The 72,089-nt window shown below is 34.6% G+C and overlaps 6 protein-coding genes across 6 annotated transcripts; all 6 read right to left on the bottom strand.

Moving 5' to 3' along the window:
- Positions 1-19,356: 19,356 nt before the first annotated feature.
- LOC101888068 (larval cuticle protein 65Ag1-like) lies at positions 19,357-19,852 on the bottom strand. The gene is made up of 2 exons (XM_005181911.4): positions 19,689-19,852; positions 19,357-19,584 (listed from the first exon to the last, which is right to left on the bottom strand). The coding sequence occupies exons 1-2, from the start codon at positions 19,802-19,804 to the stop codon at positions 19,386-19,388; spliced, it is 315 nt and encodes a 104-aa protein (XP_005181968.1). The 5' UTR covers positions 19,805-19,852; the 3' UTR covers positions 19,357-19,385.
- Positions 19,853-24,218: 4,366 nt separating this feature from the next.
- LOC101888249 (larval cuticle protein 65Ag1-like) lies at positions 24,219-24,708 on the bottom strand. Its single transcript, XM_005181912.4, has 2 exons — positions 24,551-24,708; positions 24,219-24,446 (listed from the first exon to the last, which is right to left on the bottom strand). The coding sequence occupies exons 1-2, from the start codon at positions 24,664-24,666 to the stop codon at positions 24,248-24,250; spliced, it is 315 nt and encodes a 104-aa protein (XP_005181969.1). The 5' UTR covers positions 24,667-24,708; the 3' UTR covers positions 24,219-24,247.
- A 7,179-nt stretch (positions 24,709-31,887) lies between these two features.
- LOC131801782 (larval cuticle protein 65Ag1-like) lies at positions 31,888-32,539 on the bottom strand. The gene is made up of 2 exons (XM_059120724.1): positions 32,374-32,539; positions 31,888-32,296 (listed from the first exon to the last, which is right to left on the bottom strand). Exons 1-2 carry the CDS (start codon positions 32,484-32,486, stop codon positions 32,098-32,100), a joined length of 312 nt encoding a protein of 103 aa, XP_058976707.1. The 5' UTR covers positions 32,487-32,539; the 3' UTR covers positions 31,888-32,097.
- A 4,648-nt stretch (positions 32,540-37,187) lies between these two features.
- LOC131801781 (larval cuticle protein 65Ag1-like) lies at positions 37,188-37,889 on the bottom strand. Its single transcript, XM_059120723.1, has 2 exons — positions 37,715-37,889; positions 37,188-37,606 (listed from the first exon to the last, which is right to left on the bottom strand). The coding sequence occupies exons 1-2, from the start codon at positions 37,831-37,833 to the stop codon at positions 37,417-37,419; spliced, it is 309 nt and encodes a 102-aa protein (XP_058976706.1). The 5' UTR covers positions 37,834-37,889; the 3' UTR covers positions 37,188-37,416.
- Positions 37,890-51,453: 13,564 nt separating this feature from the next.
- LOC101889301 (endocuticle structural protein SgAbd-6) lies at positions 51,454-52,044 on the bottom strand. Its single transcript, XM_005181918.4, has 2 exons — positions 51,823-52,044; positions 51,454-51,758 (listed from the first exon to the last, which is right to left on the bottom strand). Exons 1-2 carry the CDS (start codon positions 51,954-51,956, stop codon positions 51,578-51,580), a joined length of 315 nt encoding a protein of 104 aa, XP_005181975.1. The 5' UTR covers positions 51,957-52,044; the 3' UTR covers positions 51,454-51,577.
- A 12,326-nt stretch (positions 52,045-64,370) lies between these two features.
- LOC131801780 (larval cuticle protein 65Ag1-like) lies at positions 64,371-64,836 on the bottom strand. The gene is made up of 2 exons (XM_059120722.1): positions 64,677-64,836; positions 64,371-64,569 (listed from the first exon to the last, which is right to left on the bottom strand). The coding sequence occupies exons 1-2, from the start codon at positions 64,790-64,792 to the stop codon at positions 64,371-64,373; spliced, it is 315 nt and encodes a 104-aa protein (XP_058976705.1). The 5' UTR covers positions 64,793-64,836.
- Positions 64,837-72,089: the final 7,253 nt, after the last annotated feature.

The following is a 72,089-nucleotide window of genomic DNA, read 5'->3' as shown; positions in this document are numbered from 1 at the left end:
TCGGTTCGGATATAGTTATAGGTCACATATGTATTGTTCATCCGATTTGTTACATTTGTTACCAACAACCGTAATGTGCACTCCGTAACAACGATATTTGGGGAAATATATAAAATACAGCTCAGAAATATTTTTGCCAAATTTATTTGAGATCGGTTCAGATTTGGATATAGCTCCCATATATATATCAAATGGGCAATACAAGTCCGAATTTAAAAGATACAAATGCTTCGGCATATTTAGTCTTTTGAACTTTAAATTAAAATTATAATCATAGCGTGTATAATTGAATTCTCCCATAAAATCTTTTAATTGTTATGTGGAGCTCTACTAAATTAGCAAAGTGGTGTATGGTATCATAAAATCGGCCCGTCCGACTTTTAGACTTTCTTTAGTGGTTTTATACCCTCCACCTTGAAAAACGGTGTATTTTCGCCACATTTTTCCATGGATTTGTCTAGAAATTGTTATTTGTAGTTCCTAATGGATTCTAGTTTCGGTGGCGGAAGATTGTATGTATAGGTCCACGTTTTCGTGTAGCCCCCAAATAACGCTACCTACCGATATTCGGTACTTTGATTATTTTTGCTACATTTATCCATGGATTTGTTTAAATATTGGTATATGTAGTTCCGATGGCGGAACATTGTACGTATGGGTCCATGTTTACCTATAGCCTCCAAATAACTGTACCTCCCGATATTCGGTATTTTTATGATTTTAGCCACATTTTTCCAAGGATTTGTCTAAAATTGGTATTTGTAGTTCTCAATGGTTTCTCGCTCCAGTCCACAACATTGAGAATTTTAGGTCCATGTTTGTGGTGGTATGTATAGTTTAAAGTGGGACACGGAATTACCGGAATTGTTTCAAAAATGGTATTTGAAGTTCCTTATAGATACTACAGCATAAAACAGATCATGGGCCATGTAGGTCCACGTCCTCGTTTAACCTCCATATAACGGTACCTTCCGATATATGGTATTTTGATGAGTTTAGCGACATTATCAACCTGAATTGTTTCACATTTGGTATTTTAAGTTCGTAATAGATACAACAGCATAAAAAAGAAAATTGTCTGTGCAGGTCCACGTCTTCGTATAGCCCCCATATAACGGTACCCCGATATTCCGTATTTTGATGATTTTAGCGACATTATTTACCGGAATTATTTCAAATTTTGTATTTGAATATATACTACAGCCTATGACAGAAAATTGTCTGTGCAGGTCCACGTTTTATAACCCCCATGGTACCTCCCAATATTCGGTATTTTGATGATTTTAGCTACATTATAAACAGATTTTTTTTAAGTTTCGCATTTGAATATTGCAATAGCTTGTGACAAAAGTTGCCTATGCAGGTCCACGTCGTCTTATAGACCCTAATATACGGCTACATTCGGTACTTTGAAGATTTTAACAGAATTTTTAACGGATTTTATTTTCTTGAAAATTGTCAAATTCGTTCCAAATGGTGGACGGTATTCAAAGTTCGGCCCGGCCGAACTTACAGCTTTTTATACTCTCAGCCATATGGGTATTTTGCAACATTTAGTCTCCTGGAAACCCTCTTGGAACTTTATGTCAATATTTTTTTAAATCAAAAAATGTTCCCTCAAAACCACTGTCCATTCAGCAAAACAATATTTAAAACTGCACCACTACCACAATTCACCTCACAAAAGTCGTACAATTGACTTGATCAGCTATTTATTTATGTTTTGTTTTTATTGTTATTATTGCTTTTGCTGTTGTTGTTGTTTTTGTTGTTGTTATTGTTTTTATCGATAATCTTGTATTTTATTTAGTTAATGTGCCGCTAAACAACGAATAAAGCAGTTAACATATCTATTTGTTGTTGGTGTTGGTCTATTGACAAATTGAATTGGCTTTCAATTGAGAGATGAAGAAAAAAATACAAACAAAAGAAAATAAAATTAAAATAAGAGGCAATAATGGGTGCCTGGAGGCACAGTGTTGCGTTGTTGGCATTGCAATTTTTTTATTTTTTATTATTTTTTTTTCTAAATTAATATTAATTACAAAATTTTATGTAAATTGGAAATAATTTAAATTTGAATTGAAGTGGAAATTGTCATTATTTTTATGATTGTTGTGACTAATTCAAATGAATAGTTTAATTAAACATATTTTGTTGTTATGAAAACAAAGATGACATGACATGGGAGTATTAAGATGAATATTATGATGATGTAGAGGACAGTGGCATAAATATGTTAGTCACGGGGAAAATCCAACATATTATGAAAGTAGAGAAAAAAGAAGACTCGAGTATCGGCATTTTGAAAGTTTACATCGAAAACTTACTAAAATACGTGAAGATGTCCAAGACAAAGAAATTTTTTTTATTCACCAAATAAAGTTTTTTTTTTCTACTGTATATAAAAACAAGTAAGCAAAGGCTATAGTCGTGTGGGGCCGATCATGTGATACTCTACATCACTACAATATTTTAGAAGTCCCATTATGTTCAAGTCCATTTTGGAAGATTTCGCTTTTGAAATTATATCATAGAGCACTGCCCATATATTACCCTTAGCATTTTGGCCAGGGACATTTGCACAATATTTACGCACTCCATCGTGCTGTTCTCCAAAAATATATTTAAAAAGTCCAGGTTTTTTTATAGGTCCTCCAAAAATATTTTTTAAAAATCCACGATTATTCATAGATCTTCCGAAAATATTTTTAAAAAATCCATGATTATTTATAGGTCCTCGAAAAAACGTTTTTAAAAATCCACGATTATTCATAAGTCCTCCAAAAATATATATTTTTAAAGTCCACTATTATGAATATTTTCTCAAAAATATTTTGTTAAAAAATCCACGATTATTCATAAGTCCTCCAAAAATATATATTTTTAAAGTCCACTATTATGAATAGTTTCTCAAAAATATTTTGTTAAAAAATCCCCTAATATTGACAGACTTAAAATAAGTTCTAAAGACCTTCACGAATATAGTTAGATTTTCAAAATATATTTTTAAAAATTCAGAAATATTTTTAAAAAATCACCGACTATTCATAGGTTCTCCAATAATATTTTTAAAACATCTACGATTATTCATAAGTCCTTCAAAAATATCTTTAAAAACTCCCCGATTATAAAAGGTTCTTCAAAAATATTTTTAAAAAATCCACGAATATCCATAGGTCCTCCAAAAACATTTTTAAAAAATCCACGATTCTCAAAAATATTTAAAAAAAAACCACGACTATTTATAGGTCCTCCAAAAACATTTTTAAAAAATCCACGATTCTCAAAAATATTTAAAAAAAACCACGACTATTTATAGGTCCTCCAAAAACATTTTTAAAAAATCCACGACTATTTATAGGTCCTCCAAAACATTTTTAAAAAATCCACGATTCTCGAAAATATTTAAAAAAATCCACGATTCTCAAAAGTATTTAAAAAAATCCACGACTTTTTATAGGTCCTCCCAAATATTTTTTAAAAAAATCCACGATTCTCAAAAATATTTAAGAAAAATCCACGACTATTTATAGGTCCTCCCAAATATTTTTTAAAAATCCACGATTATTTATAGGTCCTCCAAAATGTTTTTTGAAAAATCCTCGATTAATAATAGGTCTTTCAGAAATATTTTTAGAGATCCACGATTATGCATAGGTTTTAAAAATTATTTTTAAAAAATCCACGATTATTCATAGGTCCTCCAAAAATATTTAAAAAAATCCATATTTAAAAAAATCCCCTAATATTGACAGACTTAAAATAAGTTCTAAAGACCTTCACGAATATAGTTAGATTTTCAAAATATATTTTTAAAAATTCAGAAATATTTTTAAAAAATCACCGACTATTCATAGGTTCTCCAAAAATATTTTTAAAACATCTACGATTATTCATAAGTCCTTCAAAAATATCTTTAAAAACTCCCCGATTATAAAAGGTTCTTCAAAAATATTTTTAAAAAATCCACGAATATCCATAGGTCCTCCAAAAACATTTTTAAAAAATCCACGATTCTCAAAAATATTTAAAAAAAAACCACGACTATTTATAGGTCCTCCAAAAACATTTTTAAAAAATCCACGATTCTCAAAAATATTTAAAAAAAAACCACGACTATTTATAGGTCCTCCAAAAACATTTTTAAAAAATCCACGACTATTTATAGGTCCTCCAAAAACATTTTTAAAAAATCCACGATTCTCGAAAATATTTAAAAAATCCACGATTCTCAAAAGTATTTAAAAAAATCCACGACTTTTTATAGGTCCTCCCAAATATTTTTTAAAAAAATCCACGATTCTCAAAAATATTTAAGAAAAATTCACGACTATTTATAGGTCCTCCCAAATATTTTTTAAAAAATCCACGATTATTTATAGGTCCTCCAAAATGTTTTTTGAAAAATCCTCGATTAATAATAGGTCTTTCAGAAATATTTTTAGAGATCCACGATTATGCATAGGTTTTAAAAATTATTTTTAAAAAATCCACGATTATTCATAGGTCCTCCAAAAATATTTAAAAAAATCCACGATGATTCATAGGTCCTTCAAAAATATTTTCAAAAATCCACGATTATTAATAGGTCTTTCAAAAATATTTTTATTATATTTTTATATTTATATTATATTTATTTTTATATTATTTTTAAAAAATCCACGACTATTTATAGGTCCTCCAAAATATTTTTTAAAAAATCCACGACTATTTATAGGTCCTCCAAAATATTTTTTAAAAAAATCCACGACTATTTATAGGTCCTCCAAAATATTTTTTAAAAAATCCACGACTATTTATAGGTCCTCCAAAATATTTTTTAAAAAAATCCACGACTATTTATAGGTCCTCCAAAATATTTTTTAAAAAATCCACGACTATTTATAGGTCTTCCAAAATATTTTTTAAAAAATCCACGACTATTTATAGGTCCTCCAAAATATTTTTTAAAAAAATCCACGACTATTTATAGGTCCTCCAAAATATTTTTTAAAAATCCACGACTATTTATAGGTCTTCCAAAATATTTTTTAAAAAATCCACGACTATTTATAGGTCCTCCAAAATATTTTTTAAAAAATCCACGACTATTTATAGGTCCTCAAAAATATTTTTTAAAAAATCCACGATTATGTATAGGTTCTCAGAAATATTTTTTTTAAAAAAATCCACGAATATTGACAGACTTAACAAAAATTCAAAATTCTTCCACGAATATTGAAATAAATTGAAAAATATTTTCTAAAAAACACAAATGTCGAAAACCCTTTAAAAAGTGTTTAAGAATATAAAAAAAAACAAGTAAGCAAAGGCTATAGTCGTGCGGGGCCGACCATGTGATACCCTACAACAATAAAATATGTTAGAAGCCCCCTTACGTCCAAATCTATTTTGGAAGGTTTCACTTTTGAAAATATGTCATAAAGCACTGCCGAGATATTACCCTCATCATTTTGTCCAGGGACATTTGCCCAATATTTACGCACTCCGCCGTGCTATTGGTTGTTGTGGTCCATTTTACAGCTAAATTTAATGCTAGAATTCATCCTTGCCCTAAATATTGTGGGGTACCAGTATATGGGGGCTATACCAAGACGTGGACCTGCATAGCCAACTTTTAAATTTGGTATTTGAAGTTCGTAATGAATACTACAGCCTACGGCAGAAAATTGTCTATATAGGTTCACTTTTTGGTTTAGCCCCTATATAACGGTACCTCTCGATATTCAGTATTTTGATGATTTTAGCTTAATTATTAACCGATTTTTTTCACATTTGAATATTGTGATGGCTTATGACAAAAGTTGCCTATGCAGGCCCACGTCGTCGTATAGACCCTATTATAATGGCTACATTCGGTATTTTTAAAATTTTAACAGAATTTTTTTTTTTTTTTTGAAGGTGAAGGGTATAAAAAGCTCGGCACGGCCGAACTTATAGCTTTATTACTTGTTTAGCTCTTCTTTCATAATTCTATTGGTTTAAAGTTATATTTTGTGTTGCACTGTGTAGTCATTGAAAAGTCATCGGAAATATTCGCTCTTGAACGGTTTCAAAATACTGTGCAGCTTATTGCTGCGCACACACCCACATTCATGTCTATATTTCAAGCTAAAAAACATAAAAAATGTTTACAAAAAATTCAATTTCTGCTGCCCCTCAATGGGTTAACAACGTTTTATCGCCTCAGCTACATTTCGTTTAATCTTGTTTTACATGTCTCGGTTGTCTGTCGTTTGCATTAATGAATTAATTTGTGTGCCATTGATAGTCACAGTCGTCATCGCTGACACCAGCATCAACGGTCATTAACTATCTTCCTAATGATAATTATGCTATTGATGCTGATGCAGATGACGATTCAAACTCTAAATTGTTATTGTTGTCAAATGCCCGGCTCGACAATTTATTATCTGTTATTATGTTAATTATATTAACATATGGCTAATTTAAACAATCTCTACTGCAGATTTCAATAACAAATGAGATTCTTGCAAAAATCGTAAAATACTTACCTGCCGAACATGTTGTTTTGTAATTTAACATTCATGATGATGCATGCACACACGACTGCTGAAGGTCATCAGTGTTGCAGGGAAAATGAGTTAAACCGTTTCCTGGTTTCATAGAAATTGCATATTCATCATTGTATTGACATTTGATTTACCCAGAGAGAGATTTTGAAAGATTTAATATATTATTAATTATAATTGTAAACAAAGATGGTACAGTGGGATCCATAAGGTAGTTTTGGGGAAATAAATGAATAAAGAATAGATACAATCGAGAAATTGGATGGGTGGCCAGAAATATTATTTCAGACGAGATGTGAGGTTTTTAGGAATAATAAAAAAAAAATAGAAGATTACATCATCATATAAGTAGGAGAAATTGGACAAGAAGAGAGAGGGAAAAACAAGTTAAAAAGAATCAGGTCGATTTTGTCGACATATCTATGCCCTCAGCCAATGTTCGATTATTCAAATATATTTTGACTTCGGTTATGATTATTCAAATTGTTGACCCTCTATGGAGTAGGCTCCGAGGGAATGGTCCAATATTGTCCATTTCGTATCGGTCCTTGATAAATATGATAAATATATTGCGACGTGCCATTTTGGGCTATATTGGTTACTTCCTTCACTTTATATGAGATATGTGATAATTTTTAGAAAATGTTAAAATGTGCGTGATTTCCCAGATTTAGTCGACCGAAATTTTTCATTTTCATACTTCATATAATACACATAAAAATATTGGTATGGGCAAAATTGCACAGAAGTCGAACATTTATATCAAATATTATTAGAAGTCATAAAATCCATATTTATCTCAGGCTTCTGGTTGAAAGGAATATTTAGTTATAGGAAGTTGTAAGGAATCGCTGAGTTGTTTCGCAAGTTATGACAGATAAAAGTATTGAAAGTTGTGATCCTTAGTGACTGAGGTATTAGAGAGGCTTCGCACTTATATGTTATCTAAACAACAGAACTTGTATTAGCAAGGAAATTTGAAGAGGGATGGATGCTTATTTCGCTTTCTTTGACGTTTGGTTTTTTTAAAATCTTAAAACCTATGTGGGGGAGCTACCAGAAGGAATAGTCCGATCTCTACCATCTTTATAACATATCTTGTGTTGATAAAAATATTGAGATGTGCTAAGTCTGAATAGAATCGGATGTTAATTTCGCGTTTTATGTGCTCCATAATTATTCAAAATTTTTACCACTTTGCGGAAGAAGTACCAGAAGGAGTCGACCAATAAATCCTATCTTCACAGCTAAACATGAGTTAGTAAAAATGATGGAATGTATGAAATATGAAGGAAACCGGATGCTTATTTCAAATTTTATAATTCTTTTATACCCTCCATCATACTATGGAGGGTATATTAATTTTGTCATTCCGTTTGTAACTCCTCGAAATACTCATGTCAGACCCAACAAAGTATATATATTCTTGATCAGCGTAAAATTCTAAGACGATTTAACCATGTCCGTCTGTCTGTTGTAATCACGCTATCTTTCGAACAAATTAAGATAGAAGGCTAAAATTAAGATAGTAGGCAGGTTAAGTTCGTAAATGGGCCATGTAGGTCCAAGTTATCATATAGCCCCCATATAACGGTACCTCCCGATATTCGGTATTTTGATGATTTTAGCGACATTATTCACCGGAATTGTTTCAAATTTGGCATTTGAAGTTCGTAATGGATACTACAGCCTAAGACAGAAAATTATCTGTACAGGTCCACGTCTTCGTATAGCCCCCATATAACGGTACCCCCCGATATTCGGTATTTTGATGATTTTAGCGACATTATTTAACGGAATCGTTCCAAATTTGGTATTTGAAGTTCGTAATAGATACTTCCGCATAAAACAATAAATGGGCCATGTAGGTCCAGGTATTCGTTTAGCGACATTATTTACCGGGATTGTTTGAAATTTCGCATGTGAAGTTCGTAATGGAAACTTCAGCCCATGCCAGAAAATTGTCTGTGTAGGTCCACGCCTTCGTATAGCCCCCATATAACGGTACCCACTATTTTCGGTATTTGGATGATTTTAGCTACATTATAAACAGATTTTTCAAGTTTCGCATTTAAATATTGTAATAACTTATGACAAAAGTTGCCTATGCAGGTCTACATCGTCGTACAGGCGTTCGGTATTTTTAAGATTTTAACAGAGATCATGTGTTGATAGAAATATTGAGATGTGCCAAGTCTGAATGGAATCGGATGTTAATTTCGCGTTTTATGGGCTTCATTGAAATTCAAAAATTTACCCTTTGTTGGTGATCTTGAGTTAGTAGAAATAATAGGATATGTGAAATATGAAGGGAACCGGATGCTTATTTCGGATTTTATATTCGTTTAAGTTATTTAAAACTTTGACCTTTTGTGGGGGAGGTACCAGAACGAATGATCCGATCCCTACCTTATTTATAGCAGATCTTGTGTTGTTAGAAATATTGAGATATGCTAGTTCTGAATGGATACTCAAAATGTTGGCCCTTTGTTGGGAAAGGTACCAGAAGGAGTGGACCGATATATACCATATACACACCAGACCTTGGGTTAGTAAAAATATTGTGATATGTGCAATTTTGGAGTGGACCTATATTGTCTACTTTAGCCCCTGACGTGTCAGTGATGAAAATAATGGGATTGACAAAGTTTGCACAAAATTGCATTGTCCGTTCTTGCTCTATACGGCAAATTATTTTCTGAGGAAATTTTGACCTTTCGTGGAGGAGGTATCAGAAAGTCTGGTCCGACATATTCCACCTGCATACCTTGTCTTATATTGATACAAATATTAAGTTGTGTAAAATTTGAAGACAATCGTACTCTTATTTTTCATTTTATAAGAGTTATAATTATTCCATATTTTGACCCTCTTTGGGAGACGTTCTTGATGGAGTGGATATTGTCATTTTTTCCAACATATTTAACATTTTTTGCTGTAGTGGGGGATGTACCAGAAGGATTGGACGGATATTGTCCATCAAAACTGTTATTTCGATGGGGCACATTTTGGTAGTATCAAATGATCTAGCGCGACAGCTGTTAAAATTATTCCAGTGACAGCTCAAGCGTACAAAAGCATTTTGGTGAGAATTTTCCAGAAAAAAATTTATTCGCAATGGAATTCAAGCGTGATAGTGTGGTTTTTTTTATATTTGGCTGGAAAACCACAAGTGGCTATCGTTAGGGCACTCCAGCATTTAAATGTGAATAAGTCTTTTGTGTCTCGTACCATCGCTCGTTACCGTGATACTGGTAGCGTAGCCCGTCGTCAAGGAAGTGGACGGAAGAAAACAGCAACATCAGCAGCAATGGTTCGAAAAGTAAAGAAGCAACTTGCTCGAAACAGTGGCCGAAAAATGGCTTATGATCTGAATATATAGCAATATTCCATTCGGCAAATATTAAAAAATGAGCTCGGGTAAAGCCATTGAAATTCCAAAAATTGCAAGAACTTACACCTCAACAGAAAGAAAATAGACTAAAAAGAGCTAAAGAGTTGCTTCGCTTGGCGGAAAGTGGTGAACTGCCGAATTTGGGTTTCTCCGCCTCCAATGAGAAAACAACATTCGTTGTCCAGCAGTTTGTAAACACACAAAATGATCGTGTTTACTTGGCGTGGCGTGAGCCGCCATAACAGGCAATGATTGCTCTCCGCTCGTATTAATCGACCGTGACATCAGAATAAATGCCGAATATTATTTCGAAAATATTCTGGAGGGTGTAATAAAGCCTTTTGGCCGCACACCTTTGGACATTTCAACAGGACAGAAAAACAGCAACTTCGCACTCAGCACGCTCCACCCAAGAATGGTTACAAAATGAGGTTCCTCGCTTCACTAAAATTCCACTAAACCACTAAAATTCCCGAATACCAATCCGTTGGACTATTGTGTCTGGAATATTTTGGAAAGCAAGGTTGGCACTAAAAATACCAAAGTGTCGATTACCTCAAGCAAGCGCTTCACCGGAAATGGGCCAAAATATCGCAGAGAAATATTCGGGCAGCGTGAGAGGGTTTCATTGGTCATTTGAAGGTCATAATCCGTGCCAAAGGCCACCAATTCGAACAAATCTAAACTTATTCTAAAATTTGATGCTACTTCCGACATTTTTTGTTTCCATTCAATAAAATTTAAAAAAAAATGTAAAAATTATGGCGTTTGACTTTGTTGCAGTTTTTTCTCACCCTGTATACCATCTTAGCACTAGATCTTGTGTTAACAGAAATCTTGGATTGTGTGAAATTTAAAGAGAATCGGATGTTTATTTCGCATTTTATGAGAGATTTAATTATTCAAAATGTTGACCCTTTGAGAAGGGTATATTTGATTCGCACTTTACCTATCCCTGACAAATATATTGGGATTTGAAGAGGTTGTGCAAAATCGGATGATCCTTTCTCTTTTTATGGTTTAAATTATTTTCTATGAACATTTTGAGTTGTAGGGGGGAGGTACCAGAAAGGGTGGACGGACATTGTCCATCTCTGAATTCGATCTTGGTTTGACAACAATATTACAATGTACCAAGTTTGTATAAAATCGGATACTCCCTTCGAGAGTTATCCTACACACCAGCTGGTCAGACAGGGGGACGGACACCCTTAAATCGACTCCTAATGTCCTGAAACGGATTTCCTCCAAATAGATCTAGAGTTCGAGGAGGCGCGTTTTGGCGGCTCCAAATGATATATAGCCTCTGTATCCGTATAGCTGAGGGTATAAAAATTGTCGGTCTGCTCCTTATCCCTTTTGAGATTCTTTATGGAATTTATCGTTCTCGCAGGGCTGAGACTTTTATTGGCTTTTATAGTATATTTTCATAATCTGCAACTCTTCACCCTTAAAACAAATCGTTGAAAATTATTAAAGAAAACAAAAATATAAGGCCCACAGCAAAACAATAACCTGAATGTCTGAAAAAAACCTGGAAACCCCACTAACTATACCGTTATTTTAATTAACGGACATTTCAATATATGTAATCTACAGAAAATTGTCATGATTGATGACCAATGAATCAATGGTGAGTGATTTGCGGGAACTCTCCGCCATTGCACTTCCAGTTGCATTTCTATGCTAACGACACATACACACATACACACATACACACCTACATACATGCCTACATACCTACTTACATTCAAACATATTTTTAGTCGCAACAACTACTCATCCGTATTTCTAAACAAACTTAGTTAAATGGCATTTAATTAAAAATCATTGCCATCAAATCATGTTTTGCAAATATGGCAATGACCATCGCCACCGCATCCAATTATCCAATGGTCATTTATTTCATTTGTTTTGATAGAGATTTTGAAAGATTGATGGAGTTATTGACACCAGTGCTGGGGGGAGGGGGTGTAGAGAAGGTGATGTTCCAGGCAACAACTTTTCATCGAAGCTTTGGGAATATGAAACGCATCGGGGCACAATGTCATGTGGTTGGAGAATAGTTTTTATACCCTCCACCATACATAGAGTGGAGGATATATTGAGTTTGTCATTCCGTTTGTAATTCAGCGGAATAATCATTTAAGACCCCACAAATAATAAATGTTATATATTATCATACAATTCTAAGATGTTTGAAATATATCCTTCCTTGATAATCACTTTCGGAGGGATCGACCTTGATGGCTAAAATTTTGGTAAAAAAAAAATATGGGAGTGAAAAATATTGGTTTTCGTTTATATATATAGCCTTCCATACAACGGTACCTCCCAATATTCGGTATACTAATTATTTTGCCCACATTTCTTCAAATCGTTATACCCTCAATCATACATAGTAAGGAGTGTATATAAAGTTCGCAATTCCGTTTGTGACCCACTGAAAAAATATTTTAAATCTAACAAAATATATATTCTTGATCAGCGTAAAATTCTTCGATGATTTAGGTCTGTCCGTCCATCCGTCGGTTGTAAACATGGAACATGTAAGTCAAGACCAGTTAAGATAGGATCCTAAAATTTTGCATAGATTAGTTTTTTGCCTGCAGGCAGGTCAAATTTTATGATGGTCTATATCAATCTAGAATATCATGTAGCCCCCATATAACGATATCCCCCGATTTTCCGTATTTTGATTATTTAAGCGATATGATTTATCGAAAGTGTTTCAAATGTCGTATTTGCAATTCGTGGTAGGTACTATAGCCTGTGACAGAAAATTGCCTTTGCAGGTCCATATCTTCGTATAGTCCCCATAAAACGGAGCCTCCCGATATTCGGTAGTTTGATAATGTTTAATGGAATTGTCTGAAAATCCACACAAGAAGTTCCTTCCAAGTATGTCGTATTTGCATTTCGTGGTAGGCCTGTGACCTGTGGTCCAGGTCTTCGTATAGCCCCCATATAACGGAACCTCCCGATATCCCGTACTTTGATGATTTTACCAATGGAAGTGTCTGAAAATCCACACAAGGAGTTTCTCTAAGTACTTTACCCCTTGGATGAGAGTTGTCTATATAGGTCCACATATTCCCCAAATAACGATACCTTCTGACATTCGGTATTTTAATGATTTTAGTAACATAATTTACCGGAATTGTTTCAAATTTCTTATTTAAAATTCGTAGTGGGCACTACAACTTATTACGGAAAATTTTCTTTGTAGGTCCACGTCTTCGTATAGCCCCCATATATCAATACCTCCCGATATTCGGCATTTTGATAATGTTAGCGACAATATTTACCGAAAATGTTTCAAATTCCTTATTTGAACTTCGCACTAGGTACTGCAACCTATGACGGAAAAGTTTCAATGTAGGTCCACGTCTTCGTAGAGCCCACATATTACGGTAACTCCGTTTTTTATACCCTCAACCATTTAATGGATGGTATATTATGTTTGTCATTCCGTTTGTAACACCTCGAAATATACATTTTAGACCCCACAAAAGTATAAATATTTTTCATCAGCATAAAATTATATGTCGATTTAGCGATGTCCGTCCGTCTGTCCGTCTATCCATCAGATGGACAGACGTCTGTGGAAATCACTCTAGCTTCCGAACGAAATAAAGTAGGTTGATAACATTTTACTCAAATGAATATTATGTCTGCAGGACTTTTGGTATTGAAAATGTAGGTCCACGTTTTGTTATAGCCCCCATATAGCGATACTTCCCGATAATCGGTATTTTGGCGATTTAAGGGATATTATTCACCGGAATTGTTTCAAATTTGGTATTTGAAGTTCGTATTGGATACTACAACCTAAGAATGAAAATTGTCTGTGTAGGTCCACGTCTTCGTATAGGCCCCATATAACGATACCTCCTGATATTCGGTATTTTAATGATTTTAGCGACATTATTCACCGGAGTAGTTCCAAATTACGTATTTAGAGTTCGTAATGGATACTACAGCCTATGAGAGAAAATTGTCTGTGTAGGTCCACGTCTTCGTATAGGCCCCATACAACGATACCTCCTGATATTCGGTATTTTGGTGATCTAAGCATCATTATTAATCGGAATTGTTTCAAATTTGGTATTTGCAGTTTGCAATGGATACTACAGCCTACAACTGAAGATTGTCTGTGCAGGTCCACGTCTTCGTATAGCCCCCATATAGTGGTACCCCATATTCGGTATTTTAATGATTTTAGCGACATTATTCACCGGAACTGTTTTAGATTTCGTATTTGAAAGTCTTAATGGATACTACAGCCTATGACAAAAAATTGCTTATGCAGGTCCACGTCTTCGTATAGCCCACATATAGAGATATCTCTCGATATTCGATTTTTTGATGATTTTAGTGACATTATTTACCCTAATTGTATCAAATTTGATATTTGAACTTCGTAATGGGTACAATAATCTTTGACGGAAAACTGTCTATGCAATTTCACGTCATCGTATAGACCACATATAACTGCACCTCCACAGGAATTGCTTCATTTGAAGTTCAGAACCGGTACAACAGGTTAAAATTATGGAAAATTACTTATGGAGGAACATGAACAATCTTAAAAAATTAACAAGTAAGCTAAGTCTATAGTCGTGCGGGACCCACCATGTGATACCCTACAACACTACAATATGTTAGAAGCCCCCGTTTTTGGTCCATTTCAACCCCTTAATATTATGCGATCATCTCCAAAAGAAATAGGGTTCTATTCTGATCTTAACCCCACCTCCATTTTCAATTTCGTGAGGATCGAGCCATAATTGCGACCTGTAGAGTGATTACAAATTAACATGGACAGACGGACGGACGGACATACATAGCTAGATCGACTCAGCTCGGCGAGATAGAAAGATCTGTATATACTTCCTATGTGGGAAACCAATATTTCGAGGTGTTACATAATTGTTGGCCCAATCAAAATTATAATACCCCCAACGCATAGGGTATAAAAATAAATCCCTCCAATACAACGGTTTCATTTGAGCAGTATTTTTCGAGAGATTTCTTTTTTGAAAAATTTCAAGATCCTTCCAAATGGTGGAGGTCATTAAAAGTTTGGTCCGGTCGAAATTAGCTGTTTTTTACATGTTTTATATAGCGGCCTTAAGGGCTTCTACTTTTTTCCACATTCTTCAGTGGCCTCCATATAACACCATCATCGGATATTCGGTATTTGGATGATTTTAGCCACATTTTCTATTTGATTTGTTCAAAATTCGGTATTTGTAGTTCTTAAGAGTTTCACCTCTTATGACGAATCATTGTTCATATTGATCCACTTTTTCCTATAGCCCCATGTATCAGAACCTCCCGATTTTGACAGGAAAATTGTTTCAAAATATTTTTTCCAGTAGCCTCCATATAACGAAATCTTCTGATATTCGTTATTTGAACGATGTTAGCCACATTTTCTAGTGGATTTGTTTAAAATTTGGTATTTGTAGTTCTTAAGGGTTTCACCTCTTATGACGAATCATTGTCCATATAGATCCACTTTTTCCTATATACCCATGTATCAGAACCTCCCGCTATTCAGCATTTTAATGGTTTTGCACATATTTTGATAGAAAAATGGTTTAAAAATATTTTTATTTAGAGGCTCTAAGGACTTCTACTTCTGTTGGTATGTCCACGTTTTCCAGTAGTCTCCATGTAACGACAACTTTCAATATTCGGTATTTGGACAATTATAATCACATTTTCTATTTGATTTGTTAAAAATTCGGTATTTGTAGTTCTTAAGGGTTTTACCTTTTATGGCGGATCATTGTCTATATAGATCAACTTTTTCCTACATCCCCATGTAATGGAACCTCCCGATATTCAGCATTTTTAAGATTTTGCCTATATTTTGACAGGAAAATGGTTTAAAAATATTTTAATTTAGAGGTCTTAAGAGCTTTTACTTATGTTGGTATGTCAACATTTTCCAGTAGCTTCCATGTAACGACATCTTCGGATATTCGGTTTTTGGACGATTGTAGCCACATTTTCTATTTGATTTGTTTAAAAGTCGGTATTTGTAGTTCTTAAGGGTTTTACCTCTTATGACGTATCATTGTCCAAATAGATCCACATTTTCCTAAATTCCCATGTAACGGAACCTCCCGCTATTCAGCATTTTAAAGATTTTGCCCATATTTTGACAGAAAAATGGTTTAAAAATATTTTTATTTAGAGGCCTTAAGGGCTTCTACTTCTATTGGTATTTCCCCGTTTTCCCGGAGCCTACATATAACGACATCTTGGCATATTCGGTATTTGGACGATTCTAACCACATTTTCTATTTGATTAGTTTAAAAGTCGGTATTTGTAGTTCTTAAGGGTTTTACCTCTTATGATGGGTCATTGTCTATATAGATACACTTTTCCTATAGGCCCATGTATTGGAACCTCCCGCTACTCAGCATTTTTAAGATTTTGCCCATATTTTGACAGGAAAATGGTTAAAATTATTTTTATTTAGAGGCCTTAAGGGCTTCTACTTCTGTTGGTGTGTCCACATTTTCAAGTAGCCTCCATATAACGCCATCTTCGGATATTCGGTATTTGGAGGATTCTAGCCACATTTTCTTTTGGATTTGTTCAAAATTCAGTATTTGTAGTTCGTAATTGGTACTACCTCTAGCGGCATAACATATAAGTCTATATGATACACTTTTTCCTGTAGCCACATATAACGAAACCTCTCAATATTCGATATTTTGATTTTTCCACCAAATTGTTTGGTAATTGAAACTCCCGCAAAAATAACAATGCCTGTGGCGGAAATTTGTCCAAATAGGTTTACATATTGGTATAGGACCTATATATCCACTTTATTGTATTTTAACGAATTTAAATGCATACCGAAATACGTTGAAAATCACAAACGTTTCTCTAAAGTACAAAGCATGGCACCGACGATACATCTGTATAATTCATACACATATGTGGGTGTGTGTGTGTGCACGTACCATATCTATCTATCTTACCATATTGTATCATAACAAACACAGTTCAGTTGAAGTTAAAAATCTAAAGCACGCTCTCAGACATCCAGGTGAATTTAAGGTCGTTTACGATATTAGATACGGTTTGTTTCGATGCAGCCTAAAAGTATGCTTTGGTGAAATCATTTAAGCCAGACTTGAAATGAGACGGGGAAATAACTGAGCAATAATTATATGACTTCAATGCATTAGACACATTCTTTTTTTTAGGCTGGGAACCGATTGATTGCTACGCGTAATTTCGTTATAGAGACTGACATATTTTGGACAAATTAAAAAAAAAAAAACAAAGTAAAATAGTATCAGTCGGTTTTGCCGACAGATGTATACCCCCAGCCTTGAATTATGATTATTCAAACTGCTGACCCTTTATGGGGGAGGTTCCGAAGCATTTGGCCAATATTGACCATTTCGTATCTGACCTGAGACTGATATAAATATAACAACGTGCTAGATTTGGATTATATCGACTACTTCCTATACTTTTTATGAGATATGTGCAAATTTTTGGAATATGTGGAAATGTGCGTGAGGTAACTGATATAGCGCCAAAGTATTCCATTTTAATATATCATCCAATACAGATCAAAATATTGGTATGGGCAAAAATTGAAGGAAATCGAAGATTAATTTCCTATTTTATGAGAAATCATAAATTCCGAAAAATTACATATCAATATCAGATTTCTGGTAAAGAGAAATTTTTGGATATATCAAGTTGTAAAGAATCGCCGAATTGTTTTGCAAGTTATGACATATAAAAGCACCTGAAATTGTGACTCTTTATGGGCGAGATACCACAACGGGTTAGCAGATATATATCATCTTCACCACAGATATTCCGTTAGCAAATATAATTGAATATGTGAAATTTGGAGAGAGTTGTATGCCGCATTTTTTCGAGCGTTTTGTTTTTAAAAAATCTAAAAATGTATGTGGGTAGGTATCAGAAGAAATGGTCCATCTCTATGATAGATCTTGTGTTGATGGAAATATTGAGATGTGAAATCGTAGATTCATTTCGCGTTTCTGAACTTCGTGGATACTCAAAATTTTGACCCAGAAGGAGTGGACCGTTATATTCCATCTTCACAGCAGGTTTTGTGTTAGTAGAAATAATAGGGTGTGTTATGTCGGATTTTATGATAGTTTTGATTATTCAAAACGTTGACCCTTTGTGGGGGAGGTACCAGAAGGAACGGTCCGATCTCTACCATTTTTATACCCTCCACAATACATAGCATGGAGGGTATATTAAGTTCGTCATTCCGTTTATAACTCATCGAAATAATAATTTTAGACCGAACAATCAGCCTAAAATTCTAAGATGATTTAGCCCTCTCTACAGTTAAAACGAATAAGGATAGGAGGCAGGCAGGTCAAGTTCGAAGATGGGCTATATAGGTCCGCCTGGAAGAGAATTAATATTAATAATAATATTAATAATATTCACAACAGACCTTGGGTTAATTTGAAGACAATCGGACTCTTACATCACAGTTTATAAGAGTAATAATTGTTAAAAATTTTCAACCTTTGTGGGGGAGGTACTTGATGCAGTGGATCGATATTGTCCATTTTCGCACTTGACCTAGAACTAAGGCAAGTATAAAAATTTGCAAAGTTTGAGCAAAATCGGATTAACCTTTCTCTTTCTGTGCAGAAAATATATTTTTTGAAATTTTCGACCTTTTGTGGGGGAGGTACCAGAAGGAGTAGATTGATATTGCCCATCTCCGAACTTGATCTAAGTTTAACAAAAATATTACGATGTACCAAGTTTGGACCAAATCAGATACTACCTTTGAGAGTTATCGTGCGCACCAGCCAGACAGATAGGTGGACGGACGGACGGACATCGCTAGATCGACTCCAAATGTCCTGCAACGGATTTGGTTCAAAGAGACCCAGTATCTAAAACCGTTATTTCGATGAGCACGTTTTGCCGCATCAATTGATATATACCCTCTCTAGCCATATGGCTGAGGGTATAAAAAATGACTAAATAGACCACTTTGTTGACTTCCTTGGGGTAAAATTTTCCTTTCGAGTTATTTTTCGAATTTTTATTTTCAATATTGGCGAAGGCACCATTTACCTAAAATGCACGGATTTCGAGAAATCTGAATTCGAAAATTTCCAAAAATATTGAAGACGGGAAAAAATTTCTCTTCTATTTTGGTAACTTTTTGATGTAAGTTTCAAAACGCCGATACGCGTAAATTCTATTATTACTTCTACTTTCATAATCTACTAGATTTTTCCTGTAATTATGGAATGGTTGAATTTTGTAGCACAGCGTTATTATTGACTTCTATATCTGTAGTCTATCCATAGTCCTTATTTTTAGAAATAACCAAAAAAATTACTCGGGTAAAATTTTTTTGTAAAAAAAGATTTTTTTATTAACTTAACTAGACAACAACTACATCTTAGGCTTCAGGGGCAACGGGCAAATGAGCACCTTGGGGTTGGAAACCGTTTTCATCGGCAACATAGGTGACGGTGTAGGTTTGGCCATCATCAGCAACGAAGGAGTAAGAGCCCTTGACGGAGATAGCTTCATCTTCAGAGCCGACATTCTTCAATTGACCTTGAGCTTCAGCTTCGACACCATCGCTGGTGGCATAACTGTAATAGAGAGGAAATGGAAAAAAAGAAATGTTGAATTAATCCATTCATTTTTCCGTGGTCGGCGAGGCATTACAATGTCAATAGGTTTTCGAGATACTTACGCGTATTGGAAGGATTCGGGACCAACTTCAGATTCGCTCTTAAGGACAACAGCATCTTCGGCGGGAGCGGCCAAAGCCAAGGCGAAGAGAGCGGCGAAAACAATGATGAATTTCATTTTGATTTTGGTTTTTTTGTTTTCCTTCGTTTGTCGTAGCTGACGTTTGAATGATACCAATTGTGGACTGGGTTCTGCAATTTATAGGAAATTTTTGTATCGTAAAACTATTTGCATAGCTATGTTAATTTCTATGCGAAAAAATTTAAATCAGTTTATTGGTGATTTGGTGATATATGTTACGTAACATGGTTCAAACCCTTTGACAATATTTTAACGATTCCAACCAGAATCACAGCGGCTACAAGAACAAAAACACCAAGAAATTGCTGGTATATTCAAATTAGCCGGTAAGCCATTGTTATGTTAAGCCTAGAATTAGCAGCATAAGAAGTTTCAAAACCAGATTTGAAGTTTTAACTAATGTAGGTATATCGGTGGGTGTGTGTGGCGATTAATAAAAAAATGAACTAAATTATGGTCGGCATCATTGATAGGCCTACGTCAATACATAAAAACAATGGGACGACTACACATGGAGCATAAATGTATGTAAATCTTTAAATCAGCATTTTTGAATTAAATATTTTTGAATAAAATAAAATATTAGCAGTTCGAAAAACCATAGACCGGTACTATGGAGTTATTTGAAATTCAAAGGTTAAGGGGTGAAAATGGAATTATTTTAGGAGTTTGGCAAATATCTACATTGAGTGTGGAATTGTGTGGATTTTTCTGAATTGAGACCTCGTTCCAGACCAAACGCCTATCATCGTTTATGCTAACAAGAATTTGTGCCCATTCAAAATCGAACGTAAATCCATTTTGAAAAAAAATCAAGTTGGGCGATTTGAAAGTTTTCAACGCAAAGTAACCTAAATAGAAGGGTTAGATTCCACACTTTTTTTTAAGTTTCGTATTAAGATTCTTTCGAATCCTTGCAGTTTCGGGATATTGTGTCCTTGGCAATATTACTCATAATAATACGAGAATTATTTTAATCGAAAATTTTAACCCCCAAACGAGTCAACAATGTGGTCTTTTTGGTCCATTTTTAAAATATGGGTAAAAACTCCCTTTAAACGGGATCGTAGCAAGTCAAAATATTCCACAAAATTATTTTTCATAAAATTCTACTATAGGTCTCGGAATACTTTAAAACTCTATATCGTATCTGAACGCCAAAAATGCAGAAAATATCAAAAACCAAAATTTAGGGTTAGAGACATACTTTATGTGAAATTCTGCAAAATTCTCCCATAAAGCATCATTTAAGAAGGAAGGCTTCAAAGAGAAAAATATTCTCCATTAAATTTTATTTTAAGTCGCCAAGGAAAAGAGATCTCTATTTAAACTGTATATTCAAAAAATATTTGCCTTAATATTCCTATGAAAAAACCCAATTTTTTTATATTATCGATCAAGTTTTCCTCGGATTTATTTTGATGTTGACACCTGAGAGTACCATACAATTTTGTTCTAAGCGAATTATGTCAGAAAAAGAAATATTCTACACAAAAATCACTATAAAAATCGGAATAAACTTTATATTTAGGTACAAAAGTTTTTATGAATTACTAAATGTGACAAAGAAATTGAAAATATTTACTAACTTTTTTTAACAATTTTTTCCGAAGCCTGAAAGTAGCATAAAATTTAAATTTAGGTGAAAGGTGTCAAAGGAAAATATATTCTACACAAAATTTCATCATAAATCTCGGAATAAATTATAAACCCAGGTTTTGTAGTTTTTAAGAAAATTACATTCCAATTTTATACAATCCTAGCTGAACCCGGTGCGCTTCGCTACCCCTTTTGATTTTTATACACTCCACCTTGGAAAGGAGGGTATATTAACTTTGTCATTCCGTTTGTAACATCCTTAAATATTCGTCGTAGACCCCATAAAGTATATATATTCATAATCAGCATAAAATTCTAAGTCGATTTAACGATGTCCGTCTGTCTGTCTGTCTGTCTGTTGAAATCACGATACAGCCCACATTATTTGACGTAGAGCGCCAACATTTAGCAGAGCAATTGGTATTGTGTCTAGGATGGTTGGTATTGAAAATAAGATATATCGGTCCACGTTCTGGTATAGTCCCCATATAACGGTACCTCCCGATATTCGGTATTTTGATGATTTATGCCACATTATTTAACGGATTTGTCTGAAAATTAGTATTTGTAGGTCATAACGGGTCCCTGTATTTGTGGCAAAACATAGCATGTATAGGTCCACGTTTTGGTATAGCCTTCATATAATGGTACCTCCCGATATTCGATATTTTGATTATTTTTGCCACAGTTTTTAACGGATTTGTCTAAAAATTGGTATTTGTTGGTCATAATGAGTTCCAGCTCCGGTGGCGAAACATTGCATGTATGGGTCCATGATTTGGTATAGCCCCCATATAACGGTACCTCCCGATATTCGGTATTTTGATGGTTTTTGCAACATTTTTTCACTGATTTGTGTAAAAATTGGTATTTGTGAGTCATAATGGGTCCTAGTTCGTGTGGCGAAACATTGTATGTATAGGTCCACGTTTTGGTATAGTCTCCATATAACGGTAGCTCCCAATATTCGGTATTTTGATGATTTTTGACTGATTTTTTCACGAATTTCACTGAAAATTTGGTAGTTGTAGATCATAATGGATCCCAGTTCGTGTGGCGAGTCATTGTAATTATAGGTCCACGTTTTGGTATAGCCCCCATATAACGGTACCTCCCGATATTCGGTAATTTGATGATTTTTGCCCCTTTTTTTCACGTATTTGTCTGAAAATTGGTATTTGTAGGTCATAATGGGTTCTAGCTCCGTTGGCGGAACCTTGCATGTGTAGGTCCACGATTTGGTAGAGCCCACATATAACGGTACATCCCGATATTCGGCATTTTAATGGTTTTTGCCACATTTCTTCTAATGTTTCCTTTACCCTAAGGTGGAGGGTATTAAAAGTTTGGCCCGGCCGAACTTAATGTTTTTTTACTTGTTTTATAAACGCATGAACATGTCAGGCACAGCTGACCATGAGAAAAGCAAGAACATGTCAAATTTTGTCCGCATATACGAAGGGTTTGTCCTTCGGATTTCTAAATTTCATAGAATATGCCCAGCGTGCAGGAAGCTGCAATCTTTAGAAGTTGAGTGGTATTTCTGTTGCAATTAGAGAATTCGAGGTTGAAACATACTTCTCCGTAATAAGCGTATCCTCAATTAAATGCTTCTTAATAAAATCATATCCCAACCTGAATCGATTTCACACACACCTTCCATATTTCATTGAAATTGATATGTAAAATACGTGAAATATGCCGAAAATATATATGGGAGCTATATCCAAATCTTAACCGATTTCCAACTAATTTGTAAAATTTATTATTGTAACAAATTCCGCCACAAATTCTTATATTTATCGTGTTTGGTGCATAACAAACATGAAATCGGTCGAAATATTTATATGGGAGCTAAATTGCAAGCAAACAAACATACAAACATTTTCCTCTTTTATAGATATAGAAAAAGATATACTTTATGGTGTCAAGGGCGAATATTTAGGAATGACAAAGTTAATATAGCCTACGTTTCTATGTGGAGGGTAAAAGAAGAGAATATCATAGGTTTTTTTTTTGGAAAATTGATGCAAATATTTTTTTGATATACATTTTAAATATAGATTTATTTTCCTTGGTGACATTAACAATTTAATGAAGAATATTTTTGTTTTTGACGTCATCTTTCGAGATTGATGCTTTGTGGGAGATTTTTGCAAAAACTCCCAAAAAGTATGTAGCTTTAGCCCTATGTAGCTTTAGCCCTGTTTAGATACAAAGTAAAATTTCATGACAAATAATTTTATAAAATATTTTGGCCTACTTCTTTCTTGACTTGCGTGTGGGTTAAAATTTTCTATCGAAATATTTCTCGTATCTTTTTTCTGCAATATTTGGCGAAAACACTATGTACCACAAAAATAAACGGATTCCAAGGAATCTTAATCGGAATTTTTCAAAAGTCTGAAGGAGGGGGAACCTTCCTCCTCTATTTTGCTTTCTTTTCGATGTAAACTTTTTGAAACGCCGATACACGTGTTTTCTTTTTCTTAGCTCTTTCTTAGCTATTAAAAAATAATAATTTTGTCGCACAGTGTACAATTCAATTCCTGTCGTTTAGGCAAGATTTCAAATTTTGACGAAATCTAGAACCTATAGTAAAATTTTGTGACAAATGATATTGAAGAATACTTCGAATTGCTACAAAAAAGGACCAAAGAGACCCCTTCTTTGCAATTTCCTCCGAAATATACACGACACTATATTCCTTAAATGCACAGATTCCGAGGAATCTTAATACGAAAAGACAGAGTGGGAGCTTTTCCTCTCTATTTTGGTAACTTTTTGAAGTAAACTTACAAATAACCAAAAAATAACTCGGGTAAAATTTTTTTGTAAAAAAAGATTTTTTTATTAACTTAACTAGACAACAACTACATCTTAGGCTTCAGGGGCAACGGGCAAATGAGCACCTTGGGGTTGGAAACCGTTTTCATCGGCAACATAGGTGACGGTGTAGGTTTGGCCATCATCAGCAACGAAGGAGTAAGAGCCCTTGACGGAGATAGCTTCATCTTCAGAGCCGACATTCTTCAATTGACCTTGAGCTTCAGCTTCGACACCATCGCTGGTGGCATAACTGTAATAGAGAGGGGAAATGGAAAAAAAAAATGTTGAATTAATCCATCCTTTTTTCGTGGTCGGCGAGGCATCACAATGAGTTCGAGAGTTCCGGATACTTACGCGTATTGGAAGGATTCGGGACCAACTTCAGATTCGCTCTTAAGGACAACAGCATCTTCGGCGGGAGCGGCCAAAGCCAAGGCGAAGAGGGCGGCGAAAACAATGATGAATTTCATTTTGATTTTGGTTTTTTTGATTTCCTTCGTTTGTCGTAGCTGACGTTTGAATGATACCAATTGTGGACTGGGTTCTGCAATTTATACGAAAATGTGTATCATCAAACTCTTGGCATCTTAATCTCAATACCTATGAGATTAAATTGAAATTAGTATATTTTTGTATGTTTTCTATTATGTAATGTAGTTCAAACTCTTTGGCAATATTTAGCGATTCCAACAAAAATCGAAACTTGGCGGTATATTCAAATTAGCCGGTAAGCCATCGCCATGTTAAGCCTAGAATTGGCAGCATAAGAAGTTTCATAACCAGAATGTAAATTTAACTTATGTTGGTATATCGGTGTGTGTAGACATCGCTATGGGACGGCCAAACAATAGGCCTACGTCAAAACATAACAACGATGGAACGACTACACATGGAACATAAATGTAGGGGGAAATTCATACATCATCGTTTCTGAATTAACCAGTCTTGAATAAAATAAAAATAAATATTAGTAGCTTAAAAAACCAGACCCGTGGAGACCTGTGTGCTGTGGAATTATTTGAAATTCAAAACGTTCAAGGGTAATAGTGTAGAGCTTATCAGAATATCTATATTGGCCATTTAGTCTGTGGCTTATTCTGAAATGCAATCTCGTTCCAGAATAAACGCGCATATCCTCGTTATTCTTTTAAAACCTTACTTCCATAGATTCTGTGTCCGGAATCCGGAATCGAAATATCAAATCGGAAACATATATGGGAGATATAGCTACATTTTAGAACCGCGGAAGCTAATACCTTGAAATTTGGAAAAATTTACGCAAAAATATTTTTGTGAATATCGAGGATTTTTTTACATTTTCTGTGGATCAAGTACAGGTTCGATAGAGAAACTGTAGCACCTACCTTGTTTTTGAGGAAATAAAGATTTAAAAACTGTGTCGTCCCGGAAGCTGTGACCCTTTCATCCCAAAAGTGGAGGGTAATGTTAGTATAGCCACGGATCTTGATGGACCCTATTGGAATAGGTATGGAAATCACTTCAGTAGAAAGCCTGATAAAGGTCTTTGGTCCATAGAAGACCTGTAAAAGGGTCTGTTTAGGGTCTTCAATCAATAGAAGACCCCCCCAAACGTCTTCTGTCTCCTGTCTACAAGAAATCTTTTAATTGTCTCCTGTATGTAGAAAATCTGCAGAAGTTTTTTTCTACAAATGTTTAGAGAATTGCGATTGGGCGCCACATTTTTTTCTTTCAAATTCTATATGTTTTTCCTATATTTACTATATTTTTATCAATACAAGATGTGGTAGAATGGATTGGACGAACCTTTTCTTCAGGTACCTTCCCCACAAAGAATTAAATTTTTGAATAACCAAAACGTCATAAAATTTGGATTGAGCGTCCAATTCACTTAAAATTTCAGACATCTCAGTGCTTTTACTAAAACAGGACTAGGTAGACCACTACCTCTGACACTTCCCCTACAGAGGGTCAAATTTTGCAATAATTATAACTCTTATGAAAAGTGAAATAAGGGTCCGATTGTTCTTAAATTTCATACATTTCAATATTTTTTTCAAACACAAGATCTGGTATCAAGATGAAATATATCGGACCTCTCCTTCACCCTACTACGGGTCGAAATTTTGAATAATTATACCTCTCAGAAAATTCGCAAGAATTGTGTGCTTGATTCCCTTCAAATTTCAAACATCTGAATATTTTTATTAACAAAATATCTGGTGTGAAGATAGGATATTCGGTGCACTCCTCCTGGAACCACCCCCACAAAGGGTCAAAATGTTGAATAATGTATTTCTCAAAAAATTCAAAAGAAGCATCCTACTACTACTACTTCGTTTATTTAAAATTGTTTTGAATACCTATCAGCACGACATAATAAAATGGATTTGGACCTAAGGGGCTACCAACATTTTATAATGTTGTAGGGTATCACATGTTTGCCTTGCGAAACATAAATTTTTTGGCAAATAATTTTAACTCATCAGGACTCAGTTATATATATTTTAAATGGACCAATAAGACACCCTTGTTGACTCGCTTAAGTATTAACATGTTCAACAAAAAAATAATCCTCTTATTATTATTAGTTACTAGCTGGCCCGGTCCGCGTTGCCGGCCCGTAGTTTTTGTCTATTATGCATATATTCCCAAGCATAATTATTCACAGATATGACTGATATAAGTGTTCACGTACAGGTCGATTTAAAGTGTTTTAAAATACCTGTACCCATTTTTAACCAGTGGGCTTCAATATTTAAACCGTGGGCTTCAACTGTGTGGATGTGCTATACAAATCTATTAAAAATAAGGGATCAAATTAATTTTTAATATGGTAAAAATCGTAGCAAAATCTTCCAGTCAAATGAGCAGTAATTTGGAATTTGCTGTATTTTATATACTACATAATTGAGGGATGATTGAGAATTGAGAATGATTTAAGAATAGCCAAAGTTAATTACTTTTTTAAACCCATTAGCAACTTAGATTGTGCATTAGAGTCCTCATAAGTCCCCCTAACCATGTCAGTCTGTTTGTCCGCCAAAAGGTGGACTTGAGAGGGTATTATAACATGGATAAAAATTCTAAAATTTGTAGATATGTTGAAATTTTAGTGTAAGATTTTCACCCCCCTAATACGCATTATTAGCCAAATTCTTTGAAATGTGGTTAAATTAGGAGGTACCTTCTTTATATGGGCACTTCTCCGAAACATCGACCTACATTGAAAACTTTCTTCTACCCCTTATAATCCAAGATGACAAATAGAGGCCAAATCAAAAATATAGCAGAACAATATAGCATGTCATAGCATTTCGCGTGATTTAAATAAGTAAAAATAGTTTTATCCACCTCATAATTGAGGGCAGAATGATAAGATGGGAATTAATTTTATTTGCCATTTAAATTGTAAGTTGGAGACCCCTTAAAGTCCATATTTTCATCATAGGATAATTCAATGATGATTAAACAAATATTCGGTCCCGTGCTACTTTCTTATATTTGTAATTTGTTCATGTTTCCACAATTTATTTCATATAGATGTATATCCCAAATATACGTTTCCAACCAATATTGTATTGGGGGTTACAAATCCAATAGAATACAAAATTTTCTTTTCTGACCACACATTAGATGTGAAAGTGGACTTGGGGATACTCCAATGTGGGGACTTTACTTAAATAAATTCCTATGTGGCAATTATCTGTATGATGGTTCCCTACCCCAGGGTGGCATAAATAAAATTTTTTAGCCAAATCAATTGATGAATGTGGTTAATACCAATATGGGCCCTACTCTGAAAATTTCAAATTTTATGCGAAGAGGTTATCTACCCCCTTAGAAACAAAAATGTCAAATAAGGGCCAAAAATGAAAAAAGTGGCCGGCCAAGACCCCAAAAATAACTTAAATCATAGATGGTTATATAAATATGAAATCGGGTTGTTCCCTTATCCATGAGTTATGATCGATATAAAGACCTGCAAAAGTGATTTTAGGTATTTTTAATTTTTTGGAAGAATTTCTGGAAGGATATAAAACCTTTTCTTACTAAAAGTCCCATTCGCTCTACTATTTTGCACCTTTTATTTCAATATTGGTATATTACTTATTATTCTCCCAAAGAATTTTGCATTTTGAGCTCTCATTGGACGGATCATTGTCACGCTTTGAAATGAGCTCCATTAAGCTTTTTCGGTCATTTTTGTTTGTTTAAATGTGTTCGCATCTTTCAGCTAACCCACGATGTAGGCCCTGGAGTTGAAAGGTAGATGTCAGTTAACATCCTATTTCGCACTTATTTAATTTTTTTAGTGAAAAATTATTCTTTATTTTGTTCACAAAAAATCCACTGAATTCAATATGATAATACAAATTGAAAAAAAAATTGACAAAAAAAAAGAATAACAAATTGAAAAAGTCTTCAACTTTTTCGCTGATTTTTTACAGCAAATGTTTTAAGATCCTTCCTTACAAAGTTTGTCAATAGAATGTACTATTACTTTAAAATTCGATTCCATTGAAAATGTTTTTTTGATTTTTGCAATGAGATCTCTTTTTCATGATTTTTCAGCGATTTAGAAAAAGTAATTATCTTTTAACTTTGGTGTGACCGCGTTAAATTATTTCGATATCATCTATTCCGTTTCGCCACCACATAATTCGCTACTACACTTCCATGTAACCCGCCATCAATTTCAGTTCTCAAGAAATCAAGTCAATTAAATAAATTGGTATAAATATTCGAATTCAAAAATAAAATATAAAAAACACTACAAATGTACATTAGAAAAAAGTAAGTCAAAATGGAAAAAAATCATTCAAAATAAAACATTACTATTGTACATTTGAAAAGTCAAAATGAAAATGTTAATATATCACATTTTTACGATTTTTTTTGGATATTATCCTTTTCGGAGAGTAGACAACTCCGAATTTGTGTGAATCGTTAAAATTAATCCAGCGGTTCTTAAGTTATAAGCGTAGTAACTAACACAACTTACATTTATATATATAGATATTGCCAAAGACATTCTATTCCTAAAATTAATGGATTCTGAAGAACTTTAATCTGAAAAATTTAAAAAATTGGAGTTGGAAGATACGACTTCCTGACTCTGGTTGGGTCACCTTTCGCTGTGAACTTTCAAATACCCGATTTAGGTGTATTCTACCATATATGAAGGGATTTTTAAGTTTGTAACTTATCGAAATAACGATTTTAGACCCAAATTCTTGATCAACGTAAGATTTTAAGTCGTTTTAGTCCTGGCCATCCGTCTGTTATAATCACGCTAGAGTCCAAACGGAATGTGATAGAAAGCTATGATTTTGCGAAGAGGTGTATTTTGTCTGTAGGCCAACTCAAGTTGGAAGATGAGCTATATCCGTCACCGTTCTCATATAGCCCCCATATAATTGTACCTCCACATATTCGGCATTTTAACGATTTTTGCTACATTTTCTAAAGGAATTACTTAAAATTCGACACTTAGAGTTCATAACGGGTTCTACCTCCGTATCTAAAATTCTTACATAAAGTTCATAGCGGGCTCTAGCTTCTGTGGCAAAATATTGCCTATATAGGTAAATTTTTTCCTATAGACTCCATGTAACAATACTTCCCCATATTCGGTATTTTGATCGCATTTTAGCCACAAATTTTGGGTTTTTGATTTCGTAAATGGTTCTACTCCTGCATCAGAACAACTATTATATAGGTAAACGTTTTTCTATTGGTTTCCGCTTGGATATTGAGGCAATAAATTTTCAAATCCCGAAACGAGAAGGTATTGTTGTATGGAAGTTATAACAAAGCCAGACAAACATGGACTTCCTGGCTACAATTTTTATGGTGAGGGTATTATATTTTCGTGCATTTGTTTATAACATGAAGAGGGAAGAGAGAGACCCATAGTTACTTTTGAAGATCTTCATAGAATCATTTTATGAGTCGATTTATTTTTATGAATCGATTCAAATTTAGATTTAGCTCCCATATATCTTCAACCGATTAATTGTGCACCAAATGGCCAATATCAGTCCAAATGACCTGAATTTTGGCATATCTGACCGAATTCAATCTAGAAACAAGTACATCAAATTTGGTGGAAATCGCTTCAGACATAGCTATAGCTCCCATACATATGTTTCATCCGATTTGAAGTTTTAAGCCTATTACATTCGTAATATGCACTCCACAAGAATGATATTTTGTACTGGATATCAGATACAGCCCAGAAATACCTCTGCCAAATTTCATCAAGATCGGTTCAGATACGGATATAGCTCTCATATATATCTTTATCCGATTTCAGGTTTCTTGTGCACCAATATCATCTCAAATGAGCTGAATTTTGTCATCTCCGACGGAATTCAGCCTAAAAGGTTCAGTAACATGCACTCTCATAACTGCTAGAAAATATCTCTGCCAAGTTTGATCGAGATTTACGATATACATCTTCGTCCGATTTTATGGTTATTGCTCTACATATATGTAATATCAACTCAAATTAAATTAAATAGATTTTTTCATATTCAACCGAATTTTCACAGTTAGTGAAAATCGGTCCAGTATATCTATTGCTCCAATATATATTTTTTAACATATATTGGAGCAATAGTCCGAGCCCGACTTTTGAATGCTATTTTTTGATGCTGTTTTTATACCCTCTACCATAGTATGCAGGGTATATTAAGTTTATCATTCCTTTTGTAACACCTCGAAATATCAGCATAAAATTCTATGTCGATTAAGCGATGTCCGTCCGTCTGTGGAAATCCCTCCAGCTTCCGAACGAAATGAAGTAGGTAGACAAAAGTAATATTATTCGCCGGAAATAGTTTAAATATGGCGTTTGAAGTTCATAACGGATACTACAGCGTATGACAAAATATTGTCTGTGCAGGTACACCCCTTCTTATAGCCCTTATATAACGGTACCTCCCGATTTTCGGATTTTAGGTACAATATTCTCCAAAATTGTTTAAAATATTTGAAGTTCCTAATGTGTACTACAGTCTGTGAAGGAAAATTGACAAAGCAGGTCCACGTTCTCGTATATCCCCCATACATCTGTACCTCCCTATATTCCGTATTTGGATGATATTAGAGACATAATACACCGATTTTTTTTTAAATTTTCGTATTTGAATTTTGGCCAATGAAAAAAGTTGTCTATGCAGGTCCACGTTCTTGTATAGATCCCATTTTAACGGCTATATTCGATATTTTTAAAATTTTAACATAATTTGTAATGGATTTTATTATTATTTTTTTTTTAATTTCCAAATTCGTTCCAAATATTGGAGAGATGTTCCACTCCGGCAATAATTGTGGATTTTTATTTTAATTTATTTACTTATATATATTTTTTGGTACTTATGCGACTTGAAAAAAATCAGGACCATTTAAAGGTTTTTTTTCGAAACTTAAACTATGGACAAATTTCTTGAAAATTTCTTATAGAGGTCGTGGGCTTTTAAGAATGTGTTTAAGAATTTGAATAATTTCCAGTTTCAGAAGAGTGGGGGTAATGCCCTAGGATAATATAAAACTTCCCACCCTTTAGGTTCGCATTTAACCTCAGAGGTATTTTTTTTGTATTTTTTGTTCCCAAAATGTTTTTCCATTGTCAAAATTCTCTCAATAAGACTCAATTTTTTTTTGTAACTAAAAAAATTATATATTTTTTTAATTTCGATTTTTTTTTCCTTTTTTGACTTATCCTATTTTGGTCAAATAACAACTTTGATAATAATTCTCCACTACGGCTGACAAATATTGCCAACTATAGAGAGCAATTTATAACATTTTACAAAGGGTTTGTGGGTTGGGTAGGGGAAATTTAAGGAGGGGAAAGGAGTTTGGGAGTGAAGGATAAAGGATTAGGGGTTAGATTTCAGGAACAAATCAACAACTTAAGCTTCAGGGGCAACGGGCAAATGGGCACCTTGGGGTTGGAAACCGTTTTCATCGGCAACATAGTTGACGGTGTAGGTTTGGCCATCATCAGCAACGAAGGAGAAAGAGCCCTTGACGGAGATAGCTTCATCTTCAGAGCCGACATTCTTCAATTGACCTTGAGCTTCAGCTTCTTGACCATCGCTGGTGGCATAACTGTAATAAGAAGGAATTTGAAAGAAATGTTAAATTAAGCCATATTTTGGGCGTGGGTAGTAGTTCAAAATACTTACGCATATTGGAAGGATTCGGGACCAACATCAGATTCGCTCTTCAAAATTTCAACTTCGGCGGGAGCGGCCAAAGCCAAGGCGAAGAGGGCAACAAAAACAATGATGAATTTCATGTTGAAGTTTTTTTTTTCGGCTTGTTCTACGTCGTTGACTAGAAGAGTTAATGCGGCTGAATGATGTCGAACTCTGATCTTTAGTTATTATTTATAGCATTTTTTTGTTGTTTCCACAAAATTTTTATAGATCCATTTGCATAATTCTTCTATTTTGGATTGTTAAAGTTTGATCTTGAATTTTAATGCCCTACAATGAGGGCGACTATGTAAAGAATCACAAAAGAAGCTGGCCGTCATCGATAACAGCCACTCTATGACGACAATTCAAATTAAGCTATTTTGTGAATAAATCTACATCGAACGATTGTTTTGGTCGACAGTATGGCCTGAAATAGTTGCGTGCAAAAATCGATATCAAAGAGGAAGAAGGCTAATTTAGTATTTTTTATTGAAATGTGTTTAAAAGCCCCAAAGAAACACAGACGAGAAATAATAAATAAAACATTTTCATCAATATGGCCATAAAAGGCGGCGGTTGTGGCAGAATGTCGCCTAAGTCGACTTTTGACAAATTCGTACAAAAATGAAATGGTGATATAAGTAGAAACTAGTAAGGAAAGGTCAAAAGTCGGGCGGGGCCGACTATATGATACCCTACACCACTTCGCGTATTAAGTAGAGCTGCCGTATTTTCATTTGTAGTAGATCGTAGCATCTATGAAACAAATAACATTTTCCGTATAGTGCATGATATGACTTCGATAAGGATTTTATTAAAAAATATTTATTGGAGCAATAGATATTCCGGACCGAGTCTTACCAATTGGTAATATTCTGTTGAATATGAAAAAATCTATTCAATTTGGGCTTATATTACATAAATGGTGAGCAATGACCGTAAATTCGGATAAAAATGTGTATCGAAGGTATATAAAAATCTGAACCGATCTCGATAAACTTAGGCAGAGGTATTTTCGAGCTGTATCTGGTGTCCGGTATCAAATATACTTGTGGTGGATTGTATTTTTTGAATGTGAGGAGGACTTTAAGACCAAATCGGACCAAATCTATATCTGAACCTATTTTCACCAAATTTGAAGTACTTCTTTCTAAGATCAATTCAGTCGGAACTGCCAAGATTCAGTTCATTTGGGCTCCGCACCAAAATCGCACCAAATCTATATCTGAACCTATTTTCACCAAATTTCTGAACCTATTTTCACCAAAGAGATACTTTCGAGCTGTATCTGGTGTACGGTATCAAATATCCTTGTGGTGTATTTTTGTATTTTTTGAATGTGGGGAGGACTTTAAGACCAAATCGGACCAAATCTATATCTGAACCTATTCTCACCAAATTTGTAGTACTTCTTTCTAAGATCAATTCAGTCGGAACTGCCAAGATTCAATTCATTTGGGCTGATATTAGCCATTTAGGGCACAAAAAATCGGACAAAGATAGATATGGAAGGTATATCCAAATCTGAACCGATATTGACAAACTGTTAAACGCATATTTCTGAGCTGTATTTGATATCTTGTAGCAAATATCATTCTTGCAGTGTGCATATTACGCATGTGAAGGACTTAAAACACACAAAAAAAAAGCCAATAGGCTTTTAGACTAAATTTAGTTAAATTTAGGTCATTTGGTCTAATATTGGCCATTTGGTGCCCTGAAATCGGATAAAGACGTATATGGAAGCTATATCCAAATCTGATCCGATTCTGACAATATTAGTTAAATATATATTTCTGAGGTGTATTTGATACCAGACAAAACAGGGGTCAAATTCTCTCATTCGATATTGACCGAAATGTACATTAATATACCAATTTCAGGTTGATTTAAATGAAAATTTCGTTAAAAGCCACAAAATATCGAATCTTAGAGTCGATTTCGATAGAATTTTTTTCGATATCGAAAGAAAGCATATAGACCCAAAACTTTGTTACAAAAAAAAATTGAACTTGATTTGCCGACAGGTGAAACGTAGATCGAGTTCGGAGATGGTCAATATCCTTCTGATACCTCTACCACAACAGTTCGAATTTTTCAAAAAAACATATTTTACTGCAGTAAAATATGAAGGAGAAATGATAATCCAATTTTGCTCCAACTTTGCAAATCCTAATATTTGCTTCCGTACTACGGGTCAAAATTCCCGACAAAGGGTAAAAATTTTGAATAATTATAAATCTTATGAAATGCGAAGTAACCATCCGATTCTTGCCAATTTTCACACATCCCAATATTTCTATTAAAACATAATCAGAACTGTAGATGGAATATATCGGTCCACTACTTCTGGTGCCTCCCCCACAAAGGGTAAAAATTTTGAATATCCATGAAGCTTATAAATCGCGAAATTAAGATCCGATTCCATTCAGACTTGCCACATCTCAATATTTATATCAATACAAGATCTGTTAAGAATATGGTAGAGATCGGACCACCCCTTTTTGTACCTCTCCCGCAAAGGATCAATGTTTTGAATAACCAAAACGATCATAAAATCCGAAATAAACATCCGTGTCTCTTCATCTTTCACACATTTTCATTACTTCTATTAACACATGATCTGCTGTGGAGATGGGATATAGCGATCCACTCCTTCTGGTAAATTTTGAATATCCAAGAAGCGCATTTAACGCGAAATTAATATCCAATTTCATTCAGATTTGGTACATCTCATTATTTCCATCAATACAAGATATGTTATAAAGATAGTAGAGATCGGACCATTTCTTCTGGTACCTTCCCCACATAGAGTTCAGAAGTTTGAAAGACAAAACGCTCAAAGAAAACGAAATAAGCATCCAACTCTCTTCAAATTTCGCACATACAAACGTTTTTGCTAACACAAAATCTGTTGTGAAGATTGGTCACCTTTGGCACGAAGTATGACCTTTAAACGACCAATGAAACCGTGACACGCTGCCCGAATTGTGCTCTGCGGTATTTTGGCCCATTCCCGGGTGATCGACACTTTGGTATTTTTTAGTGCCAATCTTGCTTTCCAAAATACTCCAGACACAATGGTCCAAAGGATTGGTATCCGGAGATTTTGGTGTCCACTGTGTGCTGGAAATGAAGCGAGGAACGTCATTTTGTAACCATTCTTGGGTGTAGCGTGCTGAGTGAGATGGTGCTGAGTCCTGTTGGAATGTCCAAGGTCTGCGGACAAAATGTTTGCGTGACCAAGGCTTAAATACACCCTCAGAATATTTTCACGATAATATTCGGTATTTATATTTTCTCGATAATATTTGGTCGATTAATACGAGAGGAGAACGACCATTGACTGTAATGGCGGCCCACACCAACACCATGGCCGGCGCTTGAGTTCTTGAGTTCAGCTAGCCTCCTTACAAATTCGGCAGTTCACCACTTTCGGCCAAGCGAAGCAACTCTTTAGCTCTTTTGAGCTAATTTTCTTCCTGTTGCGGTGTGAGTTCTTCCACTTTTTGGAATTTCAATATCTTTACCTCGAGCTCATTTTTCAACATTTTCGAATGGAATATTGCGATATGTTCAGCTCACGAGCCATTTTTCGGCCACTGTGACGCGGTGTCGCGATCAAGTCGCTTTTATACTTTTCGAACCATTTCTGCTGATGGTGCTGTTTTTTCCGTCCACTTCCTTGACGTCGAGCTACGCTACCCGGTATCACAGTAACGAGCGATGGTACGAGACACAAAATATTTATTCACATTTAAATGCTGGAGTGCTCTAACGATAGCCACTTTCGGGTTTCCAGCCAAATATAAAGAAATCACACTATCACGCTTGAATTCCATCACGAATAACTTTTTTTTCTGGAAAATTCTTACCAAAATGCTTTTGTACGCTTGTAAACAATATAATGAGCTGTCAGTGGAATAATTTTAAAAGCTGTCGGACGAGTGGCTTAGAAATGACAGCAGCCTGAATTTGGTTGCAATTTTTTTCATCTCATGCTGTAATTAAAAATGTTCCTTTAACATCCACGACAAATCATTTTTTATAAATACACAATTATTGCTTTAAATCCAGGATCATTGCCCTTTAATCCATTTTTCAAAATCCAGGATTATTCTTTTCTAAACCCCCGCGATTATGGGCCCGAATTATTTTCTTTGCATCATCCACAGTATGACATTTCATTTTTTAAATTCACGATTGGGCGCCAAATTATTTTCTTAGAAAATCCGTGGTTGGGCGCCAAGTTATTTTATTAAAAAAGCTTGATTGGACGCCACATTATTTTTAGCCTCACGTTTTGGGTGAAATTATGTGCAAAAATTCATGAGTTGGCCCCATTTTATTTACCTTCTACAAAAAACTACGATTATAGACTCAAATTAGTTTCTTAATCAGAAATTCACAAATGGATACCAAAATATTTGCTTAACAAATTCCTGATTAAAATGTTTTTTTAATCAGAATTGGGCGACAAATAACTCCAAAAATCTTCGATTCGTTTGCCAAAATTTCAAAAAAAAATCGATCTGCTATGAAAATTAAACACTGTTATGGCCGCATTCTCCTACCTTTCTCAAAACGTATAACAAATCATATATTAAATGCTCAAGTCAGTAAGATATGGTTTCGGTCAACATTCGTAATATTTTTTCAAAAATATATCACGTCTGAAGAGGTACTATATCTGCCCAAAACTTTTTGTTGGCAATATTCCTTCTTACCTCGTTTTCAATATATCACTTGAAAAAATGAAATAAATTGCAATAAAACCTTTTTTTAGTTTTTTCTTCAGATTGTTTACTATTTCATTTGTATTTTTGCTTTTTTTTCTTTTTGTTTTGTAACTTAGCCTATTTTGGTCAAATAACAACTTTGAGAATGCTTCCCAAAAGACTACTGGCAAATATTGTCAATAGCCGGGAGCAATTGGTAACAGAGAGGGTTGGGGGGTTTTGGATGGGATACGGTGCGGGAACGGGATAATAGGACTTTGGGATAATAACAATTTAAGTTGGTGACAACTTAAGCAACGGGCAAATGGGCACCTTGGGGTTGGAAACCGTTTTCATCGGCAACATAGTTGACGGTGTAGGTTTGGCCATCATCAGCAACGAAGGAGTAAGAGCCCTTGACAACAATAGCTTCATCTTCAGAGCCGACATTCTTCAATTGACCTTGAGCTTCAGCTTCTTGGCCATCGCTGGTGGCGTAACTGTAATAGGGAAGAAATTAAAAAAAAACGTTAAATTAATTTATCCTTTTTAATATGGCTGGCAGGCATCAGAATCTCAACGGGAGTATGCATCCTCCAGATACTTACGCATATTGGAAAGATTCGGGACCAACATCAGATTCGTTCTTCAAAACTTCAACTTCGGCGGGAGCGGGAGCGGCCAAGGCCAAGGCGAACAGGGCAACGAAAACAATGATGAATTTCATGGTGATTTCTTTGACGGCTTGTTCTGTGTAGTTTACCACAAGAGTTGCTACAGTTGAATGATATCGAACTCTGATCTTTAGTTACAATTTATACTACTCTTTCTCTCGCTCGAACATAAGAAATATATTTTGCATATGTTTGTATGTCTGCTATTGATCTTGAGTTGTTGTTGCCTCATGAAAATTTGGATATTTTTTAAAGAATTCACACAAAACAGCAAAAATCATGGCGAAGAGGAAGAAGGAGGTTTGGAGGAGAAGCAGCAGCAGAATATACAACAATAAATTATGCTACAACATACATAAATACAAATCAAGTTATCGCCAACATAGCCAAATAAAACCAGAATGCTTCGCATCCGTAGTATGGCCAAAAAAGAAGATGCGTGCGAAAATAATAACAAAAAGAATCAGCTCAAACAGCAACTAAATGAAATATTAAAATTGGTGGCTACAAAAAGAAAAACTGGCAAGAGTTTTATGCTGAGTGGATACCGGTTCTATTGCACTCTACATCGAAGACTGTGGGCATACATACGTAATATTTAACATATTTTCAAAATAAAAAAATTCATGTTTGGGCGCCAAATTATGGTTTTATGAAATCTATTCACCATTGGGCGCCAAAATATTTTTCCAAAAAAAAAAAAAAAAACATTTTTGATTGTGGTATTTCATTTATAGATTTTAAAATTTCAATAACTTAAAAATTTGGAATCTCTACTGACTTCTAAGTACGAAATCATTAGAATAGTTTATAACTGGCAAATGTGATGCTAATTTTGGCTTAAATGTGGATAAATTGTCTTTCATCGAAAAATCTCAAATTATAGCTGACTTTGTTGGCCATAGAATCCGAAAGATTCGAAATAACGAAAATCAAGAAGTCCAGTTCTAAGTTTGAAGCGACACTAAACATCAAAAATTCATACCAAATTTGATTAATTTATCTTGAAAACTGCACCCTTTATTATGAGTTCAACAGACAGACAAACAAATGCATGAACGAATGTCGTTAAATCGACTAAGAAATTAATGTTTTTTATAAAAATTTAACGGAAGCCAAAGAAAAAACGTTGGATGCCAAATTATTATTTTTTTAATCCATCTCGAAATTCTGAATTGAAATTCTTTGAAATTCCATTATTGAGAGCCAAATTGTTTTCATTTATAATCCATGGTTGGGCGCCGAGTTATTACTTTTCGACGTTCAAGATTGGGCGCCATGTTTTGTTTTCTAACAAAATACACGATTGGAAGTTAATATACTCTCATTATTGTTTTTTTTTTTCTTTGCGAGATTCATGAGTGGTCTCCAATTTAGTCAAGCCAAGTTATTTTCTGATAAAATTCCATGGAGCGCCATGTTATTATTGATTAAGTTATCTTATCACAAAATTCTGAATTCGACCCCAAGTTATATTCTTTCAAGATCCATTATTGGGAGCCAAATTATTTTCATGTAAACTACACGATTGGGCGCCAAGTTATTACTTGACGATATCCGTTATTGGACACTATGTTTTTCTTTCAAATAAAATTCACGATTGGAGGCCAGTTTATTTTCTATTACTTGTTATTTTAATTGCGAGCTTTATGAGTTATAATTATAATTGTTATTTTATCACAAAATTCTGGGTGTCAAACTATTTAGGTACAAAATTCAGGATTGCCAAAATATTTTCTGGTAAAATCCACGATTGGGCGCCATGTCGTTTTCTTACAAAATTTTCAATTTACGTTATTATCAAAAATAAAAAATCGAGGTTGAACGCGAAGTTATATTCCTTCAAAAACTATTATTGGTTGCCAAATTATTTTCATGTAAAATTCACGATTGGGCGCCATGTTTTTTTTAACAAAATTCATGAATGCCAATCGATTTTTTATTATTTTCTTGTAAATGGTCGCCAAATGATTTTTTTTAAAAATTCGCGATTGGTTTCTCTTGTAAAATTGGCTATTGGAACCGAAGTTATTAGCTTATGATATTCATGATTTGGCGCTAAACTATTTATGCACAAAACTCAGGATGGACAGCCAAGTTATTTTCTGGTAAAATCCACGATTGGTCGCCATGGTATTTTCTAACAAAATTCACGAGTGGGAGTCAATGTTTGGGGCTAAATTGTTTTATCACGAAATTCAGGATTGGATGCTTAGATACATTTTTTCAAAATCCATTAAAGGGAAATACAATTATTTTCATGTAAAATCCTCAATTGGGTGCCAATTTATTACTTTACAATATCAACGGTTGTTCGCCATGTTTCGTTTTTCAAACAAAATCTACGATTGGATTGGAAAATCTGCGATTGGTAACAAATTTCTCTAGTAAAATTCACTATTGGAACCCAAGTTATTAGCTTGTGAACTTCATGATTGGGCGCCAAGCTTTATATGCATAAAATTCAGGTTATTTTCATGTAAAATACATGGTTGTTCGCCAATTTTTTTCTATAAAATAGACGATTAACCGCCATGTTATTTTCAAATAAAATACTCTATTGAAAGCCAATATATTTTCAATTATTAATTATTTTCTTGAGTGGTCATCAATTTATTTTGTTAAAAAATCCGCGATTGGACGACAAGTTGTTTTCTTGTAAAATCGATGGCTGAGCATCGAGTTACTTTTTAAAGTCCATGATTAGCCTTTGTAAAATTCTCGTCAAATTAAAAAAAAAAAAATATTTTTTTTTTTTGTAAAATCCATTTTTATGGAACCCACAATTGGGCGCTAATTTAATTTCCAACGAAATTCAGATTAATTATGAAATAATTTTTTAATAACAAACACGATTAGGTGCCAAGTAAATGCCTTACAAAATTCACGATTGGGCGCCATTTCTATACCCTCAGTCATAAGGCTACTTTATTTATATGAGTAGATCAATGGCTCTAGCCTAATCGAAGTAACGATTTTAGACCCTAATCTCTTTGTATCAAATCCGTTTCAGGAAATTTTGAAGTCGATCTATCAACGTCCGTCTCTCTGTATGATAACTCTCCAAGGGAGTATCCGATTTGCTCCAAACTTTGGTACATTGTAATATTATTACCAAACTTAGATCGAGTCTTCAAATTTCACACATCCCAATATTTGTGTCAATTCAAGGTCTGGACCCCCAAAAAAGGTCGAAATTTTCAAAAAAAAAAAAACTTTTTTTAGACAGAAATAGAAATGATAATCCGATTTTGCTCCTACTTTGCAAATCTTAATATTTGCATCAGTTCTACGTCAGATGCGTAAAAGGAGAATATCGGTCCACTCCATTAAGTACCTCCCCCACAAAGGGTCAAAATTTTGAATAATTAAAACTCTTATAAAATGTGATGTAAGAGTCCGATTGTCTTGAAATTTCACACATCCCAATGATTTTATTAACCCAAGGTCTGGTAGTAAGATGGAATATATAGGATCACTCCTTCTGGTGCCTCCCTCGGTTCACTCCTACCTGAATATTTTGAATATTCATTAAGCTCATAAAACGCGAAATAAACATTCGATTTCATTTAGACACATTGGCACATTTGAATATTGCTATTAACACAAAGGGTCAAAGCTTTGAATAACCAGAACGTTTATAAAATCCGAAATAAGCATCCTGTCCTCTTCAAATTACACATATCACAATATTTTTATTAACCCAAGGCCTCGGGTGAAGATGAAATATTTCGGTCCACTCCTTCAGGTACCTCCCCCACAAAGGGTCAAAATTTTGAATATTCATGAAGCTCATAAAACGCGAAACTAATATCCGATTCCATTCAGACTAGGCAAGTCTCAATATTTCCACCAACACATGATCTGTTATAAATATGATATGGATCGGGCCATTTCTTCTGGTACCTCCCCCACATTGGGTTCAAGATTTTGAAAAACAAAACGCTCAAAGAAAGCGAAATAAGCATCCAACTCTCTTCAAATTTCACACAGAGAAACATTTTTGTTAACACTTGATGTTGTTGTGAAGATAATATATATATCTGCGAGCCTCTCCTGGTATCTCACCCAAAACGGGTCACAATTTTCAATACTTTTATCTGGCATAAATTGCGAAACAACTCAGCGATTCTTTACAACTTGCTATATCTAAATATATGTCTCTCAACTAGAAACCTGAGATGAATATTGGATTTATGATTTCCCATAAAGTGGATATAAATTGTTAGATTTTCTTATAAATTTGGCTTTACCAATATTTTTATCTGTATTAGATGGAGTATGAAAATTAAATGTCTCGGTCGAATATATTTAGTACCTCACGCAAATTTTAACATTTTCTAAAAATTGTCATATGTATCGCACAAACTGAAAAATATTGGCCCATTCCTTCGGAACCTACTCCATAGAGGGTCAACAATTTCAATAATCATAACAGAAGTAAACATTTATTTAAATGATCGAACAGTGGCTGACGTTATACATCAGTTGGCAAAACCGACTGATACTTTTTAACTTGTTAGTCCACTTTTTGACACCGAATAATTTTGTTTTTATACAAGGTTGGGCGCCAAATTTTTTCATCGATTATATATCCTAATTTGTATCATGACGCCAAAAATATTATTTCAATTCAATTTTCTCTGCAGTTCTTTATTCTTTATTCACACTGGGCAACAATTTTTTAATCCACTTTGAACATCAAATAATTTGTTTTTATCCAAGGTTGGGCGCCAAATAATTACATAAAAAACATGATAAGAACCTTCCTTTTTAAAGTAGCACAGTTGGGATAATATTCTTAATATTGTTAAAAAACTCGGCGATTGGGCGCCAATTTTTCCCCAAACACTCAATAATGCGTCCCCAAATTATCTTTTTGAAAATTTCAAGATTCCAACAATTTGATTAAAAAAAAAAAACAGATGAAAAATGAAAATTGATAAGCTTATTTTCACATTGTTTTCTTAAAAATCCAGCATAACTATTAAATTATTTGCTATAAAAAGGCCTCACCTTTTTTAAATAGTCCACAATTTGGGTGAAATATTGTGCTTCAAACCCAAGGAGCAGGCGCCGTTTTGTGTTCATTAAACAATACGATTATAGACTCAGTGCCTTCTAAGATGACAAATTAGTCTTATGTCTGTAGAACCCCTGCCAAAGGTCTTATATCTGTAGAAGACCTGTAGATGGTAAATTTCTATTAGAAGACCTATTATTGGACTTCGGTCTAGAAGACATATTAAAAGTCTTCTATGTGTAGAAGACTTGTAGAAGTTTCTTCGTCTATAAAAGCCCTGTTAAAGGTCTTATGTCTATAGAAAAGTTCTTTATCTCTCTTTCTCTTAATGATCTTTAGTTTATAGTCGACCTGTTAATAGACTTCTGTTTATCGAAGATCTATTAAAGATCTTCTGTCTATACTGTTAATGATCTTCTGGTAATAACAGAAACAAAAATGGTTTCTTGAAAATCCACCATTATAACGACAAATTATTTTCTTGAATTATTAATACGATTGGGCGCCACTTTATTTTAGGAAATCTAAATTTATTTCTTAAAAATCAACGATTTTCTATAAAAAAAACACGGATTTGAGCTCATTTTTTTAATCCCGAATTACAACCACGTAATTGTAAAAATCCACATTGTACCCCTATTTTTTTAATCTTCAAAAAATACTTCTTTTCTAGAATCTAAGACATTCGAAATGAAGTTGCAAACCTACCCACGAACTTTGCAAACCAACTGTCGCCATGAAAAGCCCCCAAAACGTGTTCGCCAACATGCTTTGCCATCACACACGCATACACACACACTCATATATATGGTCAGACAACATACGTTTTAATTCACGCGACATCAAAAGCAATTGACTACAAATATCATTTTTGGCAACTAGAGGTCATCTTTTCCACTTCCAAAAAAAGTAAAACGGGAGAAAAATACCAACAACAACACCCAAAGGAGGAACAACAACATTTGCGAGTGAACACACCAATTAGGCCATCTTAAATGGATCTGGTGGCAAACTAAGAAACAAAAAGTGCTCAGATAATAATTGTCGCCCAGCGAGACCAGAAATCGAAATACATAACACACCATTATCGCCTAAACCGCATGCCGATCACCACTGTTTTCCTGGGGGGAGAATCGTACGATTTTAGTTTGGTTGACCATAAATTAATAACGTGTGTAGTCGGATGCGAAGACAGGTCAAACAACTTCCCTGTCACATCATTTACGGCCACATGAGATGAAATATTCCAAATGAATTAATGTTTCAAAAAACAAAAAAAAACAAAAACAAACAAATTAAAAATTAAAAATGTTCTATGTTTTAGCAGACTAGATTTTTTTCCGTAATAATCGAGGGGAATAAATTAAAAAAAAAAAAGAAATATTTAAATACTGCCATAAAACAAAACTCAACGGCTTAGCGACCAATGCTACTACATCTCAAAACATGGACAGCATGCTTTTCGTTGTTTATATTAACGCCGGCAGCGTGACCTTCACTTTTGTCTTCTGTGTTTCGATTTTTTTTTTTGGTTTGTTGTTTTTGTTGTTATCAATCTTTCTGCAGAGAATATATATATGGTGGTATGGTTGTTTGTGGCACACAGCTTAAAATAGAATAGAATATGCTGGCAGCAAGAAAGGGGAATCCCCTAAGGGTCTAAGATCCATGTAAGATCACATAAATTATTTATATCAGAAGGGCTAATGGAAAGCCCTTTAATTAAAGGTCCTATGTCAAACAAAACACTGTTGAAGATTTTCTATATACAGCAGACCTGTTGAAGTATGAATAGTATCTAAATAATAACTTCGGCTTAGCTCTACATTAGTAAAAAGAAATCGGATTTTTATTTTTATTTCTTGTATTGTATTTTTTCTTGGGGACAGAACCGGATATTTGACCCAAAAGTAAGGGTCCAAGAGCCGAACCTACTAAACCTGTATGGACCAATATTGGTATCATTTGAAAGCTAATGAAAATACATTTCCAAATAGTGGTCAGGAGATGTATCAAAATTATGTTTTTGTACCCAGATTTTTTTAAAAAAATATTAGCAAAAGTCGAAAAGGATCAATTTTGGGACTTCACAAAATACGTGCAAAATTATAGCTGGAACTAAGACATTTCCGGAATGCTACAATATGTCTTATTACTATTAATACTATTTTTTTTTTTTTTTTTTTTTTTTTGACTCTAGAGATATGGATTTTTAAAGCCGAAAGAGCCGATTATAGATAGAATAAGTAAAAAAGATGTAAGACCGGCCGGGCCGATCTTTGAATACCCCTACCAATTGGAACGAATTAGACAATTTTCAAAAAAATAAAATCCATTAAAAATTCTGTTAAAATCTTAAAAATACCGAACCATCAAAATACCGAATATAGGAATGTACCGTTATATTGGGGCTATACGAAGACGTGCACAGACACTTTTCTGTCTTAGACTGTTGTATTCATTGCGAACTTCAATCGCTAAATTTCAAACAATTCCGGTGAATAATGTCGCCAAAATCATCAAAATTCCGAAAAAAGGGAGGTACCTTTATATGGGGGTTCTACGAAGAAGTGAACCTGCATAGGCAATTTTCTGTCTCAGGCTATAGTATCCATTACGAACTTCAATTACCAAGTTTGAGACAATTCCGGTGAATAATGTCGCAAAAATCATCAAAATACCGAAAAAAGGGAGGTACAATTATATGGGGGTCTATACCAAAACGTGGACCTACATAACCCATTTTCAATACCAAAAGTCCTGCAGACATAATACACATTTGAGTAAAATTTTATCAACCTACTTCATTTCATTTGGAAGCTAGAGTGATTTCCACAGACGGATAGACGGATATTATGGAGGGTACTCCATACTGTGATGGAGGGTATAATTAAAAAGTATCAGTCGGTTTTGCCGACACATGTATACCCTCATACAATATTCGACTATTTAAATATATTTTAATATATTTGATCCTCTATGGAGTAGGTTCGGAAGGAATGAACCAATATTGACCACTTCGTATCGGACCTAAATAAATATGATATAAATATTGCGAAGGCGTGAGGTACCAGATATGTCATTTTCATGCTTCATCTAATACAGATAAAAACGGAGGTACCAGTGGGAGTGCACTGATATTGTCCATCTCCGAACTCCGATTTAAGGTTGATAATAATAAGTACCAAGTTAGGACCAAATCGGATAATCCCTCCGAGAGTTATCGTGAACACAAGCCAGCCAGAAGGACAGATAGACGAAGGGACTGACGGAATGGCATCGCGAAATCGACTCCAAATATCCTGAACGGATTTGGTTCACAGAGACCCGGGTCTAAAATCGTTGTTTCGATCGTTGGTCATATCAAATGATATAGAGGGTATATAGCGATATGGCTGAGGGTATATATCATTTGATACGGCCAAAACGTCTCCTGACTGAAGAATCCCTCTTAAAGGTCTTCTGTCTATAAAAAGCCTGTTGAAAGCCTTCTGGGTACAAAAATGACCCGTAAAAGGTCATATGTTTTGAGAAGACATGTTAAAGATCTTATGTTTACAGAAAAGACCTGTTAAAGGTCTTCTGTCCATAAAAAATCTGTTAAAAGTTATCTTTCCCTAAAAGACCTGGTTGTGATATTTTTAAGGTCTGCTCTCCACATCCACCCGTTTAAGGTCTTCTGTCCTTAGGAGACCTGTTAAAGATCTTCTGTCTACAGTCGATATCTAAATGTCTTATGTCCATAAAATAACTGTTAAAGTTTCTCTATCTATAGCAGATCTGTTAAAGGTCTCCTGGCTATAGAAGAACAGATAAAGGTCTTCTGTCTATAGAAGACCGTTGAAGGTCTTCTGTCTATAGAAGACCAATTAAAGATCTTCTATCCATAGAAGGTCTTCTGCCCATAGAAGATCGGTTGTCTATTGAAGAACTGTAAAAGGTCTTCTGTCCAGAAAAGATGTGTGTGACAGAAAACCCGTTTGTCCTTAGAAGACCTGTTAAAGGTCTTCTGTCTACAGTCGACGTTTTAAATGTCTTCTGTCCATAAAACAATTGTTAAAGGTTCTCTGTCTATAGCAAATCTGTTAAAGGTCTTCTGGCTATAGAAGAGCAGATATAGGTCTCCTGGCTATAGAAGACCTGTTAAAGGCCTTTTCTCTATAGAACATCTCTTAAAGGTCTTCTGTCTATAGAAGACCGTTTAAAGATCTTCTATCCATAGAAGACCTGTTTAAGGTCTTCTGCCCATAGAAGATCTGTTGTAGGACTTCTGTCCATAGAAGAACTGTATAAGGTCTTCTGTCCAGAAAAGATGTGTAAAAGATCTGCTGTCTATAGACCACTTAACCAATTAAAAATCTTCTGTCTATAAAAAGTTATCTTTTCCTAAAAGACCTGGTTATGATATTTTTAATGTCTGCTCTCCACAGAAAACCCGTTTGTCCTTAGGAGACATGTTAAAGGTCTTCTGTCTACAGTCGACTATTTAAATGTCTTCTGTCCATAAAATAACTCTTAAAGGTTCTCTGTCTATAGCAGATCTGGTAAAGGTCTCCTGGATATAGAAGAACAAATAAAGGTCTTCTGTCTATGGAAAATCTGTCAAAAGTCTTTCCTCCATAGAAAACCTCTAAGAGGTCTTCTGTCTATGGAAGTCCGGTTAAAAATCTTCTATTCATAGAAGACTTGTTGAAGTTTACTGCCCATAGAAGACCTGCTGTTGGACTTCTATCAATAGAAGACCTTTTAAAGGTCTTCTGTCCAGAAAATATGTGTAAAAGATCTGCTGTCAATAGAAGACCACTTAAAAGCCTTCTGTCCATAGCGGACCTGTTAAAGGTCTTTTGTCCATAAAAGATCTGTTAAAAGTTATCTTTCCCTAAACGACCTGTTTAAGGTCTGCTCTCCACAGAAAACCCCGTTTGAGGTCTTCTGTTCTTAGGAGACCTGTTAAAGGTCTTTCGTCTATAGTTGACCTTTTAAATGTCTTCTTTCCAAAAAAATAACTGTTAAAGGTCTTCTGCCAATAAAAGACCTCTTAAAAAACCCGTTAATGACCTCTTAAAGGTCTGCTCTCCAGAGAAACCCCGTTTAAGGTCTTCTTTCCTTAGGAGACCTGTTAAAGGTCTTCTGTCCATAAAAGATCTGTTAAAAGTTATCTTTCCCTAAACGACCTGTTTAAGGTCTGCTCTCCACAGAAAACCCCGTTTGAGGTCTTCTGTTCTTAGGAGACCTGTTAAAGGTCTTTCGTCTATAGTTGACCTTTTAAATGTCTTCTTTCCAAAAAAATAACTGTTAAAGGTCTTCTGCCAATAAAAGACCTCTTGAAGGTCTTCTATACATAGAAGAACTGTTGAAGTTCTTCTGTCTCTAGAAGTCCTGTTAAAGGTCTTCTGTCTATAGACGCAATGGGAGACTTGTAGAATGTCTTGCTGGAGGTCGTGAAGACATCAAATCGTGATTGAAATATTTAAATATATTCTTCCTATAAAACACAAAACTCATCCTTGGCTGATCTGATTTACATTTAAATTTTGAATTGAATTCTAACTTCATCGATGTATATCAGTTCCCATTTCAAAAACGTTCGAAATGCTGTTCACATTTTGCAATATTATTGCGTAGAATTTCAATAGATCAGATCAGATTTTTGTATTCTAGCATAACAACCAAAGAAATTTCTGATTTAATTTCCAAATCGAATTATATCACACGTTGTCTGTTAACCCCTCCCCCCTTCCCTCTTCTAGAGAATCGAACGATCATGCAATCCGCACGTGATTGGTTTATTGACATTTCGAAAAATTCATGAATATTTAAGAAATCTATATAAATTATATAATACTACGACACTATGATACAAAAAGTATATTTCAAAAAAGAAAAAAAAAAAAAACAACAACACCTAAAAAATTCTTGGAAGCCTTTTAAAGCTGAACTGCAGAGCGAACGATCTTGAAATAAAACGAGCGTTTAAACAAGTTTTAGTTTAGTTAATGCTGTTTTTGTTTTCATTGTTTGTCTCGGGGCAAAATATTTAAGTCTGGATTTGTTTTGCGTCGTTGAAGATTATCAAGTCTGGGTTGAGGGTTTGACTAAACTAACTGGCTGACTGATGGCCGATAGGTAGGTAGATAGCATGGTGATCCAATAATTAGTTCATAAATCTAGGCATTTTTTGTTTGTTCTTAACGTTTAGGCATTTTTGGTTCTAATGTAATCGTCTGATTAGATCAAAAGTTAAGCTCGAAGTGTCTGAGAATAAAACCGCAGGAAAAGTTCTTTGATCCCGCATTTGCTTTTAAAATGGAAAGCATTTTGGTAGCTGGAATAATTTTGCAAACTAATCGAAACGGATTTGTTTTTTGAATGAATGGCCCATAAATTTAGCATAATTTCCAAAATGCTTCAGCATTAAATGACATTGACCCGATACCGGAGTGACCGATGACGTAATTTGAACCATAAATATAGGCTTGACATTTATTTTGGTCTTGTGGATTTAATAGCCTCATGGATACCGGGCAGTGCAGAAATGCATACTGAAAACATTTGAAGGAATGTGTGTGTGTACCCAACCGGAAAAAAATATTTTTATACCCTCCACCATAGTATGGAGGGTATATTAAGTTTGTCATTCCGTTTGTAACACCTCGAAATATACATTTTAGACCCCACAAAGTATATATATTCTTGATCAGCATAAAATTCTATGTCGATTTAGCAATGTCCGTCAGCAGGTCTGTGGAAATCACTCTAGCTTCCGAACGAAATGAAGTAGGTTGATAAAATTTTACGCAAATGTGTATTTTGTCTGCAAGACTTTTGGTACTAAATTAAACTAAATGGGCCATGTAGGTCCACGTCTTCGTATAGCCCCCATATAACGGTACCTCCCGATATACGGTATTTTGATAATTTTAGCGACATTATTTACCAGAATTGTTTCAAATTTGGTATTTGAAATTCGTAATAGATACTACGGCTTAAGACAGAAAATGGGCCATGTAGGTCCACGTCTTCGTATAGCCCCCATATAACGGTACCTCCCAATATTCGGTATTTCGATGATTTAGCGTCATTATTCAGGGGAATTGTTGCAATTTTGGTATTTGAAGTTCGTAATAGGTACTACAGCCTATGACAGAAAATTGTCTGTGTGGGTCTACGTTTTCGTATAGCCCCTATACAACGGTACCACCCAATATTCGGCATTTTGATGATTTGGTATTTGAAATTTGTAATTGTCTGTGCAGGTTCACGTTTTATAACCCCTATGGTACCTTCCTATATTCGGTATTTTTATGATTTTAGCTTCATTTTAAACAGATTTTTTCAAGTTTCGCATTTGAATATTGTAATAGCTTGTGACAAAAGTTGCCCATGCAGGTCCATGTCGTCGTATGGACCCTATTATACGGCTACATTCGATATTTTTAAGATTTTAACAGAATTTATAACAGATTTTATTTTTTTTGAAAATTGCCAAATTTGTACCAAATGGTGGAGGGTATTCAATGTTCGGCCCGGCCGAACTTACAGCTTTTATACTTGTTTTTATTTAATTTTTATTAATTTTTTTAACTTTAAAATTATCCGTTTTGAATCCGAATCCCGACCTACTAAGTTTGGTATTCCATAAAGGCATAAAGCAGAAATCCGAAAATTTGTTACCGAGGTCTTTTTTTGTTATCTGGAATTGAAATTAGAGCTAAAATCTTGAAATATTAATGTTGATTTTTGCATCTAGAATTTCAATATGGATGTGGGTTTGGAAATATGTACTATAACTGTACGAAAAGTACTAAATTTTGTACTAGTTGAAGGAATAGAGCTGAAATTCCGAAATTTAATATGGATGTATCTGTTAGTGTCTGTTATTGAAACATGGAGGAAGTTTTGGAAATTTTTTGGGCTGGAATCCTGAAATTTGATATTAAGGTTTCTCTTGGTATCTGAAATTAAGATATGGAAGCGAGTTTGGAAATGTGTACTATAATTGTACGAAAATTACGAAATAGTACGAAATTTGCTATTAGGTGAATGGATTGAGCTGAAATCCTTAAATTTGATATTGATGTTTCTGTTGATATATACGCTTTAGATATGGAGATAGTTGTGAAAATGTGTACAATAATTGTACGAAAAGTACTAAATAGTACTAAATTTGGTATTTGGTGAAGGAATAGAGTACGAAAAGTACTAGGTGTAATTCCAAATTTTTTATAGCTTTCACTGTTGGTGTCTGTAGTTAAGTGAAAGATCTGGTTTTTTTGATATGCGTATAATAATTGTATTAAATGGTATTGGCAATGGAGAAAATTGGCGAGCTGAAATCCTGAAATTCTATGTTGCGGTTTCTCTTGATATCTGGGTTTAAGAAATGGGGGTGGCATTGGAAAAGCGTCCTATATTAGTACGAAAAGTACTAGTTGGCACTAAATTGATAATTGGGTGAAAGGATAGAACTGGAATTCCGAAATTTGATATAGATGCCACTATTGGTAGCTGTGATTGAGATATGGAACTGGTTTTAGAGATGCACGAAATGCAGGAAATTTTTATGATGGACTTTTCGCTGACGAAGCAGTGGGTACTTGCTTGGTTCATATATTTTTGTAAAGAAAAAAAAAAAACAAAATTAGGTAAATATTTGCAAAAAATTTATTTAAAAATGACAAACAAGAATTATTCTCAATAATCGGCTATAACAATAACATTTAAACAAAAAACTGCTAGTAAAAATTCTCTGAACTCTTCTAACAACATTTTGCTTAGGCAACTTGTTTGAAGGTTGGATGATAACCAAATTCGTCAGCCACAAAAGAAATTTCGTATTTTTTGCCATCAGGAGCTGTCCAGCTGGTTGAGCCATGCATGACAATGGCCGAGCCATCTTCGGTGGTTTTCAATTCGCCGGCTTCCTGGCGTGAAATACCATTGCTGGTGTCATAGCTGTAACAAGGATAACGAATAAAATTATTATCCTTTAAAAGTATTAGTGATTTTGAAAACTTACGCAAAATTATATTTATCCACACCATTGTTGTCGACTTCCTGTCTCAAAATTTGGGCATCATGTTCATCGGCCTGTTGGGGAGCAGCCACGGCAACAGCAATAACACAGAACAACAAGACAATTGAGAATTTCATTTTTTTTTATTTAAAGATTTTTAAATTTTATTTAATTGTATCTTTTTTTGAAGATGTTGCTATTACAAGTCGTTTACACTTGACTGATACCGAAGTCCACGACACCCTCTCAATTTATACCAAAAAAACGAAAGTAATCTTAAAAAAAATAAATACTTTTTTATTTTGTTTTTTTTTTTTATTTTTTATTTTAGCTGGTAATATTAAATATGTCCTCGTATCATTAAAATCTTTACCTTTAATAAAAATTAATATCATTTTTTTTTATAAAAAAAAAACAAACACCAAGTAAACAACAACAAAGCCACAAGTACAGATCTTCAGTGATCGGCAAATTTATTACCAACCTCGCTGGGTACAATCAATGCAAGATAGCCGCAATCACCTTTAGTTGACATAAACGGCCAATGACTCCTCCCGTGTAATCCATTCAACCGGCATTGGATACAGTGTGTCATATATGTATGTGTGTGTGTATGTGGTGTTTGTTAAACTCTTTAAAAAATGTGTGTTATCTTTTTTTTTTGCAATTAGCTAATTTTAATTAGAATTAAATACATATGTATTTGTTTTTCTTGCACCCTACATTAGGAGGCATAATTTTAGCAAACTTGCACTTGGGTATGACAGGCAATTTTTTTATGCGGAAGATTTTTAGGTCTTATAATCTTGAAAATTAATACAAAACATGGAATCTCCCAACAAATACCATGTCTAGGGTAGAGAAACATTAACCTTTTTTGACATTGAAGAGAAGAATTACAACCGGGAAACTCCATTGGATTGGAAGTAGAGCTAAACATAAAAGCCACTTGTATAGTACGCATATGGAAAACCATCTACATTTCTCCATCCTAGGCAAAAAAAGTGATACAAAATTAGTACCATTTAGTACTTTTCGAAAAAATATGGTAGGCATTTGCAAAACCACCACCAGATACCAACAGAGGCCTCAATATCAAATTTAAGATTAAAACCTTATCCCATCAGCCAATAACAAATTTAGTACTATTTATTACTTTTCGTACATTTATAGTACACATTTTCAAAACCAACTGCGTCTCTCAATCCCACATACCAACAGAGACCTTAATATCAAATTTCCAGCTTCTAGCTCTATCCCTTCATCCAATACCCAATTTTGTATCATTTAGTACATTTCGTACCATTTACATGATAGGACGCATTTCCAAAAGCATCTCTATAGACACCAACAGAGAACTCAATATCAAATTTCGGCATATCCCTTTCCCCAATACTCAATAAAGTACAAATTAGTACTTTTCGTACAGTTATAGTACACAATTCCAAAACCACATCCATATCTCACTCCCACATGCCAACTGAGAGCTCAATATCAAATTTCGGGATCCCAGCTCTATCCCTTAACCCAAAACAAAATTTAGTAGAATTTAGTACATTTCTCGCAAATATAGGACGCATTTCCATTGACACCAACAGAGACCTCAATATAAGATATCATGATTCCAGCCCTATCCCTTCAACCAATACCGAATTTAAAGTACACACTTCCAAAACCACTTCAGCTCTATCCCTTCACCCAATACCCAATTTTGTACCATTTAGTACATTTCGTACCGTTTACATTATATGAGCATTTCCAAAACCATCTCCATAGACACCAAAAGAGAACTCAATATCAAATTTCGGCATATCCCTTTCCCCAATACTCAATAAAGTACAAATTAGTACTTTTCGTACAGTTATAGTACACAATTCCAAAACCACCTCCATATCTCACTCCCAGATACCAACAGAAACAGCAATATTCAATTACAGGATTTCAGCTCAATCCTTTCACCCAATACCCAATTTAGTACCGTTTAGTACAATTCGCACAAATTTAGAACACATTTTCAAAACCACTCCCATTGACACCAACAGAGACCTTAATATAAGATACCGTTATTCCAGCCCTATCCCTTTACCCAATACCGAATTTAGTAACATTTAGTACTTTTTGTACAAATATCAAACGCATTTCAGAAACCACCTCCATAGATACCAACAGAGAGCTCAATATCAAATTTCGGGATATCCCTTTTCCCCAATACCCAATAAAGTACAATTTAGTACTTTCCGTACAATTATAGTACACAATTCCAAAGCCAGATACCAACAGAAATCGCAATATTAAATTTTGAGGATTTCAGCTCAATCCCTTCACCCAGTACCAAATTTTGTACCATTTAGTACATTTTGCACAACTATAGGAGGCATTTCTAAGACCACTTCCAATGACACCAAAGGAGACCTCAATATAAGATATAGGGATTCCAGTTCTATCCCTTCACCCAATACCGAATTCAGTACATTTCGTACAAATATAGGACGCATTTCAGAAACCACCTCCATAGATACAAATAGAGACCTCAATATGGAATTTCGGGATTCCAGCCCTATCCCTTCATCCAATACCAACTTTAGTACCATTTAGTATATTTCGCACAACTATAGGACACATTTCCAATACCAACTCCATATCTCAATCGCAGATATCAAATTTCAGTTCCATCCCTTCCGAATTTCCAAATTTAGTACCATTTACTACATACAGGGTGAGATTAAAAAATTGCAACATTTTTTTTAAATTTTATTAAATGAAAATAAATGATGTCGGAAATAGCATCAAATTTTAGAATTAGTTTAGATTTGTTCGAATTAGTCACCTTTGGCATGAATTATGGCCTAAAACGCTCACGAAACCGTTACACGCTGCCCGAATGTTGATCTGCGGTATTTTGGCCCATTCCCGGCGAAGCGCTTGCTTGAGGTGATCGACACTTTGGTTTTTTTTTTTGTGCCAACCTTGCTATCCAAAATACCCCAGACACAAAAATTGGTATCCGGAAATTTTGGTGGCCATTGTGCGCTGGAAATGAAGCAAGAATGTAACCATTCTTGGGAGGCGCGTGTTGAGTGCGATGATGCTGAGTCCTGTTGGAATGTCCAAGGTCTGCGGCCAAAATGTTTGAATGTCTAAGGCTTTAAATATTTTCGCGATTTTTCGTCATTTATTCTGATGCCACGGTCGAATAATACGAGCGGAGGGCGACCATCGGCTGTTATGGCGGCCCACACCATCACCATGGCCGGCGCTTGAGTTCTGGTGGCTAACCGAAGGTGCACATTTTCGAATAAGTCTTTTATTTTGGAAAATTCTCACCAAAATGCTTTTGTACGCTGGTAAACAGTATAATGAGCTGTCGCCGGAATAATTTTAACAGCTGTCCGACGAGTGGCTTAGAATTGACAGCAGTCAGAAGTTGGTTGCAGGTTTTTTTTTTATCTCACCCTGCATATCATACAGTCCAATAGAAATCTTAAATCCCAATTTCAGGATTCCAACTTTGTTGGTTCTCCCAAAATTTAAATTGTACCAAATTTAGTGCCATCTAGTACACATAAGTACGGAATTCCGCAACTACCTACATACCCCAGTCCTACAATGTAATTGCAATCTTATTTCTAAATTTCAGGATTCCCACTCTATTAATTCTCCCAAAATTTAAATTGTACCAAATTTAGTGCACTTTAGTACGAATTTCCAAACTACCTGCAATGCAATAGTGATGTTATTTCTAAATTTTAGAATTCCATCTTTATGGGTTCACAAAATGGAAATTGTACCAAATGTAACACCGTTTAGTACTTTTCGTGCAAGTAAAAATTTCGAAGACTTCCTCCATATCCCAATCATACATTCCGCCAGTAATATTAATATTTCAAATATTGGGATTCCAGCTTCACCCGTTCGACCAAATTTAAATTGTACTATATTTAGTACCGTTTCGTGCTTTTCGTATACATTAGTACACATTTCTAAAACTACTCCCTTACATCGACTCTACTTTTCAACCTTGATTCCCATTCCAAATATCAAGCTATTAGCTCTTACCGTTCACATGATATGAAATGGTACCAAATGTAGCACATTTATTAATTTTTGTACACTTATGGTACGAATTTCCAAAAATTATCATGCACTCCATCAGTGAACCTCATTCCAATTTTAATATATCTACCTCTACAGCTTTCACAACTACAAAGGGTAAAATATTTAGTACCTTTTCATACCTGTCGTACCGTTCTAGTACGAATTTCCAAAATCCAGCCTTATCGGACCAAGAGTGACCCTCACCCAATATTTCAATATTCTAGCTTCATTATTTCGATATCCGTCTGGACGTTGATGAATCTTTAAGTTAGTCAATCAATTACTTTATTCTTTAATTAATAAAGATTTAAAAAATTTGATATCAAAATCGTTTATACTTAAGTTTTTGGGGAAAATTTCAGAAGAAGTATGATTTCAGATCTAATTTCATTTTTAGTCTCTGAAAGAAAAGAAATTTGTATATTCAATATGGGCCATGACAAAATATGATACATTTTTGTTTAATAAAAGATTGTTTGAAAAATTTTGCATTTTTTCCAATGCGGTGCCATTCTTTTGTTTTACTGTCCAACTATGCAACCCAATCTGGGTTGTGAAAAATTCCAAATGGATTTTAGAACACTCGCAGAGAGTTACGTGTTCTTAGGACAAACTTTGTTAAGGTCATTATAAAGTTTTGATCACATACAGTAGGGGTACCACATACAGTAGTTTTGTTACGCATCATTTAGGATAGAACTTTGAATCATAGATTTAAAATATGGTTCATGTTGGTCCACTTTTTCGTTCATATATTAGGGTAAACTTGATTTCATATAGAGCTCAATTAATTCGTCTTAATAGGCGTTGCCTATTTACATTTACCCCTCGCCCAAAAACAATAAATCCCGCTATAAAATCGTCATGATTTATGTCTCATCTCGTTAGTGGTGAAATGTATTTTTTTAGACCCCTTTTCTGTTGTTGCTGTGTGTGTGTCAAATTACCGTTGACATAACATTGATTAAAGACAAATTTCGGTTGCGCATGCGTCACGCCCGTTTGTTGTTAAAGCAAATATTTGTTGTTTTTTTTTTTTTTTTTTTTCAAAAACACAACACAAAAATACATTTTATTTTTAGTAACAATAACAAATATTTCAATGTCCATACATTTTTTTAATTATTTTTTAAGTTTTTTTATATATACAAAAGTGGTCTATGTAAATTTTTTAGGGATGAGCCATTTCATCGGCTAGCGCCGACTTATGAGGATCACATTTTGTTGTTGCGCGCCAAGTTAAACATGGCGGTTTATTTAAACGGCTCCCTTTTGGAATTCATACCATTTTTTGATTGACGTGTGATTCTAATGTTTGGTAAGGCCCCCTAAAAGGATACAAGTGTTTCAATTCTATTAACAAATTTATTTTAATTTAAAGTAGCTAATAAACCAATCTGTTCGGAGTTTAAGAATCGCACTTCAACAAGCACTTCAGAACATTATTATTTATTAATAATAATAATATAATAACAATAACGAAAACAAGTCAAAATGATGAATATCAAGTACCTGTCCAGAGATTTTGTGTTAATGGCCTTACAAGGTATGAATGGTTCATATTTTGACTACGGCTTAGTATTTTTGTATTCTTCAACTTGTTGTTGTTTATGCTTTTGAGAATAACAATTGAAGGAGATATCTGCTGCTACCAGAATACGCATAGGTTTATGGCCACATATACGATTATCGCTTAAGTTCGTTTGTTTGAAACGTACAAAAGCGCCTTAACTAAATAAGACTTTTAACAAAAATGAGAATTTAAGAAAAGGCAGAGTTGTGTATAAAATAGCATGATTTTAACCCTAAAATGTTTTTTTTAAATATATACATTTTTGGAGTTTCAGTCCGCTTTAGACTTCTGATGTATTCCGGTACTTATAGTACAATTTTATGACACATTGTTTTTTTTAGAATATTTTTACTTTTAACTATCCAGTTTTAAGGAAATTCTCTATTTAATTTAAACAAGTAAAAAAGCAGTAAGTTCGGCCGTCCGAACTTTTAATACCCTCCACCATTTGGTACAAATTTGGCAATTTCCAAAAAAAAAAAAAAAAAAAATAAAATAAAATCCGTTAAAAATTCTGCTAAAATTTTAAAAATACCGAATGCTTATAAGACGAAGTTGACCTGCATAGGCAACTTTTGTCATAAGTTATTACAATATTTAAATGCGAAACTTGAAGAAAAATCTGTTTATAATGTAGCTAAAATCATCAAAATACCGAATATGTGGGGTACCGTTATATGGGGGCTATACGAAGACGTGGACCTGCACAGACAATTTTCTGGAATGGGCTGAAGTATCCAATACGAACTTCACATGCGAAATTTGAAACAATCCCGGTAAATAATGTCGCTAAAATCATCAAAATACCGAATATCGGGGGGTACGGTATATGGGGGCTATACGAAGACGTGGACCTACATGGCCCATTTTCTGTTTTATGCTGCAGTATCTATTACGAACTTCAAATACCAAATTTGGAACGATTCCGTTAAATAATGTCGCTAAAATCATCAAAACACCGAATATCGGGGGGTATTGTTATATGGGGGCTATATGAAGACGTGGACCTACATGGCTCATTTTTTGACTTAGGATGTAATATCCGTTACGAACATAAAATACCAAATTTGAAACGATTCCGGTAAACAATGTCGATAAAATCATCAAAATACCGAATATCGGGGGGTACCGTTATATGGGGGCTACACGAAGGCGTGGACCTGCACAGATAATTTTCTGTCTTAGGTTTTAGTATCTATTACGAACTTCAAATGCCAAATTTGAAACAATTCCGGTGAATAATGTCGGTAAAATCATCAAAATACCGAATATCGGGAGGTACCGTTATATGGGGGCTATATGAGAACTTGGACGTACATGGCCCATTTACGAACTTAACCTGCCTACTGGCAAAATATACATGTGTGCAAAATTTTAGCCTTCTATCTCAATTTGTTCGAAAGATAGCGTGATTACAACAGACAGACAGACAGACGGACATGGCTAAATCGTCTTAGAATTTTACGCTGATCAAGAATATATATACTTTGTTGGGTCTGACATGAGTATTTCGAGGAGTTACAAACGGAATGACAAAATTAATATACCCTCCATAGTATGGTGGAGGGTATAAAAAAGGATCAAATATTGGAGAAGACATGAACCTGGCATTGAAATGCAAAGATTCAAAAGGGGTCTGAAACTAAAAAATTAAAAAAAAAATTGAAAAATTGAAAATTTAAGAGAAATGTGAACTTAGAAATGTCGATAAGCGGTCCTCTATTTTTAGCTTTACTTACTTAATACTGTGCCACAAATTTCATTTTTATACCCTCCGCCATAGTATGTAGGTTATATTAAGTTTGTCATACCGTTTGTAACACCTCAAAATATATATTTTGGATCCCACAAAGTATATATATTCTTGATTAGCATAAAATTCTATGTCGATTTAGCGATGTCTATCCGTCTGTGGAAATCGCTCTAGCTTCCGAACGAAATGAAGCAGGTTGATAACATTTTACTAATATGTATATTATGTCCGCAGGACTTTTGGTATTGAAAATGGGTGATGTAGGTCCACGTTTTGGTATAGCCCCCATGTTATGGTACCCCCTCCCACCTCTTTCGATATGTTGGTTATTTAAGCGACATTATTAACCGGAATTGTTTAAAATTTGGTATTTGAAGTTCATAATGGGTACTACAGCCTTAGAAAAAAAATTGTCTTTGCAGGTCCACGTCTTCGTATAGCCCCCCATATAACGGTACCTCCCGATATTCGGTATTTTGATGATTTTAGCGACATTATTCACCGGAATTGTTTCAAATTTCGCATTTGAAGTTCGTAATGAATACTACAGCCTATGACAAAAAATTGTCTGTGCTAGTTCACGTTTTACAACTCCCATGGTTCCTCCCTATATTCGGAATTTTGATGATTTTAGCTACATTATAAACAGATTTTTTTCAAGTTAAGCATTTAAATATTATAATGGTTTATGACAAAAGTTGCCTATGCAGGGCCACGTCTTAATATACGGATAGATTCGCTATTTTTAAGATTTTTAACAGAATTTTGGAATGAATTTTATTTTTTTGAAAATTGTCAAATTTGTACCAAGGTTCGGTCCGCCCGAACTTACAACTTTTTTTACTTGTTTTTTTTTTAATTCCGAACTTTTGTGGGAGATGTACCAGAAGAAGTTGACCGATATTGCCTACCTCCCGACTCGAACTAAGTTTAATAATAATATTACGATATACCAACTTTGGACTAAATCCGATACGCCCTTCGACAATTATAGTGTGCACCAGCAAGCCAGACATACGCACGGATATGGCTAGATCAACTTCAAATGTCCTGAAGTGGATTTGGTCCAAAGAGACCTAGGGTCTAAAACCGTAAGGCACGTTTTGGTCGTATAAAATGATATATAAAAAGGACCAAATATTGACAAGGACATAAAAATTGAATTGAAATGCAAGGATTCAAAAAATTATTCAAAGTTCGGCCCGGTCGAACTTACTGCTTTTTAACTTGTTTAAAATATGGTTAAAAACCTCCTTTAAATGGGATCTTAACAAATCAAAATATCCTATAAAATAATCTGTCATAAAATTGTACTATGGGTTTTAGAAGAAGTCAAAAGTCTAAAGCCTACCCAAACGCCAGGAGTTCATATATATTTAAGAGACATTTTGAGGTTAAAGCCGTAATTTGTGTGAGTTCACCAACAAATCGTCATTTTAGAAGAATGGCGACAAAGATAAAAACATTATCCATCAAATTTTACTATAAGTCTCCAAAGAACCGAAATCTCTATTTCCAACGAATATCAATAAAATATTTGCATCAATGTTCCGAAAAAAATCCGAATCAATTGTCCCCGGACTTTTTTCGATTTGACGATTGAAAGTTTCATGCAATTTCGTTTTAGACTGATGATGTTAAAAGAAGAAATATTTTACACAAAATTTCACTATCAATCTCAGAATAAACTATATTCCTAGGGACAATAGTTTTCATGGAAAATACATTCAACATTTGTGTACTCAAAGTGAAAATTATGTCTTTGCTTTTTTGTACTGTTAATTCAACAAGGTTTCAATCCAAACCAATATCTACTTAATTTTTTGGGAAAAATGTCAAAGTAACAATTATTCTAGATCAAATTTCACTGTGAGTCTCTGAACAAATGAAATTTGTATACTTAATATATACCATAAAAATTGCATATTTTTTTTTTATTAAATTTAATTGTTAAAAACCCTAGTTTATTTCTGAAAATTTTTGCACTTTTTTTTCAATTTGCTGCAAATCTTCTTATAATTTTATATCCCAATAACCAGTCCCATTTTTTTTTTAATTTTTGCATTTGTGATAAGTGTAAATGCTGGTCTTAGCCCAGAATAAAATATGTATTTACAAAAATGCCATCAACATAATAACATGACAATGTCGGGCGTGACGTCAATAAAACCAGATGATTTTGCATTTTAATGGTCGCACATTTTTTGTCTTTGTTTTGATTTTCGGCCAATAAAACGCCACAATCAAAATATTAATTGAATAAAGATTAGACTTTTTTCTTTTCAAAATTTTCAAAGTTATTAGTCGTTGCTATGCGCTATTATGCTGGCTCATTGTCAATAGTATTATGATGGGCGGAATCCAGTTTTAAAAGCAATACATTTGGGTTGATGTTAACGATTTTGTGTACAATATACTCCAAATCTTTATCCGATATAAATATAAGAGCTTTTTCCAAATCTGAGCCGATCTTGATGAAATTTGGCAGAGGTGTTTCTGGGCTCTATCTGATATCTGCTACCAAATATCATTGGTGTAATGCATATATTACAAATGTGAGGGAATTAAGCTCTAAATCGAATGAAACATACCGGACGAGATATAAAATAACTGCAACAAAGTCAAACACCATAATTCTTACATGTTTTTTAAAACTTAATTGAATGAAAGCAAAAAATGTCGGAAATACCATCAAATTTCTGAATAATGGTCTTCAAACGGCCAATGAAACCGTCACACGCTGCCCGAATGTTGCTCTGCGGTATTTTGACCCATTCCCGGCGAAGCGCATCCTTGAGTATTAGTTTTGATTTTTTATTGTCAACCTTGCTTTCCAAAATACTCCAGACACAATAGTCCAACGGATTGGTATCCGGACATTTTGGTAACCATTGTGCGCTGGAAATGAAGAAAGGAACCTCATGTGGTAACCATTCTAGGGGTTACGGCCAAAATGTTAGCGTGGCCAAGGCTTTATTACACCCTCCAGAATATTTTCGCGATAATATTCGGCATTTATTCTGATGCCACGGTCGATTAATACGAGCGGAGAGCGACCATGGGCTGTTATGGCAGCCCACACCATCACCATGGGCGGCGCTTGAGTTCTGGTAACCAACTGAAGGTGCACATTTTCAGCTAAACTCTTTGGCAAGTAAACACGACCATTTTGTTTGTTTACAAACTGCTGGACAACGAATGTTTTCTCATCGGAGACGGAGAAAACCAAATTCGGCAGTTCACCACTTTCGGCCAAGCGAATCATCTCATTATCTCTTTTGAGTCTATTTTCTTTCTGTTGCGATGTAAGTTCTTGCACTTTTTGGAATTTCAACGGTTTTACCCCGAGCTCATTTTTCAATATTTGCCATATGGAATATTGCGATATTTTCATCTCACGAGCCATTTTTCGGCCACTGCGACGCGGGTTTCGTTGAAGTCGCTCCTTTACTTTTCGAACCATTTCTGCTGATGTTTTTTCTTCCGTCCACTTCCTTGACGTCGGGCTACGCCACCAGTATCACTATAAGGAGCGATGGTACGAGACACAAAAGATTTATTCACATTTAAATGCTGGAGTGCTCTAACGATAGCCACTTGTGGTTCTCCAGCCAAATATAAAGAAATCACACTATCACGCTTGAAATCCATCACGAATAACTTTTTTTCTGGAAAATTCTCACCAAAATGCTTTTTTACGCTTGTAAACAATATAATTAGCTGTCACTGGAATAATTTTACCAGCTGTCGGATGAGTGGCTCATAAATGGCAGCAGTCTGAAGTTGGTTCCCGCTTTTTTCATCTCAACCTGTATATATAGAATTTGGAATATATCGGACACTCCATTCGAGAGTCATCGTGACCACCAATCAGACAGGCAGACGAACGGTCTAGCACTCCTAGACCGAATCCAAATTTCCTTAAAAGAAATTGCTCCAAATAGACCTAGGGTCTAAAAACGCTATTTCGATGAGGCACGTGTTGGCCGTACCAAATGACATAGACCCTCTCTAGCCATATAGCTGGGGTGGGGGCTTTTTCGACAGCTGTTTTAAATTAATTTCCAAAAAAAACTCTCAAATAGTTGTTGCGATTGTTTAAAAAATTTTCTAATGTCTGTCCATATTTTTTTTAATTTACGATTTTCGGATCTGTATAAAAAATTTATTTTAAAAACATAGAGGGCTCTTCGATGGTGTTTGAGAGTAAATGTTAAAAAATACCTTAAAATTTAAGATAGTTGCTAAAAAATATATTTTGAAAAATCCGTTTTTCTTTGACCCTAAAAAATATCTGCTATTGAAAACTCCACATTTCTTTGATGGCTGCTGAAAAACCAAAAACTTAAATCGCTGATAGTTGTTAAATATATATTAAATAAGTAAGCAACGGAGTTGCGATACACTATTATTTGCGGTACCGCTTCTGCAGATCTAAAACCAGACTGTCTGAATTAATCCCTCAAGATGTTAGAATACATAATTGGACTTCTTACAATAAAATTTCGAACATAAAGATTGTTCTTTAATTTTCGATTGTTAGGGATATAGATAAAGGGGTTGAGCCATGAGATAATGCTCAATTTATGGGCAAGCGTCCCATATTTAGATTACACTTAATATATCTAGCTATATACCTTAACGGAATCAACATCAGTGTACCCTTTTCTACCCTATTTCATGTTTTCACGATTCCGCCAGAAAGTGGCTTTCAGCATTGAAAAATACTCGTGGTTGAACGGATATTTTGGTATTTTTTCATGCAAAAGTTTTAGTCCATTTCATTGTCGATTACCATCGAAAATGGTAGACTTCAGTCTAGTCCTAATCTCTAACCCCATCATAAATTTCGCGTCGATTTGTCTTTATCCGTGATCTGTAAAAAAAACCGCGAGATCAAGAATATTTCCAGTTTTTGGTCGATTTCATCTCCTTAAAATTTGGCGATAATTTCCCTCATCTTCATTTGTTTTTGTTTTTAATTTTTTCATTGTCCTGCAAAAGACAAAATGACAGTGGATAACAACTTAATCCCCTCCCCTCATTAATAAAACTATTTCCATTTCTTTTTTTTTTCAAATTTCGTTTAAAACAATTTTTTTATTAACAAATTAAAAACAATCAGACATCTTAGGCTTCAGGGGCAACGGGCAAATGGGCACCTTGGGGTTGGAAACCGTTTTCATCGGCAACATAGTTGACGGTGTAGGTTTGGCCATCATCAGCAACGAAGGAGTAAGAGCCCTTGACAACAATAGCTTCATCTTCAGAGCCAACATTCTTCAATTGACCTTGAGCTTCAGCTTCGACACCATCGCTGGTGGCATAACTGTAATAAGTAGGAAATAGAAAAAAAGTTGAATTAATGTATCCTTTTTTATGTTCGTCGAAGGGTATCACAATGTCAATAAGAGTTGGAGAGTTCTGGATACTTACGCATATTGGAAAGATTCGGGACCAACTTCAGATTCGCTCTTAAGGACAACAGCATCTTCGGCGGGAGCGGCCAAAGCCAAGGCGAAGAGAGCGGCGAAAACAATGATGAATTTCATGTTGGCTGTGTGTGGTTGAAGAAGCTTTTGCGTGGCTTACTAGAAGAGTTGCTGCAGCTGAGTGATACCCTTCATCGATGGTCGTTTAACATTTATACCAATTTAGCGATGATGATGCGAAATCTTTTGGTTTTCTTTTCTCCACACATTGGCCTAAACTCTCTGCCAAATTTAGACTAGCAACAACTCCGGTAAGTCACCCTTCCAACTAGAAAACAAAACAAAGAGTTCAAGACACACCGAAGATGTCAACAACATATTTGGAATTTATTGACTATTAATGGGGCGTTTTCATTAACAAGCGTAGAGCGTGCGATTATTTGAATTTGAAATGGAAAATTCTGATCTGATTACGTTGACGTCATAATCTGCCATCAAACAACCGATTATGGTATTTATGTAAATGCCTACTTATGTTAATCAAATGCTCTCGAAATGAATGGATTTACATAGCATTTGCGTTTTGGACAAAGAAGAGCTAGAGAATTGAATATTAAGAGCATAACTTAAACTATCAACATGGAATAAGTGTTTTTTTTTTTCTTTTTTTTTTGTAATTGATTAGAAAACCATGTATAGAACAAAAAAACAAGATACGAATTTTATGAACTGTCACTGAACTGCGCCACTAGTGACATTGCAATAATTTTCTATGGCTTAATTTTATTTAGATTAATTTATTTTAGAATTGGATCAATATTTTTAGATATTTTAATATTGATGAACGTCTTTGGAATTTTTAATTATTATTATTATTATTATTATTATTATTATTATTATATTATTATTATTATTATTATATTATTATTATTATTATTATTATTATTATTATTATTATTATTATTATTATTATATTATTATTATTATTATTATTATTATTATTATTATTATTATTATTATTATTATTATTATTATTATTATTATTATTATTATTATTATTATTATTATTATTATTATTATTATATTATTCTTATTATTATTATTATTATTATTATTATTATTATTATTATTATTATTATTATTATTATTATTATTATATTATTATTATTATTATTATTATTATTATTATTATTATTATTATTATATTATTATTATTATTATATTATTATTATTATTATTATTATTATTATTATTATTATTATTATTGGATAAATTTTGCACATAACCTAAGTTTCATACAAATATTACGATATTCAAAGCTTGGGCCCAGTCATGGACTCGATTTACTCTAAAAATTAAAGCATTTGTGTAGTGTTTGCGTACAATTCCAATTTACCAATGTCCGACGATACCTCCCGATATTCGGTATTTTGAAGGTATTAGCAACATAATTCACCGCAAATGTTTCAAATTTCATATTTGAATCTTTCAGTATCGGTACTAAGGGCTATAACAAAAAAAAAAATACGTACAGCTCCCATACAAAGGTTTTCATTTTAGCGGTATTTTTCGACAGATTTTTTTCAACATTTTTAAAGTTCCTTCCAAATGGTGGAGGACATTAAAAGTTTGACCTGGCTGAATTTATCTGTGTTTTATTTGTTTCCATTTGATAGGGATATAAAATATGTTAAAATGTATCAATTTTGGAGGAGGTACCAGAGGAGGTAAGCCGATATCTATCATCTTCATACCAAATATTGCGTTAGTATAAATATTGGAATTTGCGATGTTTAGAAGCAATCAAATGCTTATTTTGCATTTCATGAGCATTTTGGGTATTCAAAATTTTCACCCCTTTGTGGGAGAGGTGCCGGAAGTAGTGGACCGATATCCATCATATCTTTCGGTATTAAAAATATTAGGATGTGTGAAATTTGTGAAGAATCAGATGCTTATTTCGCTTTTATGAGCAATTTGTTATTTAAATTTTTTAACCCATTTTTGGGCGGAAGGCCCGATATCTACCATATTCACAACAGATCTTGTGTCAGTAAAAATATTGGAATGTGTGAAATTATGAAAGACATAATTATTCACAATTTTGACACGTTGTGGGGGGAGTAACAGAAGGAGAGGTCCGATATCTACCCCCTTCATGCCACATTTTGTATTAAAAAAATCATTGGGGAGTGTGCAATTTGCAGAGAATCGGATGCTTATTTCGCATTCACCACCATTCTATGGAGGGTATATTAACTTTGTCATTCCGTTTGTAACTCCTCGAAATATTCATAATAGACCCTACAAAGTATATATATTCTGGATCAGCTTAAAATTCTAGGACAATCTGTCTGTCTGCCTGTTGTAATCACGCCATCTTTCGAACGAATTGAGACAGAAGGCATGCATAGTTTACCAGTAAGCAGGTTAAGTTCACAAATGGACCATATCGGTTCACGTTTTCGTATAGCACCCATATAACGGTACCTCCCGATACTCCGTATTTTGATGATTTCAGCGACATTATTTACCGGAATTGTTTCAAATTTGGTATTTGAAGTTCGTAATGGGTACTACAGCCTATGACGAAAAATTCCGTAAGCAGGTTCACATCTTCGTATAGTCTCCATATAACAGTTTTAATTTGAGTGGTAGTTTCCGGAAGTTTTTTGAAAAATTTCAAGTTCCTTCCAAATGGAACATGTTAAGAGTTATGATTATTCCAAATGTTGACCCTTTTGTGGGGAAGGTACTTGATTGATTGGGCCGATGTAGCCCATTTTTGCACCTGGCCTAGCACTGAAAAAAATATTGCGATTTCCAAAGTTTACACAAAATCAAAATATCGTTTCTCCTGGTATGAGGTAAATGATTCTTTTTGAAAATGTTAATCTTTTGTGGAGGAGGTACCAAAGGAAGTGGGCCGATGTTGCCCATTTCCGAACTTGATGTAATTTCGACATGTAAAAAGTTTGAATCAAATCGGACACACCCTTCGAGAGTTATCGTGCCAGCCAGACAGACAGATAGACAGGGTGACGAATAGACAGACCGTCAGTCACCCTTAGATCGACTCTAAATGTCCTGAATCGAATTTGGTCGAAGGAGACATAGGTCTTATACTGTAAACATGTATACACTCTGTAGCCACATGGCTCAGGCTGAGTATAACAAGCTGAAAGGGAGGAACATATCCCCTCCCTTTAGGTTACACCGCGATTCGCATGCCCTGGTTTAGCTCTATTTTCATAATCTACCGAATTTTTCCATGAACTTTATTGCACAGTGTAATTTTTTGTTGGACATTATTATTATGATGATGTGCCAAAATTTTAACCAATTTTGACCTTTGGTGAGAATGGTACCAAAGGATGTAGATATGCCTTTTACAAGCATACGAATGTTTTAACAATTGATCCAAATCTTGTACTCCTTTCGAATGATGTGGCTACATCACTCCAAACTTCTTCAAACCACAATATTTAATCATAAGGGTGTGGACTATTTTTATACCCTCCACCTTGGAAAGGAGGGTGTTGGATGAGGAATCCGCCTCGCTAATGGTTTCCACTGGATTTTGAATAAAGATGCTATTGGTTCAAACAAACAGTATAACTTTATTTAATCCAATATATCTTATATTAAAATTCCTGAAAATATTCAAATTAATTTAAATGTACGGATTTCGATGTGGATATTCTTACTTTTTGGTATGGAAACCACTAGAATATCAATTGATGTGTTAGATATTTTTTGATTATTATCCGTCTAAAAATAATTATGTCCGGCCAGGCTAAGTACCAATTTCCAAAAGACGGAAATTGACGTCTAGTCATTGACAGAGAGGCCATAAACTAACTCCGAAAATATTTTCGACGAGTTAGTTACAAGCTGTTTTAAATGAAAGCTTAGCGTATAAAACACATCTACGAACTAAATAAGAGTTTTGCAGGTGGCGGCAACATCCTCCCCCCCAGTATGACAAGAGGAGTCCTCGCCGTCATACGACTTTTGGGAAGCCACATCCAAAACTGCCAGTTTCGCCACAGGTCTTTCCATTATTCCATTTGCCGTTAGAACCTTCGCACTTCTAACCTGTCCATCCTTTGCCAACCTAGTCTCCAGTATCTTACCTCGTGGCCAGACATTACGAGGAAAGGAAGGGTCAACGATTACCACCAAGTCCCCTTTACGAAGAGGAGCCTGCCTTTCAAACCACTTTGACCTACACGTTAATGTGGGCAAATATTCTGCCAGCCACCTCTTCCAGAACACATTTGCATACTGCTGAGAAACCAACCAACTGTGCCTTAACACTACGCCACTACCATCACACGTAGACATCGGTTTGAGCCCATTTGAACTACCCACTAGCAAATGATTCGGAGTAATCGCTTCTTCAAATTCGTCGCCTATCGGTACATACGTCAAAGGTCTTGAGTTCACAATATTTTCTACCTCGATTAAATTGCTAAACAGTATCTCGTCGGTGGGAGCTCTTGACGGGGTTATCTTATACAAAATAGTCTTTATCGACCGCACCAACCGCTCCCACGCACCTCCCATATGTGGAGAAGAAGGTGGATTAAAATTCCACTTTGTGGTAGTGGTGGTAAATGATCTGATGAATTCATTTTTGTCGACGTCATGTAGAGCTTCTCTCAGCTCACGTTCAGCACCGACGAAGTTCGTACCATTGTCGCTAAAAAATTCTTTCGGAATTCCTCTTCTCGACATAAAATTACGAATGGCTAGTATACAGGAACTAGTGTTAAGAGAATGCACGAACTCAATATGTACTGCTCTCACCGTCAGGCATGTGAATAAACAACCATATCGCTTTTCTCTGTGACGACCAACAGTCACAATTAAGGGTCCAAAAAAATCCAAACCTGTGTAAGTAAAAGGTGACTCAGAAGAGGCTAGCCGAGCCCGTGGCAATTTAGCCATTTGGGGAGCGTTTGGCTTGCCCTTTTGGCTTGCCCTTTGCACCACTGACAATTTCTAACTACGTGTTTGTAAGCAATACGTAGTTTATTGATAAAAAAAAGCTGTCTAATTTCGTTGACTGCAGTTTCATGATTCATGTGCTGAAATTTTACATGATAATCCATCATTAAAAGGCTCGTTATATAACTTGATTTAGGCAGGATTATAGGCGATTTCTGTTCATCCGGTATTTTGGCGTAATCAACCCTTCCATCAATTCTAAGAACTCCATTAGGGTCTAAGTAGGGTGATTTTTTATATATGTCACTAGATTTTGGAATCACTCCCCCAGCCTGCAAGCATGATATTTCATTGAAATATTTTTCCTGTTGAGCTTGTCGTGTAAGTAAGTTTATTGCTGTCGCCAATTCTTCCTGCGTAAGTTCCCCCTTCTGGATTTTTCTGCATCGTATGTAATTTACAAATCGAAGAGTATATGCAGTAGCTCTTACTAAACGCTTCCATTTGGAAAATCGTGAATAATCTATAAGTTCATTTGGCATTGTTATCTTAAAGGCATGGTGCTTCATTTCTTCATTAGTATCGGTAAATTCAGTGGATGTTCGTGGCCAATTACTCTCATCTTGGTATAGCATTTCTGGACCAATAAACCATCTACTACAGCTGTCAACTCGTGGTATTCGAGACCATTTTGTGGCCTCATCCGCTACATTTTGCTTCGAAGGTGTGTATCGCCAATCCTTTGTCGAAGTTAACTCCAAAATTTCTGTTATTCTAAAAGCCACAAATTGGCTATATTTCCTGTGGTCTGAGTTTATCCAGCTCAAAACGGTCTTAGAGTCCGACCAGAAGATTTTCTTGGAAATCTTTATTTCATGATTATCGCAAATATATTTTGAGTAACGAGCTCCGATCAATGCAGCCATTAATTCCAATCGAGGCACCGATGTTATCTTTAGAGGAGCTACTCGCGTTTTGGATCCAACTAAAGAGCAAGTCACTTTATTACCTTTTAACAATCGAAGATAGCAAACAGCAGCGTATCCATCTTTACTAGCATCGACGAAAGTGTGTAAATTAATATCGGTATTATTGTAATCAGAAAAGACTTGCAAATAGCAGCGCGGTATTTTGATATGTTGGACACTTGGCAAAACATCTATCCATTGCCGCCATTTTGAGGATAAAACGGGGGATATTTCCTCATCCCATTCAGTTTTGGATCTCCAAACTTCCTGTAGTAAGGTTTTAACATACATAATGATATTGCCGATAAGACCTAGTGGGTCAAAAATTGACATAACTATTCGAAGCATTTCGCGCTTTGTTGGGCATCTTTTGTGAAATATATCGCTATCTAATAACCATTGCGAAATTTTAAAAGTAATTACATCTTCTTCATGATCCCAAAAAACACCAAGAACCTTTTCAATTAGGTTAGTGTCTTTGGGATTTAAGCATTTGCTATTGTTACTACCAAGCGAGTCGGATAGACCGTTCAAAACCTCCTTACTGTTCGAAATACAATTACGGATATAAAAGCCACCCTTTTGGTGTATATTTTTGATTTGCGATATCAATTTAATGGCTTCTTGGGAAGTGTCGCATGAAGTCAAAAGATCATCCACGTAGTGATTTCGTTTTATCGATTTTACAGCAAGAGGATATTCTTTTTCGAATCGCTCAGCATTCAAATTTTTGATGAATTGTGAAATGCTAGGTGCACATGAAGCACCAAAGATCATAACGTCCATAACGTAGACATCCGGCTCAGCAGTGGGATTGCAATCCCTCCACAAAAAACGTTGAACATCACGATCCTCCTGTCGTACATAAATTTGGTGAAACATTTCTTCAATGTCGCCACACACGGCCACCTTTCTTTCGCGAAACGCAAACAGCACTTTAGGTAATGATGCTAGCATATCAGGACCCTTTAATAAAAAGGAGTTGAGGGACACACCACTAACTTTAGCTGCGGCATCCCACACCACACGCGACTCTCCAGGCTTATTTTTATTAAAAACAGCAAAAATTGGTAAGTACCAAACTCTCTGGTGCGTACTGATTTCTTCAGCTGAAAGCTTTCTGATGTAACCCTTTGAAATGTATTTTACAATTGTATTCCTAAAAACATCTAAGAGCTCAGAATTCTCTTTTAACTTTCGCTCGAGGCAAAGGAGTCTTTTCATGGCCATTGGATAACTGTCGGGCAGATTTAAAATATCAAATTTCCACAACAATCCCTATATCTTACAAATTTCTTTAAAAGTTGAAGAGAACGCTCATCATCCTTGCTTATAAGAGGATCACTATGTATAATCCCTACACTATCCAGGGAATAAAACTCTTTACCAAATCTTCTATTTCACGATCTTTCCTATTGCATTCGCAAACATGGTAACAAAAATTTTACTTGCCTCCATATTTTGTGATATTGCTCCATAAATAACCCATCCAATGG

Source organism: Musca domestica, unplaced genomic scaffold, assembly GCF_030504385.1.
Source record: "Musca domestica strain aabys unplaced genomic scaffold, Musca_domestica.polishedcontigs.V.1.1 171, whole genome shotgun sequence".
Lineage (NCBI taxonomy): Eukaryota > Metazoa > Arthropoda > Insecta > Diptera > Muscidae > Musca > Musca domestica.
Note: the sequence above shows the minus strand (reverse complement) of the source record. Positions and strands in the feature narration are given on the sequence as shown.

Excerpts from the sequence above, each read along its gene's own strand:
- LOC131801781 (XM_059120723.1), bottom strand. The coding sequence starts at position 37,833 with ATGAAATTCATCATTGTTTTCGTTGCCCTGTTCGCCTTGGCCTTGGCC. Across the intron at positions 37,607-37,714 it reads CCCGAATCTTTCCAATATGC|TTACGCCACCAGCGATGGCC; the intron begins GTAAGTATCTGG and ends TCCCTATTACAG.
- LOC131801782 (XM_059120724.1), bottom strand. The coding sequence starts at position 32,486 with ATGAAATTCATCATTGTTTTTGTTGCCCTCTTCGCCTTGGCTTTGGCC. Across the intron at positions 32,297-32,373 it reads CCCGAATCCTTCCAATATGC|TTATGCCACCAGCGATGGTC; the intron begins GTAAGTATTTTG and ends TTCTTATTACAG.
- LOC101889301 (XM_005181918.4), bottom strand. The coding sequence starts at position 51,956 with ATGAAATTCTCAATTGTCTTGTTGTTCTGTGTTATTGCTGTTGCCGTG. Across the intron at positions 51,759-51,822 it reads GTGGATAAATATAATTTTGC|CTATGACACCAGCAATGGTA; the intron begins GTAAGTTTTCAA and ends TCCTTGTTACAG.
- LOC131801780 (XM_059120722.1), bottom strand. The coding sequence starts at position 64,792 with ATGAAATTCATCATTGTTTTCGCCGCTCTCTTCGCCTTGGCTTTGGCC. Across the intron at positions 64,570-64,676 it reads CCCGAATCTTTCCAATATGC|TTATGCCACCAGCGATGGTG; the intron begins GTAAGTATCCAG and ends TACTTATTACAG.
- LOC101888249 (XM_005181912.4), bottom strand. The coding sequence starts at position 24,666 with ATGAAATTCATCATTGTTTTCGCCGCCCTCTTCGCCTTGGCTTTGGCC. Across the intron at positions 24,447-24,550 it reads CCCGAATCCTTCCAATACGC|TTATGCCACCAGCGATGGTG; the intron begins GTAAGTATCCGG and ends TCTCTATTACAG.
- LOC101888068 (XM_005181911.4), bottom strand. The coding sequence starts at position 19,804 with ATGAAATTCATCATTGTTTTCGCCGCTCTCTTCGCCTTGGCTTTGGCC. Across the intron at positions 19,585-19,688 it reads CCCGAATCCTTCCAATACGC|TTATGCCACCAGCGATGGTG; the intron begins GTAAGTATCTCG and ends TCTCTATTACAG.